Raw genomic sequence first — 70,683 nt, forward strand, 5'->3', positions numbered from 1 at the left:
TAAAAAATATTTATACTTTATTTCAGAAAAACTTTTGGATCATCTTCACAATCTTCATTCCAATCCTCATAATTTTTTTATTATCTCAGAATTTAATCTGAATTCATATTTTTACCTTCATATGTTTTTTGGATTTGATCTGCTGGGAATTGAAACATTTGAATTAGTGCATAATCTACACAAGTCTAGACTTAGTACCTTTAATATTTTTATCTGTTCAAAAAATATTTCAACTGAGGCCAGGGTAGTGTTAAATCATCTTCATCTGAAGAAATAAGTATTATTGACATATATTTAAATTAAAATATTAGAGAATATAAATTAGCATAGCTTGATTGACTCATATTAACAATATTGACTGTATAATCTTATCCCTTTTACCAGCTCATCAGTGTCTATTCTATGTCTTTACATTCCAAAATTTTTACATATATCCGTTTTTATTCTTCACAAAGAATAATTTCATATCTAAAATTTAGAACAAATTAAATTTGTTGAAAAAAATTTAATTATTGAATTATCACCATCCATTCAACTGGTCACTCGTTCAATTAACTGCTAAATCAGTGGTTTATACTATGTTCCACCTAATCTTTTAGCTTTATCTTATCATCCAGATTAATAAATAATTCTATGTTCTCAGGTTTCATGTTCATCACCGACTATTTATTGGATGAGGCAACATACAGATGGGAGGCCCAGGCACCCCCAAACACTTCTTTCCCATCAATCATCACCCACAAAATCTATTCAAATCCTTATTACTCAACTCAATCAACCACATTACACTCCACCTTTAAACTATATCCAACTTCTTAGTTTGAAGCATTCCCTAGTAGTAACCTTGATAATCTTTCACGAGTTGAACAATTGAGAGTATCCATAGGTTAATACCTAGGCTGTGACATCCTCCAGCCTCACATTTCTGTAAAATGTCATATTCCAGTAGTTTCGACAGTCAGAAACGACCTGAATTGTTTATATAGCTAAGGGAAACATCACCGTCACACATCAATAAATAATGTCATCAATGAATGTTTAACAGCCGCTCACATACTTGACTATCTTGAGCCCACCAACCTTACTTCCTCAGACGGATTAAGACCTGACGGATAACTACAATTCCTTGGGTTGGTAAATCTTTAATATTTTAGGGGAGACCGGGGTTATTTCGGACATTTTTGATTTATTATGCCATAAAATTGTGGATATATGCCTTTTAGCAAAAATAACTATATGGATGGGAACCCCCATCATTAGCCTATAATTTTATTATGCTAAATAGTTTTTGCTTCAAGTATATTTTTCCTTCGAACGAATTTAATAAAAATCATCATTTGTCCGGATTTGCCCCAAGCCCGGGATATTCCTGGACATAGCCATATTTATGGACTAATGTTTATTGGCTTTATTTTAATAGAAAATAATTTTAAAATAAACAAATTATATAAATAAGCTTCATTAATGAATTTAATAATCCTAGACCCATCATTGACCAAATGTTTGATATGGTTCTAATAGATACTTTGTCCTCGTGCATTTTTAAAATTTTGTTATAATCTTTATAAGTAATAAATTTATGATTATTTTTATTTATAAATTTTCGCATTTTATAAAAATTAAAAAATATATAGGATAAAAACATTTATAGTGTCGCAATTACCCCGTCCGGCATATTTCCTGAGGTAGTATCTACATAAATGCGATCAGTATCAAATAAATCCTTTTTCAAAATCTTTAAAATTTTATTTTATATATTTGTTAAGGGTTCAAAGTTGTTCACAATATCAATTTTAATGTGTGGAACTTAAATAAAATAATTTTAAAATTAAAAACCTAGCACACTTTTTTTAAATTTTAGTTATTAAAAGAGGTTTTTTTGCATAATTTTTTCAAAGTGCCTGAAGCTGATTTTTTTCCCACAAATTAATTTTTTTTTTATAAACCTACTTTTTAGTTATAAATTTTAAGCCTCAAAGTCAAATAGTTTTTAAATACGAAGGCTGTCCGGATCTACCCCATGTCCGAAATAGTCCCGGTCTCCCCTATTCCAATAGTCATTTCTCTAAATGGACACTTTTAGCCTAAAATTTTACATTTTTTAAAACTTTTAATTTTTTAAAACCCTTAAATTTTTTAAAACCCTAGTCTCCAAATAAAACATTTTGAGGGTAACATTCATTTTTATCAGACCAATAATTTGTTATTACATAATGCGGCTTCATTTTGGGAACACAAATAGTCAATATTTTTAATTGATTATAATATGGGTCATTAAGCCCCGTCGATCATACCTAATTAAATGTTTAATTATTATTTTATGTAGTTTTTATATAAATTATATTTTACAAATAGTTTATACATGTTATTTTAAATATAGATATATTTTTTAAATAAATAAAATGAGTGTCACATATATATATTCTTAATATGTTCTTATTTTAATTATTATAGCTTTTTAAATAATTTTATATAAATAAAGATTTATTATATTAAAATACGAAAAAAACTCAACAAAAATGTAATAAATAAAATTAAAAAAATAATAAAGAACTTTGGTGTTTGATGTGAATTTAAAAATTTGGATTAGATTATTAATAAAATTTAAAATATATTTATTTTTTTTCCATATTTTTAAGAAAAAATTTTAAGTAACGTTTTGCGTTACCGTTTCTCAAAAAAACGCGTCACTTGATCTTTAAAACAGGTAACGAATGGCGTTCCTTTCCTTCAAAAAATGTAATGGCGTTACTTTACAGCACTAGTATATCTTAATCATGCCTTATATATTGTTCATTGCTTCTATAATTTTCCTTCTAACATGATGTCGATCTTGGCAATTTATTATTATTTTGCCATGTTTTTCTTTGAACTATCTGCCAAACGGGTTGAAGCGCTAAAAAGTATAAAATACACACTAATTTTTGACATAAATATCAGATATAATGCTTCCTTATCTTTGGATGAGGATGGCATTACGCTTAAGTGTTGATATCATAGTTAGGATTTGCTTCGTAATTAGGTTACCTTTTTGTGACTGGTGAAATTGTTTAAAGTATTATTAAGTAAAGTACACGCAAACCAGATATTTATAACTTCTATATTTTCCGTTACAGATAGCTATAAGTTCAATATTCTCCCTTCTGGTATGATGATAATTTTGACAATTTTTTAATTTTTTTACTAATAATTCTTTCCCCCTTTAAACCATCCAAAAAAAGAATAAAACAATAAAATGATCTAATAGAGCCCTATTTAATGGTTTTGTATAAGTTTCCGATTTTTTTAAAAACTTGGCTAACTTTACAATTAAAGCGTGACGTCGTAGTATTCATTTTGTTTATAACTTAGTTTTTTTTTGTGGTTCTCAAATTTTGAGAAATTAAAAGTACTAGTCAGGCACTAAATATTAGCGCATGCCAAATATATAATTTTTTTTTCTTTCATTCTAGCATAATGTCAATTATTTTACCAAACAGTTTAAATTAATTTATAATTGAGCACTAAGCGTAGATAAAATTTCAGAATAATGCTTTCAGTCACTTTTTAATAGTAAGGTTGATCAATCTTTTGCTACTAATAATCTTTACATTTATACTGACTACTATACTAATAAAGTCAGACACTAATAAAGCATAAAATATTGACATATTTTAGAATTAGTTTCACCAATTGTTCGACCACCTTTAACGGAGATGATGTAAAGATAATCACAGGAAAATCAATAATATATAAAATTTTTTGTAGGAGGGAACCTTGCGAAGGCAGGGCAAAATAGAGTGTTGGGGCCATGTCCCAAAATAAATTTTTAAACTCTCCCCTCCTATGTATAAATACTGGTTACATAATATTTTATATCAGAGCCGGGCTGGGCCATATTTTAATTTTTAAATAAACCCAGACCGGGCTAAAAAAATTTATTAAAAAAATACTCGGGCCAGGCCGGGCATAAAATATTTTTTTTAAAAAATACCTTGGCCAGGCCGTATATTTTAAATCGCCATTATTAGCTATTATATTAAAATAAATGTCATATTTTTCAAAAAAATCCGGCCCTGTACGAAAAAAATTGGGTCTAGCCGAGCCTTGAAAATGATTCCTCTTCAGGTCTCTGCTCTATATTATGTAATAATCTGCTTGTAACCTTCTTATTTATAACGCTTTCTCACTTTTTTTCTCCCTTTTATAACTTTTCAGTTTTGAACGTTTTAATTTCTGGTTTCACGCAGAAGGTAATAATCAAGTTATACTGAAAATGGACCATCTCATTCTCACAGCATATATTAAATAATTCGTACACCTTAAATTTGAAAATAAATTTTTGGAAAATCAATATACGAGCAAATTTATGTGGTAAAGGTTTGTGAATTATAATTTTTTATCAACAATTTTTTTTATCTCCTCCATAATATAATAAATGATAGACATAATATTAATTTGTTGATATCAAATTATTTCAATAAAAGTCACTAGACTATATGATGGGTAAATGCTATCTATAAATATTTATAATTTATAAAATAGATTTGAGAAAATAAATATATAATAAATATAAAAATGGGCAATAAAATTGAATCTATAGCTAATTAAATTTTCTTAATTATATTTGTTACATATTCTAGTTTTGGAATTGAACCGAATTTTTTTAAGTAAAGGAATTTTTTTAAATGTTGTTTTAAAATACCACCTTAAATAATGACAAATAATATTTTTTTTGTATATATTATTTATAGTGTAAACTAGGATCTTCTTTTAAAAAGAAAGAGCGAAGCTACCAAAGAAGTAAGTATATTTGAATTGCAGATTATAAAATAATATAATAAAATAAATACCTTATCCCTTACAATTAAAATAAACTTACCCTCTAGAGATTCTCCTGAAAAATATAGTTAAAAATAACCTCCTATTTAAAGTTCCCACCTTATTTAAAGTTTTTCCTCTCCATATAACTTTTTCAGGATTCAACATTAAAATTTCGGTTTTGAGAAAATTCTGGGTTTATTAGAAAATATATTTATAATACACCATGTTAACCCTTCTAAGTTTTCCGAGGGTAGGAAGAACTTAAAATTTATGGTTCGATTAACAAACATATATTATAAATATAAAAAACCGCCAGGAAACAGGGAGAAAACCCAAAAGAAATTCGGAGGAAACCTCCTGATTTTTTTAATATTAAAGGTTAATCAAACCATATCCATCTCATTTATAACCCTATTGGTGTCAGAGTTAGAAGAGAGAAGTAAAGGGTTGCTTAGCACACCCCTTCCTCCTCACATAAATATAAATTAGCACCATGAATATTTATTGAGCAAGAATTTCGCTATAATCGGCAAAATCACTATAAAATAGATGTCTCGAAAAAAAAATTATGTAAAAAAAATATAAATTTATTAAACATTTAAAATTTGATATATAAATTTAAATTATATTTAAAAAAATCTTGGAATATAGATTAATGTACAAAAATATTCTTAAGGATTATTGCATGTATATAAACTTACAACATGTCCATGAAAATTATATATGTTGTATTAGAACATGTAAAATGATATAATTAAGAAGAATATTTTAAATTTATGATGTGAAATTCAATCTTCTTTAGAATTGTGTTAATTTTTCAATGATTTCATTGGTGTAAACTCCTTCTGTATAATAAAATTGGCTAACCCATTAAGTCTATTTTCAGAAGTTGTATTTCTCATATTGTTTTTATTCTAAAGAAAAAAATGTTCTTTCATTGGTAAAAGTACTGAGTAAGTGTTTGAAGTTATGCTATCTATAAAATTTTCTGAAACATTAACAACCATATTTAATCTTTTATGCCATAGTTTGTATTTAGTTGTTAGTAATACCATGAGTACTTTAACATCCTCACAATAAAAATTTGCCAAATATTTGATTTTTTCTCTATCAAGATTTGATAGATTGAGAAGGATTCGGAGGTAATAATATTTGCAGATTTGTATGTGATGTCTGATTAATCAAGAGCCTTTCATTTGTTTGATTTATAAAAGTATCCAAAAGGGGAATAAAAAAATTTATTTTATAGTATTTACGACTGAGCTATATTAACATTAAAACGATGGGCTTGCCTTGCTGCAAGTCGAGATGGACAAATATTATATTCACGGAACCCTATTTTTGACTCAACAATGACAATATAATTTATGAAATTATTTATCTACATTTGCCCTAATTTTCTTAAGTTTCAATATAATGCTTTCATATACTCTCCTAGTCTCAATCAAATCGATTTAGTTTTGGAGTGGAAAAAGTTCACATGAAAATTTTGGTTTATAAATAAACACCAAGGAAAATTTGAAATCAATATTAATTCATAAAATAAATTAATTGCGAATTTATTCCTGCTGTGAATGTGTCAATGCGATAAGAGGTAGGAATGACTGTTCTAAAATATAAATTGATAATCACAAAACAGTTTCTTTGCCTTTGAGGAAGGAAGGATTTGTCCCCCTGCCCGCCGCGGGGATAGATGGGATATTTTTCGTGCAAACTTAAATTATTCAATGATATTAGACTAACATCTTCTGTATCCCAAAAGTATATTTGAAATAATTAATACATATTTTATATAAACTATATTTTTTTAGAAAATTTAAGTTGAAAATTTTTTTTTGTCACAACTATGACATACTATGGGTACGTTGGGACACACACCTGTAAATATTGTTAAATTTATGACTGAGGTTTTTGGATATAAATTTAAGACCTTTCCAAAATCTTGTGTACAGAAGATGTTCCTCTCATTTTTATTATAATTTCGCATAGCATGTAAATGGTAAAATGAGTAAAATGACGTGTCCCAACTATACTATGACTAACCATGACCGAGCCCACTAACTAGCATACTGAATCATATTAATTCTTGTTTATTGAACTGAAAATTTGTCAAATTAATAAATAGTTTAACTTTCCTAAAGTTTATTTATTGATTTCAAAAGTTTTATTAATATCATAAACGTAAAGCTTGCAATTATTTTTTATTACTTTTGGTATGCTAATACAGATTTTCTTCTTTAAAAATAAAAATACCAAATATTTTTTAGCCAATTATGTATGACATAATTATCTATTAATGTTAAAATATCAATCTTATAAAACAATAGCTCAAATTATAATTGAAGTTACCTATCCTTCCCCTGTACTCAGTTTACCCCAGTCTCCCTAACGCGCTTGCTTTTACCCTATTTTATCATTTTGTCTAGATATATTGTAGATAAATTTTTGTAATAAGTATATGTATCTAGAGATGTTTTAACTGATCTATATCTATTTTACTAGATACACTATGGTATAATTTTATATTGCGTTTTTATTTTATATTAAAAAAATGAATTCTATTTTTCATTTATTGTTTAAAAAAATTTAATTCTATTTATTGTTTAAATAAGTAATATCTAATTATAATATTTAGAAATTATATTTTAAATTAATAAATATTAATTTGAAAATTTTTTAGGATGGCAATAGGAATTAGTGATCCATGAATGGAATCGAATTAGAGCTATAGATTTTAATTGGAATCCTTAGGCTTAAATGTTAATCATTGTTTGAGTCGCTTTTTTAAGCTTTTTCCCTATGGTTTTGAAAAATTTTGAGGAATGAGGTTAAATGAGCCAATCGTGTTGGAAACTATGGAAAGTAAGGTTGTTTCGGTTACTGTATGTGATATTTGTTGGTTTTGGAACTTTCACGTGAAATGGTTCACGCACATGGAATCCCAATCCCAGGGTATACATTAGTCAAGGAATTATAGTCATTCCATAGGGTCTAGTTTGGTGATAAGAACTGAGACCGGAGGGTTACTTCAATGAGGAAGAAATATTTGCACCTCCTAACGTTCTATTAATGATCTAATTGACTGCATAGTGCGCGAAAGCCATATTTCTCCCAACCTAATGGCTCAAACACCAGCCCACTGTACTGCCTTTCTTTAATTTCCTAATACATCACGATATTTCTGTTCAACATTGCCAAGAATGCTGGTCTCTGCAGGTCCTCGGTTATATCGAGAATGAGTACAAGAAAGGCCCTTACGCTAAATCCCTTAAAGCCCACTTCTACGTTAAAGTGGAATCCACATACACACATTTAATGAGTTTTCCATAACCCATCTAGATCTTTAGCACAGACATTACCATATTTAATTTCTGGGTATGGTATCGTAGACATTTCCATCTATTATATTTATTAATGTTCGCAAGGCAAAAATTGGCTCAATTGCCGAACAACCCTATACAACTCGAATTGATTTTCTGATACCAATACTTCACTCCGTAGTCGTCTGACAACGTTTTTCCTAATATTCATAGTGTGGCTTATCAAATTTATCCCACTATAATTCTCATTCTTGAGAAACACCTTTACCTTTGTAGATGAGTATGATGATATGCTCACTCCATCAACAGGAATCCTGCCATTCATAATGATTTTGTTAAATAGCGTCAAGACTTCTACCCTTCTTGCCTAGCACCAACCATCCTTCTTCCAGGTAGCCCCTGACACCATAGTTTTGTCCCCCTCCATCTTCTGGATTTCAGATTTTACCTCATTGGCCTAAATTAGCGGACCATGTTGGCCTTACTTAGGAATAGAAATAACTGATCCCTTGCATTTTCACTATAAAAGACGCTATAAGAACCGTATAATCACCCTTTGATTACCTCGCTGCCGATACACATCTATGCCCTTCATTTTAACTTTGCACATTCCGATGTTCTTGAATTTTTTCTCCTGCTCTCAGTCAATTTGTACATTACTTTATCTCTCCCCTTTTAATCCAATTTCTTGGCGATCTTGTCATACGCCTATTTTTTGTCACCGCAACGACTTTTTTTGCCCTTTTATCCTCCTGGTAAGTTTTCATTCTGGTCTTGAGAGATATACCATACCCTGTACTTTATACTTTCGCCTACACAATTTCGTACCTCATCATTTTAGCACCCGAATTCCATCTTCATCATTTTATCCTCTTTTGGTTTTCAGAAAATATCAACTGCAGTACCTTCTTACTAGTCAAGTTTTTCTAAATATACTCTTGCTATGTGTTGCAGAGATCCGCCAACTTTTTTAGCACCCGATTTTCATCTTTATCATTTTATCCTCTTTTGGTTTCTTAGAATATCAACTGCAGTACTTTCTTACTAGTCAAGTTTTTCTAAAAATACTCTTGCTGATGTATTGCAGAGATCCGCCAACTTCTCATTTTTAAACCGGTCGGATCTTGGCCGGAGCTTCAACGATCTTCTTCTTCTCATACTTCAGCACTATGAATCTATGATATATAGCAATACCACCTGGAATAACCTTACGATCCGTAACTAAAGATCACTCCTATTGAGATTGACGAACCCCATTTTTATATGTTACCAAGTGTTCCGCTCTTTTTTGGAAACCCTTTTCCCATTCTATTTTTGGCCTCATAGCCATGCTCTCCATGATTTCGTAAAATTCCTAACCATTCGTCTTCCACATGCTCATTAAAATCATCCCCAGTATCAACTTTTCCTCCTTCAAAATCTTTTTCATCTCCGCCTCCAGCTCTATTCGGAAAGCTTCCTTCTTTACTATGGGTATCCAATTGAAAAGCGTAGGCGTTTATTATGCGAAGCATCTTTATAGCGACGAGTGTGATCCATATTAAATGATCTGAGCACCTCTTTACTTTGTACATTTTATTTTTGAGCTTTTCATTCAAGATAATACCAATTCTGTTCCCTTTTTCTGAAGTCTCATTGTAGTAAAAAATCATTGTGTTCACAAACTCGATATTCTTATGCGTCAACGTTCCCACATTCCAACCTACCATCCCCAATTTTTTAAATTTTGCCACAGCTAACCTTTTTGGTCGCTTTTGTTATGAATAAAACGGTAGCTCTAAATCATTCTTCGCTTTGCACTGACGAATGGGGCCACTGATCTAATACAAACCTTCCTCTTTCTTCACTCGGGCTTAGGACCAACCATAAATAATTAAAATCCCTATTATTTTTATGCAGCATTTGAAGAGTTACTTTTAGGGGTTAAATTCATATATTGTGATATAATTTTTTTATGTGACCCAATATAATTTTTTTTGTATCCGCACATGTATAATAGTTATAGTACAATTTTTAACCATTAAAGTTTAATTTAGTACTCTGAAAATTTAGCACTTAAAAACCTAAGGCTCATAAGATCACCGGTTCCTACTCATTTTTGAGGGAGAGGGGGCACGGGGATCCAGAAGGATAATTTATATATGCCTAAAATAATATATTTAAACTGGCAAATTTTCTAAAAAGGGAAGGTAATTACCTCAAGCCCCCTCCCCTCAGCTTTGTCACGACAATGATGTGAGTTGGGCACCTTTGTCTCTCTTACTAGCTGTACGTCACAGTTTGTTAACTCAGCATTGTAATAATCGAGGTATCGAATCGAGATTAATTATAAATAAAATAATTCAATTGGCGCTAAAATTGGAAAAATATTAAAAATGTAATCGCTATAAGTCGATTATACAATCTTAAACAAAAAGTGCAATTTTTATTTTTAAATTTCAAAATCATTATTTTATATTGTGAAATTTAGTTTTAAATTATTCAAAAATTAACTTTTTTTGTTTTATTTTTGGTTAATCTTGAAATTTAAAATCAGTATGTGAACCTGAACCCTCATCTTTTTACTTTCTTCTTGCAACAATCTATTTAACTGAATTTAATATGTTAATATTCATTAATTTATATATTCCAAAATTGATATAACAATAAATATTTAGATTAGCCCTAATAAGAGTCTATATTGAAGTAAAGTCGATATAGTATAAATTATATAGTGCTCTAAGTTTTAAATCAACTAATCTCCTAATCTTTACAAATGTTGCGTAAATAAACTTAATTAATAAATAAACATCTTAGCCTATTCCTAAATAATCCCGAATACCCAATATCTTAGAACCTCGTAAATAGGAATCTTTCATCAAATAATGGCCTTCAATCTGATTGCCTCACAACTATTCCATAGACTATAGGTTCTCATCTAGGATTATATCTGTGTTACCACTTTTCCCACAAATAGTAGATACACACTCAAGTCAAAACGAAAAAGATGAATAAATGCAGAACCTACTCCAATTGCTACATCCACTAATAAACATAATGACCCCTATTCCTTTATTTTTTAAAAACTTTGTCACATAAAATACGAATACACACATTGGAGTCCAAAGAATTCCTTTTCTTAAGACAAAAAATAATATTTAAATATAATTAGTGCCCTTAGGGATTCAATTTTGTATTTCATGATTGTGCCCCTCCCCCTCTTTTAACCTAATTTTGCATTTTATATTGTTTTTTTAAAATATATATATTAGTTTTAACGGTTAAAATGAAAACTTGAAATAGAAATAAATAATTTGGTATAAATAAAAACTTTAACAAAATTGATCATATTAAAAAAAAGGAAGAGACTTATAATAAAGCTTTACTATGTCAATCTTGGGCCATTTTATTTTTCTCTATCAAATTATTAGATAAATAAATTATATTCTATTTTTTGCTTTTAAAAACTACACGTATAATATATATTTATTTTTATGAAAATGTATTATTCTATTATTCTATTATACTATATACTATAATATAATATATAATAATCAAAAGTCAAAATCATTCTGAAATTAACGTCCAATTTATTTAATAATTTAATAGGTATATAGATAGCTTTGTAATTATCTTATATTTTTGTTGGTGAGTATTATATTGAGTATAATATATTTTTATGAAATATTTTAAACTATTATATAGTTTCCTTTGTCGGTCTTTAATGATAAAAATGAAGAATTAAAAAGATATTTTTCATTTTATTTTCAGAATTTTATAATACTAAATTGAATAATATTATTTTAATAAAAAATTTATTCGGTTATTTTTATATTTAAAAAAAACCAAAAATTCAATTAAAGCGAAGAGAAAATGCTTATTATAATAATATTGCAATTGATAATGGTTAGACATACTGCTTTTATCTTAATTTATTCTCTGTCAGTTTCCCTTTTAAGGTTTATAATAACGATTGATTTTTTTATTATTAAAATAAAAATAACAAAGCATAAAACCTTAGAAATCGACTGCCTGAAAGCCAGTCTCGCCTAAAAAATATCAGACTGGCCTAGGGAACGTGTGCAGAATATTTATCAAGTACCAGGTCTCCTCTCATCAAGTGAGATCCTCGCAATTTAGTCAGCAATAAGATAGCTCATTCCCGCAATTCGAAATCTCCCATAAAAATTTCCGCAATTTTTAAATTTCTCCTGAATTAAATTTTTTAGCATTTTAAAATGATTTTAATTTATAAATAATAGTTTTGGAATAGTATGTGATTATTTTTTATTTTATAAATAAAGTAAACAAAAATTTATCAATAAACGTGTCTAGTTTGTTTTATTAAGCAAATTATTTCCTGCAGTTAAAAAAAAGTTCTAAAGCCATCCCTCTTCCTATTGATAATTTTTATAAATACATTTCATCTATTAACACAAAGAACATAAAAGATAAACCCTATATTTTATCGTTATTATGGTTTTAAAGCGAAAAACATAATTATATAGCGGAAGAAATCTATTAGCACAATCTTGATATTTTATCTGACCCGTGCACTTGCTTGAATTTTTTAAACAAGAAAAAATAATATAATTATTACCATTTGGAAAAATATTATCAATATTGACTTCGTTGTACTATAAAGTAAAAATTAGGAAAATATAGTTTAGGAAATATTTCTTTTTAGCAATTTTCAAATTTATCCCTCAAAAATATTTTTGACCAAATTTCTTCCGCAATTTGAAAATTTTTACCTAAGAACCCTAAAATCTAATATTGAGCCCTAAGATACTGGAATATTACTATTTATACTGGTTAATTATTAAAATATTGGCAATTATCATTTTATAGGGAAAAAATAGTTTTTGAGGAAAAATAAACAACAGTCACTATATTATGTTTTGAGTAAGCAAAATGTTTTCTGAGTGGGGAGAAGTGTCTAAACGGCCATAGGCGTAGACTCGCCACCCTCTTTTTTCAAAGATCCAGGTGCATAATCAATAGACCCCCTATCGCAACTTTGCCTGTTCTCGTAAATATCATTTTAAGCTAATAAAAAATTTTCCCTTACACTCCCCCCCCTCTCCCCCAAAAATGTAGACAACATATATTATAAGAGAATTTGAAAGAAAAATTGATAAAAGTTTATAATTTTTAAAATAACGACTATAATTCAAATTTTTTTTAAAAAAATATTTTAATAAAAAGAATTGATAACCCAAAATTATTTTTATATAAATCTAATATAGCCAAAGGCCTACAATAAAGGTGTCTAAAGATCTCCAATAAAGTTTATGGGTAAAAAATTATATAATAGTGCCCCTCCCCCTCATTAACAAAACCATGGATACGCCTACAAGTCCTATTTACGATACAAACACAGTTAGAGCTCTGACTCAGTTGGAAGGGAATTTTATTGCCCCCACCCCCTCCCAAGAAAATTTTGTATCTTCAACGAAATATTGCTGATTTTACGTTTTTAGTCATTTTCATATACTTAAAAGTAAATTTTAATAATCTCCAATAAAGTTTATCGGGAAAAAATCATCTAATAGTGCCCCTCGCCCTCATCAACAAAACCATGGAAACGCCTACAAGTCCTATTTACGATACATGCATAGTTAGAGCTCTAACTAAGTTGGAAGGGGATTCGAGTGCTTCCCCCCCCCCCCCAATAAATTTTTGGCTCTTCAACAAAATATTGCTGATTTTACGTTTTCAGTCATTTTCATACACTTAGTTAGAAATTTTAAAAAATATAAACCTTAATATTAAGAAAGAAATTTCTTTATATGACTGTATATTAATGATAATACATAAGTAAGTATTATTGTCAGGTTTTGAGTGGCCTTAAAAAATTATCATTAAATATATGTGTCTGGTTATATAATAATGAATTAAGCATACGAATGTAATTATAATCCCAATTCAAAAAAAGTGTAATTAAATAGATTAGTGTGATATTATACTAATTAAATTAGTGTATAATTAAGTTTAATCTAAATAAATTAAAATAAAAAACCTTCATAAACTAATCCAAAAAACTATTATATAGAGTTTCGATTCAAATTTAATTTTATAGATTAAGGAGTGGGTTACGCATAAATTTGTCCGCTAATTCTTAACCTTTTTATTTGAAAAAATCGAAATCATAACCAGTCATGGATTTCCCTATTTCCTACACCTAGAAAAAAATATATATTTACATTATATATTTTGCGTAAAAAGTAAAAGCTAGCCAATGACGTCTCTAGGATTTCATTTTGGATTCGTTCAAGAAAAATTATAAAAAAAGGGAAATCCTATTTAAAAATAGCCGAAAAGGAAGAAATCTAAAATTGTCTAGAAATGAGCAATAAAAAAAGGAAATCCAAATCTAAAATTAGCAATTTATAATAATTTATGGGCCCGTTTAATTCCCAGAACCAGTCCCTTAAATACCACAATATCGTTAATTTGCCTCCTCTCACATATAAAGGAAACTGAAAAGATCGTACTAATAAGAAATTAAAACTAAAAGCAGAATTAGTAAAATATTCATATTCTTATAATAATAAATATTGTTTCAATTTAACTTCTTTTATAAAAGTGGCTTTTTAAAAAATAAAAATGTTATAATTCATTTGTGACATCCTTCTCTAACTATTAAATATTGTTATGATTATGATAAAAGATATTTTATTAACGCTTAATATTTATTACATAAACGCATAATATTTATTACATAAATTATTAAATTATAATTGACTTGTTTTACAACATAAAAAGTTGTAATATATACTCCGACTAGTTGTATATAAATTTTATTTGTACATAAAAGAAAGGTTAAAAAAAATCAGTAAAGAAATCTATCTCTTTAGAGATTATATTCTTTTATGTTATATTATATATAAATAGATTGTTAAATTATTAAAATTTTACTTACCTTTATCGCTTAAATGACATGTGTATAATAATCATGGGGAGAGTAATTTTATATCAAAAGGTATAAATATTGTATCCGGTAAAAAGAATTATGATGATTCATTTATAATTCAATTAGCTATAATTATATCTATATAAAAAACAAAAGTATAAATAAAATGATTTTTTAAATGATTTCTTTTAGATTATATTTGATGATCAAAGATATATAATAAATATACTAGAATTTTTAAAAGTGGTTTATATTATTTTTATTATTTTAAATTTAATTTAAAATATATTAATATAAAGTATTTTCACAAGATAAAAAGAGAGAGCTAAACTGTATAATTTTTTGCAAGACAAAGTAATAATATTCATAAGGGGACGAGTCAAGGGCAGTGTTGTTATGGTTAATATAAAATATAGTAAACAAAATTTATATTTTAATAATTCATTTAGTAGAATTTTGGCAGGGATAGGTGGAACCAACAGGGGTCATATAAGGAGGTGATTACCTTAAAATATATACTATATGCTATATAATATTTTATTTTTGTTAAATGGGCGGCTTGTAATAATTATTTAAATATCCTTAAAGTTCTTAATTCCTCTTTTATATACCGAAAAATATAATAAAAATTTTAATATCACTTGATATTGAATAGTTATTTATTTTATTCAATTTAATTTAATTTATACCTACATATATTTTTTTTCAGAAAGGCATAAAGTCAAGCCTGTCTAATTTGGGCCCAATAATTTAGGCAGTTCTAAAGTTTTGAGTCCCAATCAAATTCCTAATAACTACTATTAGAAAATACCTTGGAAAAATTCAGCAACTGCTTACTTTAAAAAGTGTCATATTTTTAATTTCCTTCATTTCATAAAACCTCTATAAATGAGCGTTTATTGTTTTTTGTTGCATTCACTCATTTATTATAAAATTTTATCATCTTTAAACTATTCATGTTAAATAACAAAATCAATCAAGAAAACAAATATAGTGAGTAATCGTTAATTAAAAAAAATGAGGTAATTAAATTTCTAAATCATCATACTCAAAGAGAGAATGTGCGAAAAGATCTAATATTTCTAAAGGAACTGTTCACAATTTTCTTAAATCCAAAGAAGACATTATCAAACGCCATGAAAATAAGACATATATTGTACCACTAATAAACAAAGATACATCTTATTTTATTTCATAAATTAATTTTATATTTTTGTTCTTAACCATAATAATTTTTAAACTCTTATTTTCTCATGATTTTAAAGAATTAATAAAAATAAAAAAACTATTTGAAAATGGCTAAACATAATCTCACTTTTTGCTAAACTAAGAATATAACAGATTGTAAAATGTTTTTTTTTAAGTAGAAGGCTCTTGACAAATTGGCCAACTGTCTGAGTTGGGCAAAAATTTTGGTCGATTACCAAATTAGACAGGGTTGATTGTATTAAATTTTTAAAGAATTGAATTATATCATAATGATATCTTAAATATTTTGTGTATATTTACGAATATTAAACAGCCACGCTATTTTATTCTTTCAAAATAATCTTAGTAATATATATATTATAATTTTAATTATAATTTATCCCATTCATTATCCATTCTTTTCTATAATATTTCATATTTTATTATTAAAATATGATTTATCTTTTACACATTTTTAAACACTCAATTGATAAATTTAATTATCATCGAAATTTATCATAAATTTAGCTATTTCATTAAATATAAAATAGAATTTGATTATATTTTCTAAAACAGGGATTCTTAAAAGTCTCTCATTAGTAATATCATATTAGAAATCAAGAGATTCGCTTGTAGCTTTTCCCAGACAAGCTGCAGTAACTGACTGCCTACGAATATAATTAAGCTACGCTACAGATATCGCTACTTTATCAATAGCTGTAAGTTTATTTACTGTTATAGCCTAGTTATATCTTAGTAGCTGAAATTATTTATGAATTATATACAAAGTATACTTATTTTAAAAAGGCTAAATTATATTTTCTATAAATATATGTTCCAAGATTAATATTTATTCGATTGAGCTTTATCAGGGCCGTGCTAATACATTTAGGGGCTAGAGGGAAATAAATCAGGTGATCTTTAAAAATCAATAATTTATATGTGCGTAATATTCAAAAATAATGAGATTCAGTAGTGTAGGCCATATACCTCATTTATCAAATAGTTTAGATGTTTAATGAGCAAGGAAAATAGCAGTGTTGACTGGATAATGCTATTAGGGATCGAATTCCGATATTTTTTCCATATCTATTTTATTTTTAACTCATATGTATTGTTCCCAGAATTTGAAGATAACTTGTAGAACTAAGGCAGGATAATTTTAGGGATGTTGAAGAAGTTTTTTTAAACGAAATGAATTTTGTGAGCTGGAGGGGAGTATAAGAGTTTCTCAACTTTAAGACTAGATAAGGTTTTATTAAAAATTGTTGTATCGCTTTCGCATCACTTATTAGTGAATAGAGGTTAGAAAGTTCATCTGCTATAATATTCTAAAAACTAATATTATTTTTCACTTCCGATTGAAGAAGGTATAATTCAATTATGTTTATATTTAGATTTATACCGATTGATGCTCCTTCATCTTTTATTATGCTGCATATTTTTAAGATCATTTTAGGTGATTCGCTAATTATTCCGTCACCAATGTAAAACACATAGAGATTAAGCTTTAAAAGTTTTTTTTTAAATAGCCGAAATAAATTTAAAGGACAAAAAATGATAATTTGATTAATTGTTTTGCTCATTAATATTAAATTGATGTAATTGAAGAATTGTCGTAAATTATATAGATCAAGTCTCAATCTTTACAGACTTGTTTTAAATGAAATGAAGATAGTATAGAAGTATCATAATTACTTCTTTTTCTAATTTGAATAATTGATTGTATTGTACATCACACCGTATTTCTGTGTGTTCACATCAAAATCATTTTAACAGGACATTATAATTTCAGGTGATATAGTTAGAAGAATGATATGCTGAAAATTACAATCAAATCAAGGCTTTAAAAATAAAAAAAGACATTCTTATAAAATTTAAAATAAGTCAAGGTGTATTGGATTAATTATTCAGTTATTTAGAAGACATTTATTTATAAATAATTTGTTATGATATTATATATCAGGGATGTGAACCCGAACCCGGACCCTGAACCCTCCTGAACCCTTATATTTTGGCTGAACCCGGGTCCAAGGGTTCTAGGTGTCATAAAAGATTTTAAAAATAAAAATATTTTTTTTAAAAATAATATAAATTTTTTTAAATTTTATTAACTTTTTTTGTGGAATTATTTATTTTATCTTCGTGTTTTTCTTTCAATTTTCTGGACTTCCATTTTATTTAGAGATTGATATCATTAGTGTAGGTAATAATATTTTATTATGTAAATTTTTTAATATGCTATGTTATTGAAATAAGTTGATTATTTTTAAAGTGAATTGTGTAATAATATTTAATTTAAATGATAATGCACAACACGTTCGTCTTCAATTTGTATGATACTAGAAAGATTATGTTTGAAAGATTTCTGTAATGATTTTATTATAGGAGCATGTGAAGTCATTTTGTTGGAAGATGATTATTGTCAAATAAAGGACCTAGTGCATAAGTTCCTTTAAAAATAACAATATTAAGTTTACAATCAGAACAATTATGTTTATTTGATTTTTATGGAATATGGATTAGACGCCGATTAGATTTAGAAAAATTTACAGTCCTTTTATACGAAATATTAGAAAACATGATCGAGAGCAACAATATTTGCAAAATAGTGTTGTATACGCTTCTATATATTTAGACCCTCGATATCAAGGTTTATTGAGTATTAAGCAAAAACAAATGGCTAAAGACCATCTTAAGGATTTATGCCATACTCAAAACTCCATTATTTAAAATATATTGGAGGCTACGAAAATACCTACTGGTAGTAGTGATAATAATAATGATAGCAACATTGATGATCTTGAAATTTTACTTTTAGATAGAGAAAAAAAAATCAAATTATCATCAGATAGAAAGGAGGATCAAAAAATGCCTATTGCATCTTTAATATTAAAGTTCTCAGACGTTAAGAGAAAAAATAAGGGTATGAATATTTTAAAATTCTGTAAAAAAAATTCTTCAATATATCCAGAATTATATATCTTATCTAGAATCTTCATGGCTGTATCGGCATCGCAAGTACAATAATTTTATAAAGATAACTATCTATTTTAGGTAAGGGTATACGTGAATTTTATTTTTATGTTCCCTAAACCCGGACAGGGTCTTTTCAAATTTTATTCCTGTACCTGAACCCGGACCTGGACCCTTTTTTTTTGACGAAGGGTTTACATCCCTGTTATATATAAGAAATTAAGCTGAATAAGCATATATTAGAGTAGATATGTTGACATTGGAAAATAAAGATTAAAATTAATAGAATTTCATTAAAACTTAACTTTTTGGATTTATTTTAAGGGCAGCTAGAAAAACAACATCCTCATTGATCTTGTAGATTAGTTTTAATATAAAACTATAATAGAGTCGGTCATAAGATAAAATCAGATTGATAATTTTGGGTATAAGTGTATTAGATTATTGATTAAAATTCTCACAAATAGAATTTCTTTAGAATAGTTTAAAACTTTTTAAAATTCATAGGTTTACGTGATAAGGATATAAGCCACAATTTAACTCAATTAGAGATCTATTATTTTTGGTAAACAATTAGATAAATTTGAGATAGACAAATTGTGTCGGCAAGATTAATTGAGAATAGCAGGGTTAGGCAGTAACGCGAATATTTGTATTTAAAATTACCTTTTCAATTGTATTTGGTATTTATTTGAATATTTCAGAAAATATTTAGATTTATATGTTAGATTTCAGACCAATGCAAATACTTTTTTAAATATTATTTTATTATATCGAATTTTAAATCTAAATCCACAATGTATTTATTAAGATATTAAATTTGTGACCCGAGTTGCGAAAAAGATGAACATCTATAATGAGTATTTACGAAAGTGAAACCAAAGATACACATTTTTATGTAGAAGATAATGATATTAAAAGTAGATATGAATTCCAGTTCCTTTGGGTTCTTTTTAACGCTATTATGTTTATAAAATATTTTTAGCAGAGAATCTGTAACACTAACAATCTCCACATCCTCTATATACCATTTAACAATTTTAGAGCGAAGATATAAGGAACCTTTTTAGCAACTCTCTCACGTCCTTATTTTAAAAATAGGTGTAAACATGCGAGGAGAAAAAATATTTGCATCATATGCTTTTATATGAAGACCTCTTCATTCTCCTATGTTGATAAATGCCATTATATTATTTTGGAAAATTGTATAAAATAAATTCTTCAACACTGTTGTGTTAGAATCACATTATTTAAAGGATGAGCACAAGGATATATAGTAAATGATAAATAATTTTATAATTATTTTTAAAATTTTTTTAAATATAATTCTTTGCCAATATTGCTTCTAAAGTTAATTTTGGAAATTTAATTAATACGTCAAATCAGTGGTGTAGGCATGGGGGGGGGGAGGGGGGGGTTTAAAATTTTTTTTTTTAAAATTTTTGAATTTTAATTTAATAAATTCTTAATAAACGCTTGATTTTTATGTTTTAATTTTATTATAAATAATAATAGATATACACATTTGATTTTTTTTATATTTATTAAATAAATTTTATATTATTTTACATTTCATAAAAGTTGTCTAGTTTGTCATATTCAATTTTATAAAAATATATATTTCTCATTTTCAATATGAATTTCACATCACCCAAAAAAGGGAGTTATTTATACAAACGTATCATGATATTGACTCAAAAAATCAAATAAAAAACTAAAAAGATTTTGTCCGACCAGATTCATCGAAAGACAAGAGTCAGTGAAACTCTTTATTGAACTATATGATGTTGTCTTTGCAGCACTATAATTTTATATATCAAGCAAGGAAAAAGATTCAGCAGATGTCAAAAATCTTTTGCAGGCTATTATTAAGCCACAGTTTTTAATTTCAATTCAATGTGTTTTTTTTAAATTTAATTATACATATGATTTTAGCAAAATGCTACAAAAAATTGATTTGGATTTAAGGGAGATTATAAACAGAGCAAAGGATATTGTTGAAATATTAACAAATATCAGAGAGAATGTGGATGAAAAATTTCATGAAATTATATGAAAAAGTAAAGGAGATTGCTAATATGTTTGGAATTGAAATTTTTAAACCTAGAGTAGTGTCTCTAGATAATGCAATCGATCAAATATTGATGCATCTACGATTGAGGATTTTTATAAAATAAACATTTTTATTCCCCTTATTGATACATTTTTATTTCAATTAAAAGAAAGATTTATTAGTCATAATTATATTTTAAAAAGCTTTTATTTTCTTTTGCCGGTTGAGTCTAAACTATAGATTACACTTGAAACACGAGAGGATATTAAAAAAATCTCAAAGTTTTATGCTGATGATTTAGTAGGTTCTATGATAAGTTACTTTGTGATGTCGAATTTTGGTATAAAAATCTTGACAGAATAGGGTATTCTTTAAGACCAAAAAATGCTCTGCAGGCCCTTTCCATGTGTAATTGCATTTTAGATTCCCTGCCTAATATCAAAACATTATTAATTATTTTAGCTACCTTGCCAATTAGTACCTGCACTGATAAAAGGTCTTTTTAAACTTTAAAAAGGTTAAAAACCTATTTAAGAAACACAATTGGTGAAAAACGTTTAAATGGATTAGCCCTATTGAATATTTATAAGGAGATTATTTTAGATAAAAATGTGATTCTAGATGAAATTAGCAAAATCTCAGAGAAGAGTAGATCTCTCATTTTAAATTCAAATCAAAAATAGCAATAAAATTTTATTAGTTTTAATATATAATCAATTTTTTTTGTAAAAAAAGTATTATTTATAAGATAATATCATCATATTTATTTAAATACCATTATTTGCATAAGAATTACACATATTTTATATAATTGTAAAAAATTACTTTTTTTTAAATAGAGTCTTTATACATTATAATTTTTAATATTAAAATCTGTATTATATAAAATATCAACATTTTGAAAATATTTTAATTAATAAAAATATATACATGATTAAATAAAGGAATGTAAATATAAAATACCCTAAAATTTTGTTATATGAAATTATAAAACAATTTTAACACATCCAAAAATATAAGCAATTAAATGTTCAAAAAAAATAAGAGGTTTATGGGGGGGGCGAAGCCCCCCCCACAAAATTTTTAAACCCCCCCTCCCCCCTTTCCATGATAAAATCCTGGCTACGCCACTGCGTCAAATAGGCATAGATTAAATGATATTTCATTTGAAAATCTTATTATATTGAACATTATACATTATACATTTTTTTATTTATAAATGTGTTTTATTCAAATTTTTTTATTTTTGATTTATTTTAATTTATTAAATATTATTATATAATATTCTGGGCATGCAATATAATCTCACATTTATGTTTTATAATACTCTGTAAAACTGGGCAATTAATGAAATTAGCCATTATAACATAATTTATGTGATATGCTACTGCAATAAATATATTATTTATATTATTTATATCACTGCAGATATAATATAATTGGAGACATAATTATTAAAATATTTTAAATAATAAAAATATTATTTAAGTAAAATTTTTTTTATAGTTATACTATATAAATGACTTGAGAAAGGTATTCATCGAAGTATTATTGTGCAAAAAGTATTCGTCAATGTATTTGCATTTAAATACTTTTTTGAAAAATTTTGGTATTTAGTACCTATATTTTACATATTTGTAATTAGTTTTTTCTATTTATATTCGAATACATTTTATTGAAAATTTGCCCAACCCTGGATAATCGCATGAAATGAAAAGGGGAAGAAGTTACGTGAAAAGTAAGGAAGAATGTAAGTGTATTTTAATGTAAATGGAAGGATGAATGTATAGGTTTTTTAGTTAATTAATAGCAATTTTGTAGGCAAAATATGTAAAGTTTAGATTGATTTTAAATTGGTTGTGGTTTTGAAACTTGTAAAAAAAATTTGGGAAGAAATAAAAGTAAATGATGTTTTAATTTGATTTAGTTATTAATAGGAAATATTTTTGATACTCTGTAAGGGTAATTTTTGAGATGAAGTAGAGGTGAGAAAAAAAAATATGACTGTTAACAAAATCCTTAGTGGGAGTGTAAATAAATGAATAAATGTATTTTTCTATTATCTTTAGTAGTCCATTTAAAAAGCGCTTTAAATTTTAGTTGTGTGAATGATAGACGAAGACAAGGGTGTTTGCAGATATAAAGGGCAATAGCAGGAAACAATATGATTCCTATTAACATTTAACCAAATGAAGAAACGATACTATTTCGCAAAAAAATATAAAATCTAAGTTTTTATTGGTATTTGAGAGTATTTACAATAATGTAGTATGCAAGGCAAATAAAACATTCCATCCTGATAAATTAAAAAGTAAAAAATGAAGTATCTAAGCACTGCCAGGTATTGTTAGAGACAAATGTCTAGAATGCTTCAGTTCATTATTAGAGCTAAAAGAGACTTTTCTAAATTTTGAACCATATTAGTATGTGTACCAGGCGCGTACGCAGGAATTTTGTGGGGTGGGGGGGGGGATAATTAAATTTTTTTAAGATAAAATTATTGTTATTTAAAAATATCAATAAATTTATTAGGACTAATAACTATTTCTATACACAATTTTAAATTAATGTGAATTATAAAAAAATAAATATATAAACCGGTATATGAAAAACTATAAATTAAATGTGAATTATAAAATATTAAGTGGATATAACCAGCATATGAATCACTATAAAATAAATGACCAAAAATAGAAATTTATATTTTTTGAGCCTATAAAATTTATATATAAAGTATAAAAAATTTAAATATTGAAAATATAAATTAATACACAAGTTTCTTAGGAATGTATTTTGTATGTAATAACTTATAAAGTATTCATGAAAAAATATATAACACATTAAAAAATAAAATTGCACAAAAAATATTATTAAGAAGCATATTATATATTTATAATGTAAAATCCAATCTTCGTTGGGATTGAGCTAATTTTTCAATTATCTCATCTGTGCTTGGCGTCAAATTCCTATGAATATTCAAAAGGGCCAAACCATTCTATCTACTTTCAGAAGTTGTACTTCTTAGGTATGTTTTATTCTTTTTAAAGAAGAGAACTCTCATTAGTTGCAGAACTAATGGGAAAGTTGCTAATATATATAATAATTTTAATACATTGGGAAAATAATCTAAAAGATGTTTGAAATTATGAAAAGCATCCATAGCATTTTTTGGGACTATATCAACCATAGCTAATCTTTTATACCATAAATTTAAAATACTAGCTAAATGTTTTTTCGACTGCTCATTTAATTAAAATACTGCCCATTTTTGATTAATTTTACTGAACATTTCTCATTAAAAACTGTCCAAATATTTATTTACTATAACTAACCTTTTGATGGCTCTATATCCTGACTCTCAATTATTCCAGCAATTCTTTCATTATTTGTATTATGGGAGGGGTTTTAAAAGCTAAGAGTAAATATTATAAAATTATTTGTATTTTTTTGCCTTTTGTAAGATGACTAGGTTTCATCATCATCAATATGTTTAAAAAATTTCTTATGTCGATAATTATTATTTGACTAGAAATTTGAAAATGGTAGATAAATATTACGCCATTAGAAATTTGAAATTAATAGATAAATATCACGCCAAAGGAAAACTTGAAATCGAAATTAATTGATAAAATAAGTAAATGAATGTGATAAATAAATGTAATTAAATATATATTTAAAAAGAAAGAGTTAGGAATAAATATTTTAAAATATAAATTAATATAAACAATAATATTTTTAAAAAATATATCCGGCATCTTCATTTTTTGCAGAGTTGTTAAATAGCGCGCTATCTTTTTTGGTAGCTATAGCTAATAGCCGCTACTTTTTTTTAAATATTTAATTTTTTAGGGCGCTACTTCGCTACTTTTAAAAAATATAATGAATGTAAGTATAAACATGAAAATTTAAATAAAATATCATAATTAATTATAATTTTTATAATTTTTTATTTAATTTTGAAATTTAAAAATATTTTCAATTTTTAATTTATATTTTCAATCTGTGTTAATAATCTAAAATGCCATCGCCCATTGATATCCAAATCCTTGAAAGTGATTCGGACATGGAAGATTCAATGGAAGAAAATGTACTTAATAGCTCTAATAACGATTTCCCATTCCCTAAATTTGAAAAATTTTTTAAAATAAATATTAAAACAAATCTGGATTCAAATTCCTGTGCTTAAAATGTAAAAAAAATATATCATCAAATCAATCGAGTAGCTATAACCTGAAGAAACACCTAAAGGTAAATTGTTATTTTTACATTATAATATTATTTATTTTATTAGACTGTTCACGCCAATTGCTATAAGGAAATAGAGAAACATATAAAAAATTTTGGTATAGGAGAATCTTCATTCAAAAAGACAAATACTATCCAAACCAAATTAACTGATAATAAACATGCCAATATTTCACAAAAATTGGCTGATAAAGTAATTGTTGATTTTATTATTGACACAGTTCAGCCATTGTCCTTGGTTGATAATCCATCATTTACTATGATGATTAAAACTTTATCCCCTGGCCAGTTTTATGTCGCCAGACACTTATGAATAAAATAGCCGACAACTTCAAAGTGATGAAAGATGCTCTAATAGTAGAGTTATCAGTATATCTTATGTATGTACCACGGCAGATAGTTGGACACATAACAGAAGGTAAAAACTTATTTATATTTATAAATTGATCTGATTAAATATTTTTAGAGCTTATTTGGGAATCACAGGCCCTTGGTTAGACCCTAGGACTTTAAAAAGAAGATCTGTAGCCTTAGCCCTTAAAAGGATTATAGGATGCCAGACATATGACGTACTTGCAAATAAAATTATTGACATCCACAAGTCTTTTAGGATTCATAATAAAGTTTGCAAGATGGTTACTGATAATGGGTCTAACTACCTGAAGGCATTTAGGTTATATCACAAATTTATTTATAATATTTATTTTAAGTTATGATTTTTTGGGCAGTAAATTAATATTATTTAATCTATAAAATATTTAGTATTTTAATATTTCACATTATTTATAGAATTTTTATTAACTAAATACACACATATTTTAGTAATATTATGATTATCATAATTTATATCAAATTATAAATAAAATTAGTGAAATTAACTAATAAAATATAAAACAGAGGTGGATTTAATTCATTAATTTTTATTGTACAGTGTCATTGAGCTAATCTAACATTTAATAAGATATGGTTATTGAATATTTCATGGATGATTAGATTTTTACTATATTTATTTCTTATTGATTAATTGCCATCAATTTATATACAGTACAGGGAATTCATTCAATGTATTCATTTGATAAAATATTTTTGCTTAGTTACATTATAATTCCTGAGGTTCAAAATTTAAAATACTAAGAAATGATTTTTCCACACCATTTTTGATAAATATTACTAGACATTTCTATAAAAACTGGATGAATAATTTAATTTGTCCTATTTAATATGAATATAGAATATTTGGTTAGGATAATGCTGAAGGAGATACAGAATGAAAGTCAACATGTATTGGAAGAGGAGGAAATAGGTGTTGATGCCAATGATATTAATGAGATCTTAGAAGAAGGTTTAATTTATTTTATAATACATGTTAATCTAATCAATATTCTATAGGATCTTCAACTAACTCCACAATGTTACCCAGCCATCAGAGATGCTCCTGTCATAATTTAAATTTGATAGCAACAGTAGATGCTGAAGGAGCTTTAAATGATGAAGATTTTAAAAGGGTGTCAAGATCGACATTTTATAAATGTCAAACTTTATGGAATAAGCAGAACAAATCTCCTAAAAGTTCTGACATGTTTAAAAAAAAATTAGGGAGGTATTTATTAACCCCTAATCGTACAAGATGGAATTCTGTATACCAAGCAATAAAACTAATCGCTTTTTTTCTGGAGGAAAGAAGATTAGAGATTAATTATCTCTGTGATCTTGTTGAAATTGAATATTTAACGATGAAGAGCATACTTTTATAAAAGAGTATACAGAAGTAATCCTAATTAATAATGATTCATTTCCATATCAAATATTTATTTATATTGCTTATTTTTTTATAATCTAAACTAACTATATTTTTATATTTATAAATGTTGATTTTTATATATTATTTATTATACATTTACATTATAAGCAAAAAAATAAATAAAAAAAATTTGTTTCATTTGTTTTTAAATTTTTTTTTATAAAAAGTAGCTAATAGCGCGCTACTTTTTTTGACAAATAGCGAAAGCGGTAGCGCGCTACTTTTTTTGACAAATAGCTATAGCGGTAGCCCGCTACTTTTAAAAATAGCGTTTAACAACTCTGATTTTTTGGCTTTGGAGAAGAATTTGCCCCTCCCCCTCCTCGCTGAGTAAAAATGATAATTTTGTGCATTCTATAACTCTTGAAATATTCAACCTTTTTTAAAGACAAATTTTTGTTTATATGCGAAATTATATTCATATTTTAATATAATAATTATGACAATAAATAAAATATTTAATCTTATCTTAATAAAGTATTTAATATTGCATTGCATTAACCGGCCTTATTTTTGACTTTGGTAGTATTATATTATATTTAAAGTATGTTTAAATATTTGTAATTCGGTTATGGCATCGTCTCTTAATTTAATATGCGCTTTTTTTCGAGGAAATGAAGAGAGTTTACATGATCATGATTACATTTCTTAATTTGAAAAATTAGTTGCATTGTACAATATAACCTATGTTTGTGATATGCAAAGGCACAAGCTATGATTATAATTATTCATAAATTTCTAATTATTATATAATTAATCATTTTTAATTATTAACATCTACACGATATAAAAAGACATTTCTGAGAAAAAAAAACATTAATAAATAGTTTCTGTGTTATTTGGAATCAAAATTTACGAATAGTCGTAGAGAGGAAGAATAGTACGATGTTCCTAAAATGGACACACTCAGTATGTGCTATTTTTAAAATAATTACATTCGGCATTGTACTGATTAGTTCATACTTAAAAGTGATGAATAGATATTAATATTGTAATATTATGTTCAATTAAACATATAGTAATGTTCAATTTTATTTTAACCACCTTACCCTGGGTATGAGGTAAAATGGCAAAAATGACACACTTCACATAATTAATCACAACTCCTAAAGTATTATAGGTAGAAAGCTACACTTTTTTATTATTTTGTAGATGAGGGATTTGACTACATATAAATATATATTGTTCTGTTTTGTTAATCCTTCAAAATATTATGGTAAAAATATAATATACGAATCGTTTTACCCCGGTCTCCCCTAGATATGTTGAATTAAATTTCTATTTATATACATAAATTTCAACTATACTATTTATAATTAAAACATGATATTTGTCCTTATATTAAATAAGGTAATCACCTGAAACCTCTGTGGTAATTCTACGCTTCTTTTTGGTCAATTCTAGATCACTATTTCTGTCTTTCCGGTTCCAAGTTTTTCGGTAATATACCTGTTAGGTGAATTCCGGACTATAATTCAGTTTTTTCTATTCAGGATTTAATGCTCAGAATTCAAATATTCAAAAATCTTGCTTTTTTGTAAATAAAAAAATTTGAAAATTTATTCGTAAAAAATTTTTGAGCATGCTCTAAGTAGATTATTGAGAAAAATAAAATTGTTTTTGTAAAAGAATCTTCAATGATTTTTTCGTTGGGGGGGGATTTGAACATATAATCTAAAAGTGCACATAGTCTTCATTAACACAACCGGTTACCTTCCTGTTGTGGTGTTCTTGACTCTTGGTTGCATTCAATTTATCTTTTAACGTTCTTAGCAGTAAATACGGTGATAGGGCTTCAAGATATTGTATGCTATTCCATTTACAATGAATACCTTGTGAATTGTGTTCCATTGTCGGTTACTATCTTTCTTAAAAAATACTCTGCGAAATCACCTCTAAACGCATTAATTATAGTAATCGACACTATATTCATTAATATGTTTTCTTCTCCTATTTCAAATAGGCATTTCTCTTCTCACGAAAATTTCCCCAAATTCGGACTCTTATTATCTTATATAAAATGTTTACAGTTGAATTAGCCCAATTAATAAGCAGATCATTGAGTCAACACCTTATAACTTTATCCTCCATTATTCGACTTTTGTTCCACTAGCTTTCGTAATGGAAACGGTAGGAGTCTCGATAGTAACAGTTGTATATTCTTTAAAGTGTAATTTTACCATTCTATTATTTATCCGATCTAATTTATCTTATAATATTTCCTTAAATTCTTTAAAATAAAATTATTTTACAAGTAAACATTTTTGTTTATTCAAGAAGAAGTTATGTAACGATGTTTTACCAAAAGATGTTTAACAGAATGTGTAAATAAAATGAATTTGAAAAGCTAATCATTAAAGCAGAAAATCCTAGCCTTTGTACTCTTACAATATTTTCATTTATTTGATGGCACCCATCTTATTCTTATTCCCACAACGGGTCCCTTAAATGCGCCACTAATTGAATCTATTTATTGTTTTTTGATGTTATATATTTTGTTTTTTTAATGCTAATTTGTATTTTTATAAAAATTGGAAAATATTTTTAAAGAAACTACAGTTAAGAAAAGAATATATAAAAATAAATAGGAGAAACTGGGGATCTTATGAACCCGAGGTTCTTGCGAGTCTAGAGTACTCAACTCTAATGGTTAATTTTTTTGACCAAATATGTATAACTACATTATGCATATGCGGCTAAAATATCCTATTGCATATAAAATTTTTATAACGCAATATATGATTTATACCCTCAAAAGTAACTTTTTTAAATGCTTCAATTTATCAAAAATAAAAATAATAAAGGTTTTAATTAATAAATAACTAATTAATATAAAAGATTAAACCCTATTCTATATAAAATTATTTTTTATTTGAACAAATGTTTAGGCTACCATAAAATTAAATTTAAAGATATTGAGGGTCTGGAGAATTAATGACCATTTGTCTAAAATTTTATTAAAAATAAGAAAGTTATTTTAAAAAACTTATTACTAACATAAATGAAACAAATAATGGAATATTACTATATTTAATGGAAATTCATCCAGCTAGTCGTTATAGAGAAAACGAACTTAGGTTATGCAACAGTAAAAATATATAAATCCTCATTAATGAAACAATAAGATTTTTTGTCTACTTCAAAACAAATATCCAAGAAAGAACAAGGAACTATATTATGGAATTATCTAATCTGGTTAAACAGAAATAAGTATCAAAAATAAATCAGTTTATGGGGTCTTTGTTCACGTAAATGCTCTTTTTGGGCACATGAACTTGTTGTTTTAACCCATTCTGCATTTGTTTAAATTGTCAATAGATTACTAATCATTTATAATTATTTTCCATCGTGGCTTATTCTTATCAAAAAATTAGTTGCGATAATATATATATCATTTTAATATTTCAATTTTTTTCTAAAAAGCACCTCATATGAAAGCTTATCCTTCCCCGGGTGTAGTTCATCCTTTCCCAAATTTTTTTTTCTAAAAAATGAATTACTGTTAAAAAAAAGTATACTTCATTAAATAATTAATTATATGTATAGCATAAAAGTTAAGGGAATATGAGATATTATTTATTCAATAATATCAAATAATTTATAATTTTATTTACGTTTGTCTTTTAGGGCTCACATGTTCCGCGTTCTACCTATAGAAAGAAAGACAATTAAAGTAATTTTTTGGAGGGATGGGGGGGGGGGAGAAGTTTTTTTCGAAAGTGTATAGTAATATCTTTTGCTCTTCCACCCTCATGTAAAACACTGATATTTTAATAAATTTAATTATTGAGGGCTATAAGTATTATTTAAGGATCAGATTAAAATAATTAACTTGAATCATTTGAGACCCGAACTGCAAAGGCTCTTAGGTTAAATCTGGAAGAAATTCAATGTGGGAATATCGTCATAAGCTTCGAAGGGCGTATGTATGAAATAGTGAAAGTTATTTAGAAATAATTGACCATATAAAAATTATCATATGAAAAAATGTAATACTAGGACAACTAAGGTGTTATTTTAATAATTATACTCCAAATTCTAATAAACCTAATATATGTCGGATGATTGCAGAAATAAATAAATTGCAAAAATATGAAGACAGACACAAAGTGACCTGAAAAGTATAAATATGCTAATAAAAAAATTTGTTAATTAGAGATTGTAGAAATAAAACTTTAACTATAGATTATGAATCCGTGTAAGCTATAGTTCTAAAAAAAAAGAATAGGAGTTTAGTGTAAAATCCTAAATCAGGTTTGGGTTTAGAGTCCGATAAATAAGGACTTATAAAACATATTTAATTAACAGAAACATATATTTAGTATTCATCATAAAAATAATTCATCATATTTAGAATAATAAACCTAAAATAAGATTTTAAAAAAAATTATATATTTGTATTTTAAAAATTTTATTTAAGCGAATTATCCAAGATAATAGCATCACTGAGAGAATAAATAAAATAGGCGATTCTTGAATCCTAAACCCTAAATTTAAAATGAGGGTTCGGGTTCTTAACAAAATCTTGAGAATTAGAAAGGTTCGGGCTCTCAGCCCTGGTTAATTTAAAGAATTATGCAATTAAGAAATGACGCATTATATAATAAAGTATCAAGATGTTTTAAATTAAAAGAAGATTATTACAAATATTGGAAAATTTATAAATAAAAACTTTTTTTAAAAATTACAATGTTATCATTAGATTTTAATTATCATTCATTTTTCTAAATCTTTTTGCGAAATTATTATGTTATTATGTTTCAGATAAATTTAAATTTTAAATTTAATAAATAAAAACGATTTATAGGAACATGTGTGCCGTTGTTAAGGAAAAAGTATGTATAGGAAATTCCTAAAATATTTTCTCTAATTTTTCTTTTTGAAATAAATCAAATTTTATAATAACAAAAAAAATAATTTCCCTGAATATTCACTGTAAAAAGTAAAACAATTAAATTTATTTTTTTTTAGCCCGGAAAAGGCCATATAATATTTTTTTAAAAGTCCGGGCTATATGAGTTTTAGGTGGAAGGAGGAGTTCCATATTTTTTTGGTTTTATTATGCGCTGAGACTATGCTTTTATTGAATTAATATTTATAAAGTCATTTTTTAAATTTGTATTGTCATAGGTGAGGGGAAAATCGATTCAAAGTTTCACAGCGGTTGTCTGAAATTGATACTGAAGTTAGGGAGGATTAGGGACATATGGCAAGCATGGTGGGAAGGAAAATATAATTTCCACTTCCAAGAGCTAGACATCTAATTTGTCGATGTCTTTTATGCCTGTTATCTAAGGCTAATTTTTGAAAAAGTGGGGGAGCGGGTTTTCGCGGTTATTGAAAAATAAATTTTCCCATCATACCTAAAAAATAAATTTGGTTTTTTTGCTTTAATAATTGTATAAATTTTACAAAATATATAGTGTATTATATAAGTTATGACCCATGAGAAAACATGTTCCTATGCTTTTTAGTTCCTAGGCCTTATAAAATCTACCCCTACTCCTGATTCAAAGTAGCAAGGGGTGAATTGGCAAATAAAATGGTGGAGATAATAACCTTTCAATAAAATAGGAAATCAAAAAATTTTTAAAAAATGGATTCAATGTGTGCGTTGTGCTAATAATGACTCCTACATATATTCTCATAGTGTTTTTACTGATTTTTTAAAAATTTAATGTAATTCCTACCTACAAATTGTTATTCTTTTTTTATTCAACAAAATTCAAGATGTATATTTTTTTATGGAATTCCTACCTATAAATTGTTAATCTTTTTTTTATTCAAAAAATTCAAGATATATTTTTTTATGGTTTTAAATTTATATGTGCCAGTTTACCGTTAATGCTTTCACCTAACCCGAGCATGGGGTGTGATAGCAAAAAAAATCGACCTTCACTAAATCTCAAATAGTGCCTACATTATATTGGGTAAGAAGTTGACGTTTGTTTTTGGTTTATAACTAAATGTTAAAGCTACCCCTACTATACACATGTTAAAATAAATTCCTTGATAATTGAAAAAACGTGTTATAAAATGTTTAAATTATAAATATTGCTCCCGTTTAATACCAGATTACTCTAAATTCCATAAAATCTAAAAAAAAAATATCCATTCAACTGAAAAATAATCAATTAATTTTTATTTTTCCTATCAAGTCAACAATTTTTATATAAAATTACTGTCTATTGCATACACTAGTAGGAAAAGGTAGGTTATCTGCTTATTAAAACGAATCATATCCAAGCTAAAAAATATCTCAATAAGCAGGAGGATATATTTTATTGTCGCGACATTTGGGGCGATGATTTATCAAAACTTAAAAATAATATTTTTTCTTGAGAATAATTTGAAATTTTAAAATATGTTTTTGTCATTAATAATTGGACATTATTAGCTATTGAAAATAGCGCGCTGCAGAATCGCGCTATTATTTTTGAGTAGCGATTACTTTTATTTTTAAAAAGTATCTAATTAGTAGCGCCGCAATTTTTTTCCAGTAACTAGTTAAAATCTCTAAAAGAGACTTGGGTCTTGTCGAGTTAAAAAGGCAAATTATATAATAAAATTAAAACAAGGTGCTAGTTCCATATTAAAATACCAATGCGCTTAGATGTAATTAGATTAATAAATTATATCTCATTTTGTCCCTCTATTAGTTCAATAAAAGGTTTTATGAGGCGATACTTTGAATGTTGTTTTATTTTTTAGTTTTTTTCCAACTTTTTATCATTTATGAATGACGACCTTTTTAAATTTAAATTTTTTTTCGAATAATGTGTTAAATGTTTACCCTATAAATTTCAGGCGATTTGATGACGAACTTTTGAATAAATTTTAATTTTGTTAATTCCATCATTTTCCCAAATATTTTTAATATCAGAACCACTATTTAGAATTTTAAAAAGAAAAGGGTGGTTAGTGCTTAATTGTATGCAGTTTTTTAGATAATGAGAAGAAAAAATGTTATTATCAAAATAAAGGCTAAAATTGGCATAAGGCCAGAATGGGAAATATAGAAGTATAAGGTATCTGGTTTGAGCTAATATTTAGCAGTGAACCACAAAATAACACCCAATTACAATGAAAATTGACGTCACGCTTTAAGCGTGAAGTGAGGAATTGAAAACACTAATTTTGAATCATATGCAAAACCATTAAGAAATACTTTATTAGTATATTTTAAAGCTTTAATCTGGTGTACGGATTAAAGGGGGAAAATTGATAAAATAAATAAAGGATTTCAAAATTGGCATCACATAATGCCAGAACAGAAGGTATTAAAATATCTGGTTTGTATTAATATATGCCTTACTTATTAATTCTTCAATTGATCCGAATTATAAGTGAAATAAAAATTATGATATCATGTCTAAGCGTGAGGTCATCCATACTTCTGGAGGGTAATAATGTATAGCGTTGAACATTATTGATTCTTTAATGTGTTTTTCTTAATATATTAGATAGTGCCTTATGTATCCTTATATATATAAAAAATTGATATTTTGATATGGCCCAGTTAATATTGGCATATATTACCTACCTTATAAATTTTGGTTCTTATTCAGTAAAAATCCACTTTTTTCTGGAGCAACTAGGGTGTGCTACGGGTAATGATATATAGAATATCTGAAAAGACCGCCTGATTACGTTAATATTTAGTTTTTTTTAAATGAGTCTGCATTTTAATAAATTTGGCCGTTGTTTAACAGTTTTGGTCGTTTAGCAAGAATTGCTACACAATAATTAACAATATATATCCGTATCCACACCTGGAACCATAAAACTTATATCAATAATTAGTGGATATTTAGTACATTTTTAAACTTCAACCCGCTTAGTAGATAGTTTAAAGAAAAGATGCATCATTGGCCGAAATAAATTGCCATACTTGGCATTATACCAGAACAAAAATTACATAAGCACAGAAAATTTGTTTGCGCGAATATATAATACTTGATTAATAATTATTAATTCATCAATATTATGAATCATTAAACAGAACCAGTTATAAGGGAAATAAAAATTATAACATCACGCCTTAGGCTATGTCATTTATATCAGATTTTAAATTGCGATTCAAACATCAATTACATCTAAATACATTAAGGCTTTTTTTCCTTGATTCAAAATATTTTGTAATCTTATGAATCTACGATCTTTATAAGTATTACCAATTAAAATAGTTATATTCCTAATATATTTTGAATCGAGTTATATTTTCAAAATTTTAATAGAATCTGAGTATTATGTTAAGACACTAGTTATAATAAAAATAATACAAATAAACAACCATCATTACAAAAATCAACTTTTATCGTGTTTTAACTAAACTCGGTATCTCTGGCTGTAGCTTTTATACCTTTATAATTTAGTACCGGTAGCATAAAAAAATATTCAAATAGACTTGTGACATTTTTGGTAAATATGATACACTAAAATAAAATTGAATGGTTATGGTAAAATTTAAAACCATTGTGCTAATTTTAAGAGATTGTTTAGTAAAGTAATATACTAAATAAGTGCGCTTTTACACTTAGAAATAAAAAAGGTTACAGTCAATTTCATATAAATTATAGCATCCTTGGGGAGCAATTTTTTAAAATAAATTCATTTTTATGTAACTGATTCAAAAATTAAATGTGCATACAAGTATATTGTTTATGCGTAGACTTCATAAATTGAAGAAGGAATTTCTGAGATAATTATATAGAAATAGAAAATTGAAGAGGAAGAGGAAGAGGAAGAGGAAGGGTGACCAATTTAATTTAAAAGTAATATAAATTTTTTTTTACTTAATATCAATATAAAAATATTATAATTTTGTTTTAAAATTAATCATTTTCCATGGGGCAGGGAGGTTTCGACCCCAAACCCTTCCCTTTATCATCGTTACCATCATTTGAAATTATAAAGATTTATTAATAAAATGGGAAATTAGCAGATTATAAAACAATTTTTAAAAAAGAATTAAATTTTTAAAGTAACGCAAATAAACGTAAAATTTTGTTATTCTAACATGTATAACTGTTTTAGAGCTTGTCAATACATTAAGTGATGGAGTTACTAGATTTACACTACAATGTTTGTTTTCCCTAATACTGTTGCAAATGACTATATAATATTCGCATTTTAATTAAAATCTACTCCTAGTTGCACATTCACTCACTATTTATTACATCAAAAGAATTTTAAAATTTTGCAAAAGTTCCGCAGTGGGAAATATAACCACCCCCCCCCTCCCCAACCCTTCCCAAGTAGTTACCTCCCTGTTGAATTACATTTTTAAATAATAGGCTATTCTTAAATTTCGGGTAATTGTTGTTTTCGAACATTTTATCTATGGAATATTTTGACCTACCACTATTATTATTGACATATATTATACGTATCCTAACATTTTGAGTCAAATTAGAGATTACATTTATTTTTTAAATACCCATTATAAAGTAATTATGAAATGTTGGAAGTGCAACAATAGTATTTTGGAATATGTGGAAAATGATTCTCAGCCTTATTGTTTGGAATGTTACGAAAAATATTTGGCTAACAAATGCAAAGAATGCAGCAAAATGATATCCGCTGGGGAGAAGGTCATTATATTTATATTATATTTAAATATACAGTAAATAATATTCCTTATAACTTGCCTATATACTTAAAGTTAGATCTATTCGCCTATATTTTGATCGATAGCGGCAAAATATTTTTGAATAATTATCTGTGTTTGGTAGTTATGACGATTTTGCACCATTATTAAAATCATTTGCTGCTCTACCAACCTAATTCTTTAACTCTCACCTTATTTTAATGTATATTATAAACAAACAAAATATATTTTATTCAGGCAATCAAGCTCAGCGTGTTTAATTGGTACCATGCTCCATGCTTTAAATGCGTAAAATGTAAAGAATGCCTGGAGGAAAAGCTCTATGATAAAAGGAAAGGGAAACCATATTGCTCAAAATGTTTTGGAGAGGCCTTCATAGGCAAATGCTTCGCCTGTGATCAAGTCATTGAACCCGGTATCAAATTTTTGTTTATACTTTCGAGACAATTTCAGATTAAGGTTTTTGGATTCTCTAAATTTTGTGGTTAATAAGATAGTTTTGTGTTAAATAATTTTTAATAATTATAAAAATCCAGGAAAATTAAGCAATAAGTGTTTAAACTGGACTAGTTAAACTTTCGATGTTTCGATAATATGAATTGTTTTAGAAAATCTCGATTTAATTTTTAAATAACGGCTAAATCAAAGTCTTACCTAAAAAAATACATTACCTACGCCTTGAAATTTGGTCTAAAGAGCCAAACCTTTCCGCAATCTATGTGCCAAATTTTTAGACTAAGATAATATTTTTATGAACATTTAAAATATCTGTTTTCGACAATCACAACACTACATGGATGTTGCATTATACATTTTTGAATGACTAAATTTTGAAAAAAGGCTTCTCCAACAAACCTAGTAACCCTATTTATGTTGATGGCAGGGCAATATAAGAATTCTTTGAAATAAATTCTGTGCTTTCGTTTGAAATATTATATCCAATAAATCAGATTTCATTCTTAAATTATGTTAATAATGCTACTTTTTCATATTTATAATTATTAAGAATCAATTAAAAAAATTTGTCATCGCAATTAATTACTTTTATTCGAGCATTTTAATTATAAGTATTTATATAATATTTCAGAAAGATTTGTGTATAAAATTTGGCTCATTTAATTTATATAAAAGGTCAATCTAAAATTGAAAATGATGGTAAAATATGGCACGATAAATGTTTTATATGCGTGACTTGTAAAAAACCACTGGTTGATATAGATATATATCCGGATGATGATGGAATGCACTGCGAGGAATGCTTTAAGACAAAAATCGCCGCTATCTGCAAAAAATGTGATAAGGTTAACGTTGTTTATTAGCAAAAAAAATTTTCTTTTTTTATATAAAATTATATTTTCTAAAAAAAATTTATAATCTATAATTAAATTGGCCTCTATTTTTAGAAAGGTGACCAGGGAAAAGCAAAAGTTCTCCCAACACCAAAATTTAATCAATATTTTTTATTTGAAAAAAAAGGCAAATATTTATATTAAATTGAAAATGATTATTCTAATTTGAAAACTTTCTCCCAATTGACAATTCAATTTTATATTAAGAGACCGTGGTAAGTTATGACACATTTTGTTCTAACCTGAATAAGTACCATATTATCAAACCAATCAGGTATAAATAAAACATATAGTGAATCTTCAAAGTATATTTGGACCAACTTACCTTATCATATGGTAATTGAGTGAGTCCATGTTGTTAGTTGGTCCACTAAAATCAGGGATCCAAACCGAATCTGAACCGAACCGTTAAACCGCTAAAAACCGGTATTTTTTATCTAACCTGAACCGAACCTAAACCGTTAAAAAAATTCTAGCTGAACCTGAACCGAACCGCTAAAATGCCTCTGAACCGGTTCAAGCCTCATGGTTTTATTCTTATAAAATAATATGTAAGTTATTATTAGTATATTGAAAAGATTTCAATTATATTCGAATTATTTTAAAGATTGGCATCAATAACATTTGATTGATAAGTGCCGGTCATAATTTTTATAAACTTTAGTATATTGTCATTTTATAACATTTTTTAAATATTTTAAGCTTATAAATTATAATGCTTAGAGAAAAATTAAATCCAAAATATTATTATAAATGACACATCAAATCTGATATCATATTGGCAGTGTCGGCTACCTAAGTTAATGTGGAAAGATGTTTTTTAACAATTAAATTTATATTATCTCCTTATAGATCTAAGTGAGATGAATTTGAAAATATATTAATTGTGCGGCTTAATAAAAATTTTTTATGTAATTGTTCATATTAAAATTAATCATTGATATTTATTTGTTATATTTATAAAATGTTATTTTATAATGTGCAATTAATAAAAATGAAGGTTTTTTGTATGTTTTTTTATTTTAATTATGAAATAAAAATTTTTTTCCCTATACATTAATCAAATGTAGGTTTGAATAAAAAAAACGTTCAAACCGGTTTTTAGAGGTTCAAACCGAACCGATATTTAGATTTTTACGAACCGAACATGAACCTTGAACCGTTATTATTATCAGAACCTGAACCAAAACCGATATTCGTTTCGGTTCCCTGACTAAAATAAATGAGGATCTAAAAAGTAAATATTTTAAAAAATATATTGTTATATGATCAGAAGCTTTAATATATTAATAATTAATCATTTAGTGATTTTTACAAATTTTTGTAAAAAATAAAATAATAATTGTCTTTGCTTAATTTAACAATTTAAAATTTTGTTAATTCTTAAAATATTTCATAAAAAAGGAGTTTTTTAAACTTTCATATATTTAAATTTTAAAAGCTTTATTTATAAATATAAAACGATAAAGTTTATATATATTTTTTCACTCTTGGATTGTTAATCCAGGGATTCGAACCAAACCCGAACCCGGAGAAGAAAACTCAGATTTTTGGAAAAAATCTGAACCCGAACCGAACCTGAACCCTGTATATAAAATTTTCAAAACCCCGAACCGAACCCGGGTTCAACCGGGTTCGGTGTATTGTTTAAAAACATATAAGATATTTGTATAATTGTAAATAAAATATTAATAATTTAATTGAGATTTTATAATATTCAAATTTCCAATTAAGTGAAGTGTTAATAAATTTTAAACAACTTAATTCATTTAAGCCATTTTAACTTATTCTCGACCAAACCCGGGTTCAAAAATACCCACCTATTTTTTTAACCTTAAACCGAACTCGAAATGGCTGGATCACATTTACTTTTTAAAAATTAAATGAATATATATTTTTCAATTTTTTTAGCCATTGATGTATGGCACAATTAGCTGTGTAAGGTTTGAATTTCCATTTTTATATGATAAAACTTGAAAATAAATTGAATTGGAGTAAACTCCCTGTCCACAACGTGCCCGTTCTTCTACTTCTTGTTGTTATTAGTGAATCGAACATAAAAGTTTGATGTTTTAAGATAAACAATAAAAGAAGGAAAATTTAATTTTTTATTATCAGAACATGCAGGCCCAGACCAAATCCAAGTACCAGGATACAATTTTATTAAAAAATAAGCTCAAACGGGCTGCATTTAAAAAAATTTTTAAATCTTGGCAGAGATTATTTAAAAATAAATGAATCATATCAATTAATCACTTAAAAAATTATTGAATTCTGAGCCGATTACGTGGGCTCCACGAACGATGAAGATGAGTCGACTATGGTTGATGGTCCCGAAATCTCAGGGGTGGGTTGAGGGACCCGGTTTAACTGGAATTTTAGCCATCGTTAGTACATCCAACATAATTTCTAGGTGATCTATAGTTTTCTTATTATGGAACTATATCCAATAATTGGAAACCAAGACAGCTGCCGCCGTACAGCAGTGGTGCAGCTTTCCATTTATACAGTGAAATAAAGACGAATTTCTCCGCACCGCAGGATAAGTACGACTTTTTTTAATTTGAAATATGGAACTGATTTCTTGACACTTCAGGATAAGTGCGGCTTTCATTTTAATTTAATTTGAAATATGGAACAGATTTCTTAACACTGCAAAAGTGCGGCTTTTCATCTCATTTATTTTAAGGGACAATACAAGATCGCATCATAGTAGAAGTGTGAATTTGCAGGAACAGGGTTAATATATAGAATCATTTTTTTAATATTATGGATTCTTTAAAATAATTTACAATTTTATAATCTACGTAAACAATTTTATCGTAGAAATAAGAAATCATAGTCCATAATTTCGTTTTTGATCGCCTATTTATCCAAAAGAAATCATATACTCAAACATAAAAATGTAATAATCATTCACTTCAAATATCGTATTATAATATGGCGTGGCGAGGTAACCTAGATAAAAAAAACATCAAAAACAAAATATCATTGAATTGGACGATGAAAAAGACAAACAGAACAGAAACTTATTTACATTTTTACAAATTTACAAATAAAAAAGGGGGGGGGGGAGAGAATTGAAAAACAATGCATTTTGTCTAGACAAAAGAAAAACTAAAATACTTTTAGAATTCAAAAAAAATATATGTAAAAAAAGAAAACAGAATAAATACAATATAAATTTTTTGGGAAATCATAAAATGGAGCGTTTAATATTCATCATTTGCGCTGCTCATATTTTCACTCTTTGAAACAATTTAGAAAATACAGTCAAAATTATTCAAAATAACTGCATTTAAAAATTCTGGATCTAGCTGTAAAATGATCGAAAATGGAAATCCACGCATGATCAAAAGATTTCCAAAAAAATATCGGGCTACTCCGGGTTTTAAAATGTAAATTTTTTAATTATAGTCAGATTGAACAACTAATTTTATAAACATTAGGTTCTAGATTTTCGATGAATTATACAACTTTCTTTTTTCAGGAATATAATTTTATCGACAGCTACACAACACAAATAATTGGAGCATATTTTTTAATTATGTTAATTAAATAAACATATACATTACAACTGAATTACATATTTTGAATCGGTTTATCATTCCTTTTCAAATCTTAATAAAAAACACGAGTTTCTCCAAACAGAGGCCTTGTAATTTGATCTTTTCTTATATTAATCAAAATTTCATGTTTTTACAATATTTCTATTTTTATTTTCAATTATTAAATAATTTTCCATTAGTTAATAATTAAATTTTTTGGATCATAAAATCACTGAGGCTTAACAAATTCTTCTCACCTGGCCACAATTTTTTTTCCGCATGACTTTAGATAACAAAGTAATATGATAGTTACTTTGTTTTTGTTAAAATATCAAAAGCATCTTCGATTATGATCACCTTTCCTTATATAAATCACCGGCTCCTAAAAAAACGCTGTCTCTGCTGCCCTGGTTGTTTATCAAAAATGTTATCTCAATTGCATTTTGTTTGTTTAAAAAAATTCTTACTGTATAATATTTGTTGATTACAATGCAATAATATCAAGGAAAAGAAAACTCTTATTGTTTGTTCAAAGCTGTATAATTTGATTTAGACAAAAAAAAATTTTTTTGTAATTATTAGTTCATTCAAGATAATAATAAAGTAACGTTTGTTCTAATTAATCATAAATCTTTATATTTAAAAAAAAAGATTTTATTTAAAAATTTATGATGCTAATTTGCATTTTTTTTATTACAATTATATATTGTAATGCTCTCTATATAGTAACCTTTTGATCTTTTTTTATGTCTTAGGGGGTTGATTTAACAAATCTGGGGTTAAATCATTTATCCTAGCTTAAATTAAAAAAACGCGCAACTATAAATAAATCAAAATTCTACTAACCCGTACAAGTGAAGTATATCCTTGAATTTGTTAAATCTCTAATAATTTAAAATATGTTAAATATTTTTTAATTTGTAAATAATGAGTTATCTATAGATTGAATTGAATTGAATATTTAAATAAAAATATATTCATATTGTTGGTAAAAGATATTTTCATTTGTATCTAGACTCTAAAAGTTAGGTATTTCGATTCAGGTATATAAATCTAAAAATGTATCTAGATTGAAATACAAAATCTTTTAGATGCGATATAATTATTATAATCATGTAAGGTTTGCAAAATGTCAAAATTAAATATCCATTGCAAAAACAATTGTGAATTAAACCTAACATTTTTTTTTAACTTTAATTATATATTATGTCATATCCATGGGATCCATAATTTCTCCATTTTTATCATATACTGTGGGCGAATTTTAAAATTTTATCATCCGATTTAGCCGGAAATGTATTCCAGCATATGTAGACTACCTACCCTATAAATTTAAAAAATTTTCACCATAAAATTTTGTGTATTTCTTTAATTTATATAAAAAAATTATATAAAAATAAATATGAATTAACTAAAGTATATAGTAGTATTATTTGAAATTCACAGTTTGGGTACTCCATGCATGCTAGAATTGTTGGAATACATTTCGAGCCTAATCGAATTTTCCTTAATTTAAAAATCGCTCTCAGTAAATAATCTAAAATCTAGATATACTGAACTGAATCCTTATGGATTCCGTTTCTGGATACGACATATATATATATTATAATTAAATGAATATAGAATGTTAATTTTAACTTTGATTTGAAAAAGACAGAAACATATAATAAAAAATTTGAAGAAAAAAATTTAACCAAAAATTAAAGAAAAATGCCAAAAAATGACATTTAGAATTATTAAAACGGCAAAAAAATTGTCTTTTTAAAATATGCAATAATAAATAACGATTTTTTTTGAATGGCAATTTTCTCTTTTAATTTAATTTTTTCTTTTTTTGTGGGATTTTTCTTTTTTGATCGACACTTTCCATTTTTGATCAACACTTTTCCTTTTTTGATTGGCGCTTTACCTTTTTTAAATGGGAAACTCTGTATAATTTATTATTGTTCAAAATATTTATATAATTAGAGTTTTAATATTTTAAAACATTTATCATAAAACAGGTTGAACCAAAATGTATATCAATTTAGGTTCAGATAAAAATAAAGGCTCAAGTTCTGTAAAAAAACGTCGCGTTTTAAAATTTTTTAATGCTCATGAAATATTATATATTATTATAATATATGAAACTTAATATCCTCAAAAAAAATATCAAAATTTAATCAAGTTGGTCTTTAAAAATTACTTTTTAAAATGCTAACATTTCACTAACTTAAGGCCTTCAATTATAAAGTTCCAACTATTTTGAGATATAGTCGAGCACTCGGCATTTTCAAAATTTTTCCCTAACCATCTGATTATTAAAAACCTAATCATCCAAAAAAAATAGAATTTTAAATTAAAAATGTTTTCAAAAAAGATCTTATACTAATAAAATTATTCTGCGGGAAGAGGTACCAAGTGTGATTTCTGAATTTTCTAAGAAAAAATGGAATATTCGAGGAGTTAAACGAGATATAAAGGGCTTTGAAATAGATTCATATTCTAAAACAAGACCTCTGATCCAAATCTTTTATTTTATTAAGTGTGAAACGAATTAAAGACTTAGGTTTATATAAAAGGATCACAGTCTTTGCAAAAAAATTTGTGAAGTATGACCTTAATTTCAAAAGAAAAAACAAATTAGCGTTCGATTAGTGAAATATGAAATTCTAAATGTTATACAAAATGTTTTGTTAAGTAAATTTATATATTTTGAAATTTATATATAATTGTATTTAAATAAAGATCTTAAAGTATGAATGATCATAATTTTTATGATTATGGAAAAATTTTTAAATAGTCTAACATAATGGGAATCCATCGTCCTATTTTGAAAAAGAAAAACTCAAGGTCGTAAATTATATTTTGTCAAATTTAAGTATTTATTTTTTACGTGATACGTGATAAAAGCGTTTTCGCCCTCTGGTTGTGGATACAACAGAGCTACGCTAGGTTTTCCTCAAAAATCCATCAAACTGGATAGTTAATTAAGGGGAGAAAAAAAATGAGGAGCCCTTCACACGTTTGTGGGCAAGCCGCACGTACTTGTACGCGTCCGAGAACTGTTGCTTAAACGTCTATAGGCTAATCAACAAAAAGAAATGGGCAAAACAAAAGCCTATACCCATGAACTGCCAAAATAATTTAATTACTTTAAGGGTGGGTGGTGGCTAATTTTAAGTTTAACATCTAATGTAAGCCTTGATAGTTACTAACAATAATTGAGAATGTGTTCATATCAATTGAGATTAGAATTTATTCATGAAAATAAGGAAAAGCTAAATGGGTTTACCACAAATTGTTTAAAATAGGTGAAGATTCCAGTGAATAGGCAAAAACTAGTCAGTAATCGGTTTATGACTATCCAGCAACGAACACCACACAACAAACGGTTATTTTTTTCTTTTTCCAGAGAAACAAAATACTCTATGGAGTGATAGATAGATTATATAGCGAAAAAGGTCTTTGATAATGATAAAGATATGAGAGAAAGGAAACTATGACGCAGAAATAGGAACCAGCTCCGTAAGTTTTAGGAAATGGAAAAGTAATTGTTGGCCAGGATTAACAAAAGGCATTTTGGCTTGATTGTTATATGATAGTCTATCACTCACGGAAAGACTCTACCAACAAAACATATTTGCAAACCTCGCCACCCCCCTGTCGACTGGTTTCTCCATAAATGAAATAACAAGTGAACAAAGACTAAGAAAAAAACACTAAGAAAAAGCAAAGCTCCAGGGCCAGATAATATCACAGCAGAAAAACCAAAAAAAAATAAATAGCACCTATAACAATATCGCTACCTATTTGCCCTCATTTAATAGAATATGGGAGAGCGGAACTACTGCAGTGGGATGGATCAAAATCCTACCTAAGTAACTACCCAAAAAACTAAGACCACAGAAATTTAAGGCTTATTGAGCTATAGCCATCACATCCTATAGCATGGAAAAAAAAGCATATCACCCACACCGAAAACTCCCCCCCCCCAAATAAAAAATACATAAGTATATACAGGCCAAGAAAAGAAAATACTGGAGCCAAAAATTAATTTAGAAAAATAATCATGCAGAAAAACTAAGTACAAACCCCCTTCTGCTTTACATTTGTGAATTATAACAGAGCTATTGATAATGTTAACCATGCAGTTTTGTCAGAAAAGGGAAGACCCCAACATCTTCCAGATCCAGAAAACCACTAATACATGTTGTGCTTCGAAATCAATGACAAAGAAAATCCCCTACCTCCAAGGTAAAAAGGAGTAAAACAAGGCTAAACTCTTGCCACTCCTAAATAAATAAAGATCATAAAAATAAAAACAAGAAGAAACACTGGCAACGACCAATGTATTATATGTAGACTTCAATTTAGATGTAATGTTTTGAAAAAGTTAAAGACGTTAGATCTAGTTAACTAGCGATAATAAAAGAAAAAGTTTTTTTTTTTTTATTCCTTATTTTTTTTAAAGAAAAACAAGTAATCACTTCAAAAACTTATAGTTAGAAACAGGGTAAATGTAGTCACAATGTATTTAAGAAATATACTTAATAATGGAAGTAGTTGCAAAGAAGAAGAGAAATTTGAATACAAAGGCGAGTGGAAACTTTTAAATGTATACAAAAAGTATGAAAGATAAGAGAGAAATCGGTAATTTCTAGACTGAGGACATATCCACTATTCCTATATTTGTCTATGGAGGGGGCGGACATGTTAGAGAGACCAAAGGAACTAGGGAAGAGAAAAATAAATAAATAAAATAAACAGATGACTATAAACAAATAAATGTCTCATAAACAAAAGAGGATACCCTCTACCCCAGAAACATTACAAACTCAAAAACTATGGAAAAATTACAAAAACATACCCAAAAACTAAGTTAAAAAGAGCCAAAGAAAAATTTTAGCCCACATAGGAAACGCAAATCACAAACTATTCCTCAAAAATGTCATTAATATATCTTAACTCATATAATGGGAATGCATAGAAGTACAATGTATATTTAATTAAAAATATGGGACGGACTGATTTAAATTAGTATATTAAGTCAATAAGATAAATAAAAGCTGAAGTCAGTGAAGTAAGTAATTCACAGAAAAGGTGAAAGACAAAATCAAGAGGTAAAATTGAGAGATGAAGAAATTAAATAACCTGAAAAATACAGAAAAAAAAAAAATTATGAGAGGTTTAGGTAGTTCGATTTAATTTTTAGTAATTTTTTTATAGATTTTTTGTTTTTATTTAGCCTTAGGAATTGCTTCAAATTTAAGTTTAGATCCATTATGTCCTTCAAGGCTCAGTAGAACCATAATGTCTTATATTTGCAATATGTTTTCCCATTAAAGGAGTATAACCAATTAATGGCATCAATAACAAGGCTATTGTTGCTATGATTTCTTAAAATATGGGCAAAGAAAGTAAGACGTTTCTTTTTTAAAGACACGTGAACCTGGGTATGGTTAGACTTCTTCCAAAGATTTTCATTTGAGATAATATTAGGGTAGAAGATTCCATTTATTATTCTAAGGCATTTATTTACAAACGTTTGTAATTTCCTAGTTTCGGTCTTGGTAATCTCCCATGTATCACCGCCATAAAAGAGAATCGGGATGATGGTTGAGTTGAAAATACAGAGTCTTGTGAAAACGGATATCTCTCTAGCTTTCCACAGTTTAAAAAATTTATAAAAAGCCGCCCTAGCATTTTGTAAACGAATTTTTAGTTCTTCTCTACAACTACCTTTATTGTCAATGGTTACACCTAGATATTTAAAAGATTCTACCACCTTAACCAACTTTCCCCCAACCACCAAATTATTCAGAAGAGGCGCCTGAGACGAGGGCATTATCACTGTTTTATCAAAGTTAATATCCAAGCCAACCTTAAGACTAAAGGAGTTTAATATAGCGATCAAATTTTGGGTTTCTTCCAAACTTTTTGTTATCAAAACTATGTCGTCAGCATAAGATATCACCCTATTTTCCAAGAAAAAAGACTGACTGGAACTTAATTCTAAGAGATTCGCAGTAGCCAGCGTATCTACTATGATTTTATTCATAAGTATATTAAACAAAAGCGGGGAAAGAACACATCCTTGTTTTACCCCTTTTTTTGTCTTAAAAGATGGAGAAACCTTATTATTGATTTTTAAGGAGGCAAAAAGACTACTATAATGTGTTTTAAGGATCCTTATAATATTAGAGTCAATGCCACATTCGGTTAAAATCTTCCAAAGCGCATCATGGTTAACATTATCAAAAGCACGTTTAAAGTCGATAAAAATAAAGTAAAAAGGTAATTTATACTTCTGACATTTCTGCATTATAATCTTTAAAGCTAATATTGGTTCGTTTATATTTCTACCTGGACGGTAAGCACAAATGTATTTAGACAAAAGGTTTGGTGTAGAGGAAAGAATGGGATTTTTTAAAAGAACCATAAAAACTTTTGATGCAATAGACGTGAGAGCGATGGCTCTATAATCCTTGAATTTAGATGGATTTGGAATTTTCGGGAAGTTGCAAAAGATAGTCTTATTCCAATCCGCTGGCATCATCCCAGTCAACCATATCTTGTTAAACAAAGGCAGTAAGAACCGAGAGATCGTTAAGGGAGCTGCTTTCAGATGTTCTCCTGTAATGTTATCTGTACCCGGAGATTTATTATTCCTAAGGATTTTCTAAAAAATGGCTTAATCAAAAATACGAAAAAGTGTTGAAGAAGTTCCATATATTCTTTATTAAAATACAAAATTTCATAAGAACAAGTGTTATGTTTCAGAGTTATAAATATGTCAAAACGATCTTTTATTTGAACCTGGTATATAAATATATTTTATATCTTTATATTTCATATTGTAATAAATTATGCAATTAAAATGGCATGGCTAGTAAACACCTGGTGTATCAAGATCAATCCCAATCCCATTTTTTTAAAAAGTAGTCGGCCGTCAAATCGAGTTTAGAAACCAAATGGAATCTGATCATTTTATCAAGATTGTGCCAGATCCAAAAGAACGATTCTATTTGTTTTCTAAACTCAATCTGGATGCAGCCGACAACTTATTTGAAATTTTTTAGTTTGTGCAACGGTCCGAACCTGTTCTATATGACCCTCACTACTTGAAAAATTAAAATCCTACATGGCCTAAAATTTCGACTATAAATGTTATGAATCCAATTTTAACTAATTTTTTTTAGCCAATAATGGAAAACTCTGTAGAGTTTCATCAGAACTCGTTCCATCCTGATTGCTTGAAATGCGAGAAATGTAAATGCGATCTTGGCACCAAACAAGTTGTAGAAACAAATGGCCTACCTGTATGCTTACCGTGCTATACCAAATTTTTTGCGGACAAATGCGCTAAATGTGGTCATCCTATCACTAGTAACTAAAAAAAATACCGATTTTTTGTTAAGTTTATATAAGAAATATACCTATCATACACATGTCAAATTAATGTAGAGCCCAATGCAAACTTTGCGATTTTCAAAAAATTTGCTAAATAATATGTAGAAACATCTGTAATGTTATTCTTTGATTCAAGATATTTTTTATCTTTTTTTGAAAGATGATATTGACTAAATCGGGTTTAGTTTGCTATGGGCCTAAATAAGCATATATATTTAGTTTTATTTTCTATTCTACACATTAAAAAAAATTATTCCGATTTTTTAAAAATTTTATCTAATCTAAGCTGCCGAAGCCTTAGTTTATGAGAACAGTAAGTGGCATAAGCCTTGTTTCATATGCACTAAATGTAAAAAGTCACTGATCAATCAAGGATTTCTCACGAAAGGCCACAATTTGTTATGTGAAACTTGTGCTCAAAATAAAAAATAATCGTTTATTATATATTACGTCTTTTAATTCATTTTCTCCAAAATATGTATATCATTTCTTTTATTCTAAATTTGTACTAATCTAATATTTTAATTTATAAAATTAAATATTATTTATAATATATGTTGATATCGAAATTTTTTAAAATTATGTTATTATTTATAAGACATTTTTAATATCGTTATAATTTTGTTTAAATTTCCCTTATTAAAATAAAATAATTATTTACTATTATTTTCAGGATTATTCATAAATAAATTAATCAATACAATATGTAATACTATTTTCAATTTTATACGTACAAGGCCATGCTAATGTTTTTGGTGGCCCGGTGCATAAATTGGATGTCCTTTTAAAAACTCCAATCCTAAGCTTTGATAAAAATCATAATATAACAAATTAGGTTCGTCATTTTAAAAATGGAATTTGTGAAAAGCAATTTAGATATGAATTAGGTTATATATGCTATCTAGTAAAATATTTGTTATAAATGACTGAATTAGGTAATATATATTTTATGTTGTATATGGGAACGCCCCTTATGGATCTACAACCGGGTCCCCACTGGCAACATATTTAAATTATAATTAGAAATTATACGAACTCGGATGAGCTATATGAATTGAAAATTTATTTATTCATATTTTATCATAGAAATAAGCACAACTATATAGTATTTTTTGGTTCCCTTGTTTTTAAAGTTTTTGAACCAATTGATAAGGAAAACAATCGCAAATTAATCATAGATTTATTTTTTAAACATTAATAAAATATAGCAAAAATTTTAAATGACTCTTAATAAGTGGCAAGATAATAATTTAAAAATATGCTGTTACTGCATTCTATAAAATTAAAATATTTACATCTTTTACATTATATTACTAATAAAACGGATAAATTTAATAAAAAAATAATTATAATATTTATAAGACTAATTATAATTATATTGGGATATTATAATTTTTTAAATAAATATTTCCCTTCCCGGTGATTAATTCTGCTCTCATGTAACTAAATCAATCTATTGCGGTATTTCTCCATAATAATTAGGATAAAAATGCCCTCTGATGCATTAGAATGAGGTAATGAAATAATATAATTGCATATCTTTTCAAGATTCTAATAGTTATTATTATTATTATAAGACTCACCCATTCTTCTTCTGCTTTCATTTATTTTATTTTAAAAAGACGTATAATATAAAAGGACACCAATTCTATTATGTTTTTCAAATAGATTAACAAAATTGATATTCTGAATTTAAGAGAATCAATTAAATTATGCAATTAATTCATTGATGGTTTTTTGTCATTAAAAAAGTTTTAATAAAGATTGTTTTATTATTTTTAAATTTATACTTAGTTAATATGGCCGCTAATTATATAAATCCCAACATGTTAATAGTTATCAGATATTACATAATAAATTTAAGAACAGGGGCAGGGCCGTAGCCACAGGGGGGGGCAGGCTCTCCCAAAAAATTTTTGGCCCCCAAACCTGGCCCTTAGAAAACATCTTTGACTTTCAAGAATGGCCTTCATAAATTCCCCCCCCCCAATTAAAATTTTTTTAAATTTTAATATTATTTTTTAAAAACATGACAAGTTTGTTAATTTCTTTCTATCCTGTTTTATTTTTAACCATTAATAAATCATAATTCATTCATATTTTATCATTTTTGTATCTTTATGTTTGTGTATGACATTATATAGGCGCTTAATCACTAAATTGTACTTATTTCAATGATAATTATTTTATTTATAATGTTTCAATCGCAATAATTAGTTATTTAAAACAGAGCCAACAAATTAACCGTAAGTTACGTTTAATCATAGGTGATCCAAAAGTAGGCTTTTACCTTCTACAAAGAATATCAATTGATTTGTCGATCCAACTGTGTATCCATACATGGATCATTACCGCCGACCATACCTAATATATTATTTTAAATTATTTTTTTTAATTTATCTTCTTTTAATTATATAGTTTAATATAGATATAGTATGTCAATTATAATTTTAATATTCTTTTAAATAGTATTTTCATCATTGTTTTTTTTATTTTATAACTGTGCATTGAAGTTTTTTTTTAAAATAAAAGTGATTATATAATCTTTACTATCTTAAATCAATATTTGATTTGATACTATTCCTTAGCACACAGGAGATACCGTGGGATTGTTTCATCAAAAATTACGGATCCTGCAAAAGATGAAAACATAATTATTCTTCTGGACTATTTATAGTAATGTTTCACACACCATCCGAAAAGATCCTGGTTTAAATAAAATTATGAAATACCCAAAAATGTCCAATATACATCATCCCAGATTTAAAAGGAAGTAATATCTATTATGGAAGATATGGTGCTTGAAATATCTCAGATAAATATAACAAAAGCGAGCTCCTTTTTTTGTCTTAAGGCTGATGAGGCAAAATATGCATCAGATTGAGAAAACCCGAGCATAATTATTCACTATATTATTTCTGGAGAAATTCAAGAAAATTTAATAGGAATTATTAATTTTACAGTGTCTTTCTACTGAAAGTATTACTGATTGCATTTTAAAGCAACTTAACGAGTTAAATATTAACTAATATAATAAGCCAGGTAGGTATATGATGGTGCAAACGTCATGTCTAATCTAAATGGAGGAGTGCAAATCCTTCAAAAAAAATTTAATAAAAAAGTTCCTTTTATATGCTACAACCACAAGTTTCATCTTGTGGTTCAAAATTGGTATAATATTGTTATCATTTCTAATTTTTTTAATTTATCTATTGCATTGTATAATTTTCTAGACATTTTAAGTATCCTGAAAATATACAGGTCATATCTTAAGAGACTTTTAGACCAGAGGTGGACTGGTCATTTAAAAACATCTCGCATCATTTATGAGAATTTTGAGGCTTTTGATGAAATATTATTTTACTTTTCAAATAGAACTCTTAATTCAGAGGTTTCCACTCATGATTCAGTCGAAGCCTTTGGTCTTTTATCTATATAAATTACGTTGTATTAGCCATTATAATTTATGAAACAATTGATCCACTATATAAGTAACTACAGTCAGTAGGTAACCAGTGGATACTAAAATTTGTATTGATTCCACTACCAATATATTAAAAAATAAAAGAAGCGATAATTCTTTTTATTTTATTAGAATTAAGGCTGACTTTTAGCAAAATTTAATCTCACTCCCCACAAATCATCAAGGGTACGTAAAACGCTTATAAATTTTCAAGATTTTTTAAACGAGACCAAATTACAATTTGATTGTGAAAAAGACTCCAATTAGAGTTCTTTAAAAAGGAATTATTATGAAATTATTGATTACTTTGTGTTGATCGTTTTTTAGATTGATTTACACAAGATGACTATAATTTTCTATCATGTTTTAATACATTGCCCCCTTTGACCTTGATTATTTTATATCGGATAAAATGGCCCTATTATTAGAATCATTATTAAACTTGAATATGGAAATGTTACATCATGAAATGAAAATAGCTAAAGGATTATTAGCTGCAGAAGTAAGAAACCCATAATTTTGAAAATATCCTAAATATTATGTATAAAAAAAATATCATCATGCATTTAAAGAATTATATAAATGCTACTCAGCAGTCATCATCATTAGGGTATCAACGGCTTCTTGTGTGGCCTCTTTCTCTACAATAAAGAGAATTCTATCGAGCACTAGAGAGTCTATGAAAGATCAACATAAGCAAAATTTAGTATTGATGGCTCATGGGAAAAAAAACACAATTTATTCTTTAATTCATTTAAAATAAAAATCGTCTATTATGTTATAGTATTATTTTGTATATTAATATTATAGTATTATTTTGTATATTAATATTATAGTATTATTTTGTATATTCATATTATAGTATTATTTTGTATTCATATTACATTAATAAATTTTTAATAAAAATAGCAAAAAATATCTATGAATGTTTAATTATTTGTTTTATTTTTAAAAAATAGTGGTCCCCTCAAGTAAGCAGCTGGATTCCTGGCTACGGCCCTGAACAGGGGATCCAATAGAAAGAGGGAATTGAATTTCTTTTTTTTGAAATTTATTTTTCGGCATAATATATGATATTTTATAAAATCTTTGTTTCAACGATTATCATTTGATATCCTTTACCATTTCAAGAGGATCAACTGAAAAAAATTAGGAGGCAAAGCCTCCTATGCCACTCATTTGGCGGGTTTTCGTGCCGTTTTTACCTGCATAAATCCTGAATTAGTTTGAGTTCTCACATTTTTCCATTTATTATGTATATGTAGATCATTTTAGGATATGAAATCTATGGGAACTCGAAACTTTCAATTTTATCATACACTGAGAGCGTTTTTTAAATTTGAAAAATCTGATTTTATCCGAAAGGTATACCGGAATGTATTGAATACCTACCCTATGAATTTTAGATAAGTGTTGCTATAATCTTTTGTATATTTTTTATAGCAAATCTATCTATACAAAATCGGATATAAATTAAGAATATATCAACAGTTTCAGGCAAAATTATCTTAATGTTGCTACCTATATACATTTTTGAGCATTTCCAGTCAAATCAATTTTTTCAGATTTAAAAATCTCTCATCAATTAATGAAAATTAAAAGATTCTAAATCCCAATGAATTTAATATTGCAATACGTTATACATATGTTGAAAAAATATAAATAATGAATGTTAAGCAAATACAAAATATTTTGTAATTGTAAACAATGCCAAGATATTATATTATAACACATAATATTAATTTAGCAGGCGCGTAACTAGGGGGAGGAAGGGGAAATCCCCCCCTCCCCCAAATCAAAATTTTACAAATATTATTTGAATATCAATTTTTCAACATATTATTTAAAAATATTAATAAAATGGAAAAATATTTAGTCAAAGAGATTAAAATCAAACGATAATTTATTTTATTATTATATATATTTATTTTATTAAATTCAAAATTATTAGTGACTTAGAATTAATAAGTATTTATAATAATATTTTAATTATTAATATATATCTATAATTTTTTAAATATTTTTCATTATTACTTCCATTTTGTAGAACAGAAGAAATAGAAATACAAAAGTTAAATAAGGCTGAGCATGAAAAAAAGCGATATCATTATTGAATTCAATTGATCAATCAGAGTTTATCATTGCTGCTAGTTGCATCAATAAATTATTTTTAGCTCACTACTTTGTAGATTTACAAAAACCAAATTTAGATTTGGTTCAGGTTATTGATTTGGCGAAAAATATATATGAACAGGTAGATACAATAAGAATGAATGTAGATAAATATTTTCATAATATTTATATAGATGTTGAATCGAAGGCTAAATTTTATGATATAACACTAATTAAACCTCGTCTAGCACCTAGGCCATTATTGAGATGTAAAATAAATATTGTCTCACCTGAAGAATATTATAAAATATCAATTTTCATCCCATTCTTGGATACTTTTTTATCGCAAATAAAAGTACGGTTTTTAGATAAAAAACAAGTCTTTAGCAATCTTCAAGCCCAAAGATCCTTCTTCGTTTTCTAATGCCACTATTGGTAAAATTAAATATTTAGCAAAATTTTATTCCTATGAGATTGATACTGAAATAAATTTAATCAGTCAATTCAAATTGTGGTATAAATATTTACTATGTTTAGCTATTTTACCTGAGCATGCTATTGATGCGCTCAATCGGTGTAAAGAAACCTTGGCTCAATTTCCTAATATTTTGAAGTTGTTTTATATTCTTGCATGTATGCCTATTACAATATGTACGAATGAAAGGACTTTTTCCAACTTGAGAAGGTTGAAAACATATTTACGAAGTACTGAATCTCGGCTAAATGGGTTAGCTGTGTTAAATATCCACAGAGATTTGGTTCCAACCACAATCGAAATTATTGATGAATTGGCAACATTCCCACGAAAATTAAAAATCACATTATAATTATAGAAAATATTTTGTATAATATTGTATTTGATAAGAAGTTAAAAAAAACTTGATAATTTAATTATTTTCGAGTCAATATTTTATACACACTACTATTAGTATTTTCAATAAAAAAATTATATTCTACATATAATGTTTAAGAATTTAAGCTAAGGCTAGTTTTTAAAGCAAATTTTATAAAAAAAATGACATTATACTTTATTTCAACTTTACATTTAAAAAAACTTTATTAAAATATAATATACCTAACTTGAAATAATAAAAAATAGGCTTGTAATATCCATAAGCATGAATTAGTAAATAATAGTTAAAAATAGAAGTAAAATTATTATTAAATTATGAATAATTTAATAGAATAGCTAAAACATAAGACCCGGCCGATAAGCCCGAGGGAAAGCTGGCCGAAGGCCAGGTAAAAGGGGTTTTGAAGCGAAGCCCCCAAAAAATTTTTCCCCCTATAAGAAAATCCTGGATACGCCACTGTAATTTAGTATTAGATAATAACTATTTATTATAATATCAAAGTGTGTTAAATATTTAAGATTGCAGATTAAAGAGTATTTTGAGTAAAGCATTACAAAAGTAACAAAAAATATCTATTATATATAAAAAATGTATTGAAATAGTATAAAATAATATATATGAATTATGACAGGCAAAATAAGTTCTACCCCGCGTATTTGTCTTTTATTGAATTAATAGAAATATTATTTATAATACTTTTTTATATTTTATAAAACTTTTTTAGTAAAAACGATCTTTCACAAGAGCACGAATTAAATGGTGTTAACACAATTTTAAGGTATTATAGTCCCAGTGGGCATCATACCTGATAAAGTTTAAAGCTTGAAAAATTATCCTTTAATTGAATCATTATTATAATGCAAAATAAATGGTTTAATGGGTAATAGGAAAAAAAACCCTGGAAAAAACCCCGTAAAAAAACCCCCGGGAAAAAACTCCCCGGAAAAACACCCCCAGGAAATAAAACCCCCGGAAAAAAACTTCCAGGAAATAAAACCCCCAGGAAAAAAAACCCCTTCGGATTATTTTTATACACTCTCATATTTAAGTATAATCTAGCAATAATTTATATTGAATTGGTATTTAGACAATTGCAAGTTAATAATTTGTTAAAAATATTATTGTTCAGCAACTAGTTAAATGAACAGATATTAAAATGTATTATGATCATTAAGTTTTAAAATATATTTTTAATCAAAAGAATAAAAATCGTTTATAAATTAAAAACGCTATAATTGGTATTTAGACAATTGCAAGTTAATAATTTGTTAAAAATATTATTGTTCAGCAACTAGTTAAATGAACAGATATTAAAATGTATTATGATCATTATGTTTTAAAATGTATTTTTAATCAAAAGAATAAAAATTGTTTATCAATTAAAAACGCTATAATTGGTATTTATTTATAAAATTAAACAATAATAATTTGGATCTTTATGCCGTATATAAAGACAAAAAAACAATTAAATTTACAAAAATATTTTATTCATAAAATTTATATTTTATAAAAAAATTTTAATGGATCTTATTCATCCTGGAAAGCTCATATTTGAAGGTTATTCTTATACCATACATAAAAAATGCTCAAACAAGATTAGATGGCGCTGCTCAAAGGATTCTTCTTTTAAATGCCGAGCAATACTTTTTTCAACACTCGATAATCAAGACCCGGTTCTTGATACAGCTCATAATCATCCATCAAATATTGATAGACTAGTAGCAATGAAATCCATTGCTAACATGAAGAAGCGATGTGCAGACTCTTTGGCAAAACCTCTTCAAATTTATGCAGAGGAAATTGTAAAATTAGACTAAAGAGTTCAGTCGCATATGTTATCAGAAGATTCTATAAAAAGAACTCTAAGGAATCACAAAGCAATGCAACACCCTTCAAATCTTGAGAATTTGGAAGACCTAGTTATTGAAGGTATTAGTTTAAATATAATTATATTTTCATAAAAATTTAAATATTATAGGTGATTGAGCAAATTGTGGCTCCCAGAGCTCAAAACGATTTTTATTATTTGATAATGGCCCACAAGCTGAAGAACGCATAATAATGTTCGCAACATATGATTCCTTGAATCTAATATCTAATAGGACAGAGTGGTATGTGGATGGTAATTTTGTCATGTCCCCAAAAAAATTTCTACAATTATAGTGATTAGAGTAGCAATAAACAATATTTTTATCACAGCGGTTTATTGTGTACTCCAGAAAAAACTCAAAGTACTTATGAAATAATATTTCAAACAATAATGTCTAAATGTCAGGAAAGGGATTTATTTCCTGATCCATTATATATAAACATGGATTTCGAAAAGTCTGCTATGACCGCGGTTAAGAGTATCATTGGTATGATTATTAATATGTTTAATAATTTATATTTATTTTTTCAATAAGGGGATCACATCGTAATTAGAGGATGTTTTTACCATTTGTGTCAAAGTGCCCATAGAAAAATTCAGAAGCTGGGTCTGGAAAGCGAATACAAGACCGATAACTCTAAGTTTTTTTGTGGCATGATGGACGGCTTAGCATTCGTTCCGTTATGTGATATGGGCAATGCAATGACATTCCTGAGATCGATTACTCCGAGCAATGGTAAGGATATTCTTGATTATTTCGATAAAAATTATGTCAATGGAGTATCAAGGGAGGTCATAAGAAGCAATTCTCAATCTTAAATATACCTACAAAAATACGAATCGAATAATCATTTTATTATTCATAATTTTATTTACCATGAATTAAAAAAGATCTATATAAAATTTATTTTGTAAAATTTAACTAAGGATAAAGACAAACAAATTTTATTACTGAGACAAAATAGAAGCATACATATATAATATATTTATATACAATGTGGAAAAATCAATATAATATTCATATCTATAATGTAGAAGATAAATCTGACAACAGCCAATTTTTCAAACATAAAGTTTTTCGGATTGTTTCCTCCTTTAACGACATTCTGTATTTTGTAACATGTGAGCTCCAACAGAAAAGAGTCGTTCACATGGGGTTGAAGATCCCTGTATCGACAATATGTCCCTCGCCATTTTAGATAACACGGGAAAACGGTCTCCATGTAGTTTCCACCATTCTAGTGGGTTTTTATTTGACGTTATTCTCACTTCTTTCAAATATGTGTCAATTTCAGAAATTGGCATAACATGACATCAATATTTGATTGCAGGTTTACTTTTTGATACATCATATTTAATTTTATATTCATCAAACATTTTCTCAAAATTATTAAATATAGTTGTAACGTTTATATTATAAAATATAGGTAGGCACTCAAAAAATTCCAGTTTAAGTCTTGGATCTAATATTGCAGATATAATTGTTTGGAAATCTGTTAAATTATAATATTATACTATTTTTTGTTGCGCATTAATTGCGTTTATAAGCGTATTATCAAAGAGACTTAGGTGCTCAATTAATGATATATAAAAGGGGATGACCAGATTAAGTGTAGGATATGTTTCTCCTGATATGGCAACAGTAAAATTAGAAAATGTTTTTAAGTTTAAATGTATTCTTTCTAAGGCGGTCCATTCATCCTATATTAAAAAAATAAAAATTAGATTTAAATATAAATAAATATTTCAATAAGTTGTTTCTCTTGTATAATAGATATATCATAACTATTAATAACGACATGATCTATAGCTTTTCTCATTTGTATTGCTCGTTCTATCATAGAATATGAGCTGTTCCATCTGATAGGTGTATCTAATTTTAACTTCAAATATGTAATAGATGGAATTTGTGAATTACAAAATTCTTTCATCATAGTAGTTTTCTTATAAGAATTTCGAATGCTTTTTATAGTGCCTCTTAATTTTATTAATTGTTCATCAATTTGTTTTATTATTTCTTGAACAACAAGATTTAAAACATGTGCAAAACAGCGAATATGTGCAATTTTTGATCTTGGATTTTTAATTTTAAGGGTATTTATAAAAGTAGTGTTTGATGCGGCATTGTCGCATGTAATAGCCGTTGACTTTATATCTATGCTATAATTGTTAATGATTCTATAAAATGTCTTATATATGTTTTCCCCAGAATGGGAATTTGTAAAAGGAACAATGTCTAATAATATAGATTTTAGTACCCATTCATCATCAATGTAATGGTAGGTTAATCCCAAGAATGGGACATTTGTTGGACTTGACCAAATATCTATTGTAAAATTTATTTGTGTATTAGATTTGTTTATTACCAATTTAATTTTTTGGAATTCATTATCAAAAGATTCATTAATGTATTGTTTTAATGTAGGAATTGAACATATTTTAATGCTAGGATTTAATCTTTAACAAAACCTTTAAATTCATTTGTTGCAAGAATTTTAAATGGGATATTAGATTTGATCAAAAATTTTAATAAATGGTTTTTGATATCATTATTGTTGTGCATATGATTTTTATTTATATCATTATCAAAATATGATTCAATAAATTTATTATTATAAGTTTTTTGATGGAATCGTTTGTAATGATTAATCAAAGCTGAAGTAGTTTTTTTTTACACTTAATTTCAACCCGACAAATCTTACATCTTGCAGTTTCTGTTGATGCATGGTAAATATAATGTTTCCAAATATCTGCATTTTTCCGTCCTCCCGAGCCTGACTGTATAGAATTTGAGGTGGATGATGAATATTGGTTTTGTTCTCCAATGCTTTCTGATTCAGAAATATCTATTATACCAATAGGTTGAATATCTATTTAATAAATTAAATATTATTATAATATTTATAGCATAGCCAGCCAACCCAATATGGCAATCAATAAGTTAGTCAGTAATATATATATGTCAAAATCATCAGATCCTATAATCATCATATCAGAATTTTCTTATAAAATATTTTTTACAAACTGCTCATACAATTGATAAATTATCCAAAAATGTAGATGAGATGTTAGCTTATAAAAAATTTATCACAAAATTATAATATATATTTTAGTGAATTTGGATATAAATGAAAAATAAAGTTTTAAGTTTAAAAATACTATTACATGTACTTATATTAAATTTTATATAGATTTACTTATAAAATATTTTTTACAAAAATGATTTGGATTTATAGGTTTTAATTCCAAACACTGTTCATAAAATTTAATTATATTGGGAAAAGAATCAAGAATATAATTTTATAAAGATAATATAAATTTTTGTGAATTTTGATTCATAGTAGAATACTGAAAGTTTTAGATTATTTGATTTGGGCAATAAGAAATTCCTACTGAGATTCAATGATGATCTTTAATCCCAAACACTACTTTGTTGTTATTAACATAAACTAAAATAATATATAAGTCAAAGTAATATTCTTTTTAATGTGGGGAAATAATAAATTGTCAAAAAGCTATGCAACTTAAATAAGTACGAAAAACTCACATTAGCAATATTTTACAAATAAAGTGGTAAAAACTTTAGGCAAAAAGTCAAATTTATGATTTCTCCATCATCAAATGAAAGAGAAATATCAGGTTTGCCCGTCATTCTTGATGTGATGGGATTAACAGTTTATTATAATTGTATATGGTTATGTGTTATATAAATTACCTTCTTCGTCCATCTCTATCATAAAAGAAATTTCTAAAGTAATAGTCTATTATGAGATAAATTAAAATGGAGTTTCAAAATTTGGCGCAATTTTCATTATTCCACTAGGAGATTTTATTAAATTGAAATAATTTCAAATAATTCCTAATAATAATATATGATTTATATATGATTATTTTCCAATATATATTAATACTATAAATTATTTTAGTCGAATAATCTCGAAATCAGAGCACTCTCTCAGATGAAGAACGAACAAATAATCAATGCGAAGGTTGGAATCATCGTTTTTCTAATCTGGTTGGGAATAAACACCCATTAATCTGGGTACTCGTTAAAAAATGCGAGGTGGCTGCCGATGAAACCAAACTTGAAAGATGGCGCGTAGGTAGGTGGACATCGAAAACAAAATCGCAGAGTTCTAACAACCAGATTCGGCTAAAGAAACTTTGCGAAGAATCCCGTGATGGGGTGCGAAGCCCTCCAGATTTTATAAGAGCGATTTCCTTCAATATTCGATGTCAACCCATATAATTATTATTATAAATTATAAAATTTGTATATACATAATCATGATTTACCAATAAAATAAACATTTCTTATTTCTAAGTTTTGTCAAATTTAGTCTATTTAATATCATATTTAAAGATGGTATTGTATTTTTACTATAGCAATTTTTTTTTACAATACATAGTTATTTTACTGAGGCATTTTTTCCCAGTACCAATTTAAACATCAGTTTTTCTTATTTAAGCATTTTTTTATGGAGAGTAGGCCAAATAAAAATATACCTATATTATTAGGTCTTAAGTAAATTCTATAAAAATGAAAAAAAAATTCTTGGGGAATTTTTTTCCGGGGTTTTTTTCCTGGGGGTTTATTTTCCGGGGGTTTATTTTCCAGGGTTTTTTTCCAGGGTTTTTTTTTTCCTGGATTCGGTTTAATGACATCAGAATTTTGAAATTATGGGAAGAGGGGTGTTAAATGCAATATAAAAAATGATTATAAATATTTCTAAATTTAAACTCATAAAAATAGTTATTAATATTCTTAAGTTTATAAATCTTAATTTATATCAATAATATATAAATTAAACCTAATTTATTAAAAATATATAAATATTACATATATTTTAAAAAATTATTCTTACACATTTTAGAAAAATAAAAATATTTGTTGATTATATTTATATAGCCCACATCCGTTTTTGGCTTTGATCATAGTTTTGTTTCATAGTACAGCCTTAAATAGAATCTACGGCTTATAATATATAAATTAAATAATATATAAATAATTAAGAATTGATAAAAATTAAAATCTCAATAATTAATAATATTATCCAATTTAGAAATACTACTTAAATTATAAATAATCTTAGAGGACATCACTAGCTAGGTTGGGTTCAATTAGCACCAAATTTAAAAAATGGATTAGCACACGATTTTTTAAAATGAACTCCCAATTTTTAAATATAATTAGCACCCCTTAAACTAGAGACCTTCATGGGCCGGGCTTGGGCCTAATTATAAATTTTCTAGCGGGCTTGGGCCGGGCTTGGGTTCGTTGGAAATTTTTGCAATAGAGCTTGGGCCGGGCTTGGGCCTAAATTTTTAAATTCAAATTTAGCTTATTTTAAGGATATTTAATAGGATAAATATAACAAATCATTCTGATTTTATTAGTGTTATTTATCAAATTTCCTATACACCTTGAGAGAGTATATATTTTTTAAATCGGAAATTGGTATAATTTTACTTAACTTAACACAACGGCCTGGGCACGAAACAGCGAAAAAAGAAACAGCGAAAATCAGGGAATATTCCCAAAAATGTTCCCAAAGATGGCCAAACTTCGAGGATCACTAGAGCTACCAGTAATTTATTCTTTATAAATCTTTTTAGCTATATAATATTTTTAGCTTCATCCTCATTATTGGATATGTCTTCATGGGAGGATGATACAATACTTCATAATGAGACGGATGCTGATGAGATTAATTTATATATGGATATTCAGCTAAATGAAGAGGATATCAACTATGATGACTGCATCCTAGATTGGTGGAAGAAGCATGAAAAAATCTTGCCAAAATTGGCAAGATTAGCCAAAAAAATTTATGCAATTCCAGCATCTAATGTTTCCAGTGAACGGAATTTCAGTACTATTGGAAGGGTTATTGAAGAAAGAAGAACAAATTTAAATAATGAAATTGTAGATAATATATTATTTTTAAATGATAATTTCAAAATATAAATTAAAATTTTGTTTATATCATTTATTAATAATATATATATATATTATTACTAAATAAAATATTATATTTCTATTAGTATTACTTCAGCATAGGTTAAGTATACATAAAATAATTTTATGGGCTTGGGCCAGGCTTGGGAAAATTTTTAAATATTATAGCGGGCTTGGGCCGGGCTTGGGAATTTTTTTAAATATTAAAAACGGGCCGGGCCTGGGCTTAAAATTTTTTTTACGATGGGCCTGGGCTAGGCTTGGTCCTAAAATCTAAGCCCATGAAGGTCTCTCAAATACAGCAAAAACCGCTTAATTGCATATCGCTTAAGCAAACACTTTTAAATGCGAAAAAACCCGCGATTTTGATAAAAATTACTATGGCATAATGTTAAATTACATTTATAATTGCGAATCGATTAATTGAGAAACATCGGTTAATTGCGAAATTTTATTTATATGATAATACCGTTAATTTAATCGGAAAAGTGAAAAAATAAAAAATATTATCGAAAAAAATTATTCATGATTTTTTTTATATGAATGGAAATTTTTAAATTTTTTTATTACAAAAATGGTAATTTTCATTATAATCATGTTAAGATTATTTTTAGAACAAAACATCATTCCAAACGTTAACCCTCAAGCAAAAAGAGGAAATCATTGAAAAATTAAGCAATACTTCAAAAACATAATTAGCGTTATAAAAGGCATGCTTCTACAATTTACAGATTGGAAGCTAATAAAGCAAATATATGTCACAATTTCTGGAATAAACCACCTGCAACTAAAAGAGTTAGAATGAGTTGTTACCCAAAGACAAAAACAACTTTATTGATTTGGTTTATCCAAATGCAAAATAGAAATTGCAGTCTAAATGGGCCAATTATGCTGAAAAAGCTATATTTTTTATAGCCAAACTTTCAATGAAGGTAAATTTAAGTTTTTATAATATGTATAATTATAAATTATAGGCATTTCTACTAGCAGCTAGTTGCGGAGATTTATGAAAAGACATAATATAAATTTTCATAATGCTTGCAATGAAAAAGAGAGTGTAGATGCTATTAATGCAAATAAATGGAGCAAAAATACACTCCCATCTCTGATTAAAGATTATCAAAGTAGTAATATTTACAATCGTGATGAGACCCAGCATTACCACAGGGCTCGATGGAATTTAGTCAAACTCAATCATGGGTTTCAAACTAGAGATCCCTGTACCAGGTCAGGGCATAATATTTTTTAAAAAAATTAAGCCGGTCGGGTCGGGCCTTGGAAATTTATTTATATATCAAAATTTATCAATTATATGTTGATTTTTTATGTAAAATAAAAAATTTTTATTTTATTTATAGAAACTAGAAGCCATATGACATATATCTTTTATTTGAATAAATATGAAAATTAATTTCTATATTTAAATGTATTTGGGCTGGGCAGGTAAATTTTTATAAAATAAATCCGGGCTGGGCCGGGTTTGAATGGCCCGATGCAGATCACTACTTCAAACCAGACAAGAAAAAGGTCTCAGTTCTATTTATCATAAATGAGGATGGATCTGATTAAAAATTTATAGGGAACTTAAAAACCCTAGATGCTTATTACCAGTGAAATACTACTCTAATAAAATCAATGACAACTTTAACTTTTGAAGATATCCTAAGAGAATGGAATTCCTATGAAGAAAATTTTATTGTTTTATGACAATGCATCTTGTCCCAAAACAAAATCAACATAGATTCATAATTTTAATTATTACAAAAAGATTAGTTTATTTTTTAGAAGGTAATGAAAGTTCTGAAATGGTGAAGGGAATCTAGAAATATCTGATAATTATATCTAAAATAATCAAGCTATTTATGGATATACCTTTTTTGATTAAGTACTAGATAATCCAAGAGAACAAGGTTCACTGAGAAAGCTAGAGAATATAATAAAAATATTAACCATCAATGATAACTATCACAAAAAAATTTTTTAAGTAAAATTATTTTTATTTTATAATCTTTTATGAATACAGTAAAATAATTTCAGATCAAATATTATGGAAATTAAAACAAAACACTTTTAATAAACTTAAATTTTCAGGCCTGTCCTGCTTTTTATTATTTATGTTCTATAATTGACCACTAGATATTTTAAAAAAATCAACAAAGATTAAAGAAAATAAATTGAATATCTATATTGTATCATAATATATGAAATTTAATCAAAGACAAAAATAATTATATAATTATAAAGTTGGCGTATAGTCTAAATAAATGCATAAAATTTATTGAAATATAATATTTACAAAAATTATTGTTTGAATATCGAATAATCCTAGTATTTAAAAATTCTTGATATTTACATGGGGAAAATAATCAAATTCATTTAAATTACCATACAAATTTTAAAAATTTATGTTTTTTATTCGGTTTGAAACTTATTCAAATTTAAATGTAGTTAGTACATTAATTAAAAATTTTATTTATTACTAAGTTAGATGGTTTATATGTCTAAAAGACAGAGTTGTTAAAATATTGAATCAAAAGATCGACGATCCTGGATTTGATCGCAAATTTGTCAATTTTACGAGATTTATGATTCTGACTTAAATTGAGGATCGAGATCATTTTGTTTAACATTCGATCCCGATCTTTTTAAAAATTAATTTTTTACTTAAAAAGCAATAAATAAAATAAAAATTTTGAAAATTAAATTAAAATATTATTTTTTAAAAAAAATATCTATCTTCATATTTTATCAACTTCCATTCCACCATTTATTTTATAGATATATTTATTCATTTCCTAAATTTTACGAGATTTAGAGCTCTTACAAGTTATTTAATATAAATTTATAATAATATATTAAAATTTATTTTAATAGGTAAATGTAAATGTCCATTATAGATTTAGAAGATTCTATTGCTTCTACTATTGATGTAACAACAGATATAAGTGAGAATGAGAATCTTTTACCATTTTTGAAATTACGTAAGTATTTTACTTTATGTGAATTGGATGAAAGCAACTCTTATAATATGATCAGCACCAAATGCCGTCTCTGTAAGAAGATAATATCATCTTCCAAAATATCATCCTCGAACTTAAAGAGACATTCACAAGTAATTCTTTTAAATTTTTTTTATTTGATAATCTTAATGTCAACATGTTTAAATTTAATTTATTACATTCCTGAGTTGAGCAGGTCCTACAGAAATAGAATCTAGATACAGATTCTTTATAAAAAAATGAATTATTAGATACAGTATAATTAATAAAATATTTAATGAAGAGTTAATCTTGGTTTTGTTATTTATATATAATAATTAGGCATTTATTTTTTAATATTACTATTATATTAGTTTAATTTTCAAAAGAAGAGTATTTATAATGAATGGAAGTGTAATAACTAATAATTAAGCCTTTATAATGTATTTTGACTTTCTTTAATATAATTAAAACATCCAGTTCAATGTTATTTGTATTGAACTTAGCAATGTTTCACCAAAAGAAAAATAAATATCTATTCTATTATTTCTTTATTATAATATGTTAGATCTAATCAATTAGTATTATAGTTTCAGTTTGAGCTTGATTATATAATCCTCTTGACAACATTTTTAGGGCTTTTTTTAATAATATATTTTGAATTGAAAGTATATTTTGTATCATTTGACTCAATCCATAAGTTCTTAAATGCCAAAAAGCCTCATTATATTCATAATAGGAAAATACTTTATCAAAATCTTTGGCCTATATCATCTTGGGCAACTTTTAATAATGATAGACAAAGACAATATTGTAAACTTAAATTAAAATAACCTATATGAACCTTTTTTAATAATAAATAAATAATACACTTTAATATGTTTAACAAAATTTGTGTTGAACCCTTTATCATTTTTTTGTTTATATAGGTTTTACATTCAGGCTGTACATTGTTTTTTTTTAACTTTAAATTTCCATATAAAATTTTAAAAATAAAATTTGATTCAGGAGAAGTTATTTTCATCCAACTTTGATATATACTATTTTTTTCTTTTCTAAAGAAAAAGCACAGTGAATTTAAAAATGAGATTACCAAACACCTCAACGAATTCTCTACACAAAAAAATATATCACTGCAAAACCAAAATGGTTCTGGTTGCAAATCCAGACAATCTAAATTAAATTTTAACAATCTAAACATTCCAGCTATATCGCAAAAAACCACAGACAAGGTTATTATGGATTTTATTATTGACATCTTCCAACCACTGTCTCTGGTTGATGATCCTTCATTTGAAAAAATGATTAAAACTTTTTCTCCTGCGACAAAAATTATTTGTCGCCAAACACTGGGCAACAGGATATCTACTTCCTTCTCTTATATGACGACAAATCTAATAAGAGATTTGTCTTAAGTTTCTTATGTATGCACCACTGCTGATTGTTGGAGTGGTCATTGAAGGTATATTCTATTTATATGAATTCAATAATGTTTATTTTATTAGGGCATTTATTGGACTTACTGCACATTGGCTGGATCCGTTAACCCTCAAGAGAAAGTAAGCCGCTTTGGCACTGAGGACGATAATTGGGAGGCAAACATATGATGTTTTGGCCAACGAAATCATGGGTATCCACAAGTTCTAAAAAATTCATAATATGGTGAAGATGGTGACTGACAATGGAACCAACTTTGTCAAGGCATTTAAGTAATATTTATATTTAGCAAAAAATATTTAAATAAATTTATTTTTTCTAGAGTTTTTGGAGAAAATGAAGAAGATAGTAGTGAGGATATGGAATTGATAAATTTGGATGACATATTATCCGTTTATGACCCAATTATTCCTACTATCAGCTTACCAAAACATCAACGTTGTTGTTGCCATAATCTTAACCTTATTGCAACGATAGTGATCTCAATTATAAACGAATTTCTAGATTCACTTTTGCAAAATGTTTTGCTTTAGTTAATAAACAAAATATGTCGTCAAAAATGGCGGATATTTTATTGGAGAAATTGGGAAGATATTTAATAGCTCCCAACAAGACAAGATGGAATTCTTATTACCAATCCATGAAATTAATAGATAAGATGCTTCTGAAAAGTTTTCAGAAGTAGAACAAGTATGTGATCAAATTGGATTTGCAATGTTTAGGCAAGAGGAATGTTTTTTTGTTAACGAGTATGCAACAGTAATACAATGATATTTTCTAAATAAATTTAAATTTTATAGGTTATGGAACCTCTGGCGATCTCGTTAAAAATCTTGAAACGGGAGGATAATATGGAGCAGGGATATCTAACTCCCGTTCTATCGATATTGATAGATAAATTAACGAAATTTAGCTGCCTGCGGTATTGTCAGCCCCTTGTAGATAGTGTTCTTAGAGGTATTGATAAAAGGTAATATTTTTTATGCAATTATTTTATATTATCAGATATCTGCAAAATATATTAAAAAATTGCAAAGATCTGGCAAATTTAGTAAAATATTTTTAACAGGCCAGTTCTACTAAACCTCTGTTATCTAATAAAATATTAATGGGCCTTTGAAGACATTAAAAATTTATTAGATTATTTGAATTTTAAGCAAATATTTTGATTAATATTCTTTGTAAATAAATTACAATGTTAATTTCTTTGTATATTAAGTATTAAGTTTACATTTAATCAATATTTATGATATGACCCAAATATAAATAAATACCATACAGATGATGTGCCAGACTTGACTGTAAAATTTAAAAGGGTTAAGTTTTGCAGATACTTGATTTGATTTATATGAATAAAATGACTTATTTAATAATAAATTAAATATCATTTCATAATATAGATTTCCTTCACTGTATGAAGACAGTAACATTTTGGCAGCCATAATTCACCCTAAATTTAAACTTAATTGGCCTTATATTAATCTGCCACAAAATATGATGGTAAAAGAAAGATTAGTTGCCCATTTGGAAAATAGCAGGAACAACCATATGCGGATACCTCAAATGATATGGATGACATTGATGCTTTTTTTGGGAAAAATACTGTACAAAATGCTGGTTCCGTTAAAAATATTTTTTATTCAAATGATGATTCCATGAATATTTTTAATACTTATATTAATTTCAAAAAAAATATTTATTGAATATAATACACCTTTGCCATCAAGCGATCCTGTGGAGCGCTTGTTTAGTAAAGCTAAACATGTTCTAAATGAAAGACGCGGATGTTTAAATGATGATAATTTAGAAAAAAATTTATTATTAAAAGCTAATTTTAATTATAAATAAATATATTCTAATTGTTATATTTATTATTCAATTACAATAAATTTCTACTATATTTAATTTATTTTTATATTAGTTAATTTTGCATCGGTTACATTATATTATTATTCAATTACAATAAATTTATAACATATATTAGTTAATTTTGCATCGGTCAGAAATTTCCTTCAGAAATTTAAATAGAAAAAAAGATCGATCCTGGATTTCGATCCTCTTTTTTTTGAAAAGATCGTGATCGGGATTCGATCGTTTTAAAAAGATCGGTTAACAAGCCTGCTAAAAGATATATAGATGATAAGTATTTTTTATAAAAAAACACAAACCGATAATTTTTAATAAATTAATTAATGATTTTTAATCGTATAAATTTGAATACCGATAATTGCGAAATTTTTTAAATTTTTGGTCCCATGCTTTCACAATTAAACGGTTTAGACTGTACATTAATATTTTATTTAAAAAGTTTTTTTGCGAAATTTTAGTGGTTATTTTAAATAAATATCATTTTCCTTATATGGCATTATTTTATAATTTCTATAGCTTTTAGCAAGGATAAAATTGCTGTTATATTATAAAATTCTATATATGTTCAAAAATTTGTTATCTTTTAATTAATCATTTGAATTAGTTCTATTTTAATTCTAAACAAAAAAAATGCAAAATCAAAGGACGAACTTGGTAAAAATATTCTTCTAATTTTTTGATAAGAAAATCAAGAAGATAAAAACTTTTGGATTGGGGTTTATTAATATATTTTTTATTAGCTATGAGGGTATTGCATTTGAATTAGATTCTAAATTTGCATAGTACATTATTTTGATTACCGGATACATGTATATTATAATTAATTAATAACTATAATAAAAGATAAAATTCTATTGACATAAACCCGGCTGAAGGCCGGGCAAAAGCATGCCGAAAGCTCAATAAAGAGGGTATGAGAAGCGAAGTATTTTATATGTATAATAAAAAAATTTATAATATC

General features: G+C 26.7%; 1 protein-coding gene across 1 annotated transcript; it reads left to right on the plus strand.

Annotated features, from left to right (window-relative positions):
- The first annotated feature begins 32,072 nt into the window (after nt 1–32,072).
- Nucleotides 32,073–49,743, plus strand: LOC135923790 (four and a half LIM domains protein 5-like). The gene is made up of 6 exons (XM_065458733.1): nt 32,073–32,223; nt 36,732–36,874; nt 37,129–37,306; nt 38,023–38,192; nt 48,970–49,156; nt 49,467–49,743. The coding sequence occupies exons 2-6, from the start codon at nt 36,737–36,739 to the stop codon at nt 49,610–49,612; spliced, it is 819 nt and encodes a 272-aa protein (XP_065314805.1). The 5' UTR covers nt 32,073–32,223; nt 36,732–36,736; the 3' UTR covers nt 49,613–49,743.
- The last annotated feature ends 20,940 nt before the right edge of the window (nt 49,744–70,683 follow it).

Source organism: Gordionus sp. m RMFG-2023, chromosome 2, assembly GCF_954871325.1.
Source record: "Gordionus sp. m RMFG-2023 chromosome 2, tfGorSpeb1-WG-v2, whole genome shotgun sequence".
Classification (NCBI taxonomy): Eukaryota; Metazoa; Nematomorpha; class Gordioida; order Chordodea; family Parachordodidae; genus Gordionus; species Gordionus sp. m RMFG-2023.

Coding starts and splice junctions, on each gene's coding strand:
- LOC135923790 (XM_065458733.1), top strand. CDS start 36,737: ATGAAATGTTGGAAGTGCAACAATAGTATTTTGGAATATGTGGAAAAT. Junction 37,307..38,022: donor TGATCAAGTCATTGAACCCG/GTATCAAATTTT, acceptor TTTATATAAAAG/GTCAATCTAAAATTGAAAAT. Junction 49,157..49,466: donor ATGTGGTCATCCTATCACTA/GTAACTAAAAAA, acceptor ATCTAATCTAAG/CTGCCGAAGCCTTAGTTTAT.